The sequence below is a fragment of the Euphorbia lathyris genome, chromosome 6 (genome assembly GCF_963576675.1).
Source record: "Euphorbia lathyris chromosome 6, ddEupLath1.1, whole genome shotgun sequence".
Lineage (NCBI taxonomy): Eukaryota > Viridiplantae > Streptophyta > Magnoliopsida > Malpighiales > Euphorbiaceae > Euphorbia > Euphorbia lathyris.
In genome coordinates, this window is record NC_088915.1 from 90130193 (window position 1) to 90202281 (window position 72089).

The 72089-nt window shown below is 34.2% G+C and overlaps 1 non-coding gene and 2 pseudogenes across 1 annotated transcript; all 3 read right to left on the reverse strand.

The window, feature by feature from the left end:
• Positions 1 to 45862: 45862 nt before the first annotated feature.
• LOC136234511 (small nucleolar RNA snoR109) lies at positions 45863 to 45966 on the reverse strand. The gene has a single exon (XR_010691390.1). It is a non-coding gene; the product is annotated as a small nucleolar RNA snoR109 (small nucleolar RNA).
• A 4496-nt stretch (positions 45967 to 50462) lies between these two features.
• Positions 50463 to 58748, reverse strand: LOC136233811 (terpene synthase 6, chloroplastic-like; annotated as a pseudogene).
• An 11953-nt stretch (positions 58749 to 70701) lies between these two features.
• The window catches only part of LOC136233812 (ent-kaur-16-ene synthase, chloroplastic-like), a 5138-nt pseudogene continuing 3750 nt past the window's right edge, over positions 70702 to 72089 (reverse strand).

Sequence of the window (72089 nt, forward strand, 5' to 3'; positions counted from 1 at the left end):
TCAAATGACAAGAAGGTAAGAATAGCGGCAGGACTTCCAGAAGAAATGAAGAAGGCCATTACTGAAGTGTTGATCCAATGCGAGTCGGCATTCGCCGCTCCAGATGAAGTACTGAAGGGGATAAATCCAGAAATAGCAACACATCGATTGAATGTGGATAAAAGTGCAACCCCGGTGCAGCAGAAAAAGAGGGGACACGCTCTAGAGCGGCAGAAGGCGATTGAAAAAGCAGTGGCGGATTTGCTGAAATCAGATGCAATCCGAGAGGTTACTTATCCAGAATGGCTAGCTAATGTAGTGCTGGTTAAAAAGCCAAATGGAACCTACAGAATGTGTGTAGACTTCAAAGATTTGAATAAAGCCTATCCGAAGGATATGTATCCGCTACCTAACATTGATATATTGGTAGATGGGACTGCGGGATTTGAAGCTTTGTCATTCACCGATGTGAAATCCAGTTACCACCAGATACCAATGGAGAAAGCGGATGAGATCAAGACGTCATTCATAATTCATCAGGTGACTTATTGCTTCAAGGTGATGCCCTTTGGACTGAAAAATGCGGGAGCAACATATCAACGGATGATGAACAAGATATTTTCAGACAAATCAGGTGAGAACTTCTCGATCTATATAGATGACATGATCATTAAAAGCAAAAAAATGCAAGATCATCCACAGGATATTAAGGAAATTCTGGAAGTACTGATCAAATATGGCCTCAAATTAAACCCGGAGAAAAGCACGTTTGGAGCGAGAGCAGGAAAATTCCTGGGTTTTATTGTTAGCGGCAAGGGAGTTGAGGCGAATCCTGAGAAGGTTAAGGCGGTGATGGAGATGAAGACTCCAAGGAGCATAAGGGACGTACAACGACTCAATGGGCGGTTGGTGGCATTAGGGCGATTCATATCATGCTCTGCTAGAAGATGTCTACCTTTCTACAATGCCATAAAAAAATCTAAGTCCTTCGAGTGGACACCGGATTGTCAAGAAGCATTCGAGGGGATAAAACGATTACTATGTTATCCGCCCTTGATGAGCAGGCCAGTGGATGGAGAAGATTTATTTCTTTATGTATCTGTCACCAGCACGGCGATATGCACCGTAATGGTGCGAGAAGAAGAAGAGCAACAGTATCCGGTGTACTATGTGAGTAAAGTCTTGAAGGATGCAGAACTTCGATATTCGAGGTTAGATAAAATGGCCCTCGCGGTGATAACCACGGCGGCTAGGTTGAAGCCATACTTCCAGGCGCATACTATTATTGTGAGAACTGGAATTCCAATGCGAAAGGTATTGCAGAAACCTGACGCATCCGGACGATTAATGGAATGGTCAATTCGCTTGGGAGAATTCGACATTCGTTATGAAGGAAGACCAACTTTAAAAAGTCAAGTACTTGCCGATTTCGTGAATGAGTTCACGTGGGATGAAAACGAATGTCCAAAAACACAAAAAGAAAAGTGGAGTATGTTCACAGATGGGGCATTATCCACAGATGGGGCTGGACTAGGAGTCGTTATCAAAGGTCCGGACGTTATTCGCCTATACTATGCAGCAAAGTTAACATTCAAAACTACTAACAATGCTGCAGAATATGAGGCAATGATATGCGGATTGAAATTGATTAACGAACTTATGCCAGAAAGAGTGGTAATCTACATCGACTCTAAGCTTATGATAAATCAGATCACAAAGAATTATCTGGTGAAACAGGAAGATCTGGTCAAATATCATCAGGTTGTTAGTAGATTGACACAGGAGTTAACACATAAAGGAATCATCTGGGAGATGGTGCATGTTCCAAGGGGCCAGAATAAGAAGGCTGACGAGTTGGCAAAAGCGGCGGCAAGTAGGGACCCATGGAGTCAAAAAGCATGTAATTTGGAAATAAGGTCGTCACCAGCATTCGAAGCCGATCAGATTATGGTCATCGAAGAGCTAGAAGATGATGAAGATTGGCGGATGCCCATCCGCCAATATCTGGAAAATGGAGATTTGCCGGTTGACAAAAGTTTGGCCAGAAAGCTAATTGGGCAGTCAGCGAGATACTCAATTCGAGATGGGACTTTGTACCGGAAATCATATACATGTCCATGGCTGAAATGTATTAGCCGCAACGAAGGAGATTACGTGCTGAGAGAACTTCATGAAGGAATTTGTGGTGCACATGAGGCATCCGCAACATTAGCAAGAAAAGTCAAGTTGATGGGCTATTATTGGCCAAAGGTGGTGGAGGATTCCCAGAAAATGGTAGCGGAATGTCACAGCTGTCAAATCCATGCAAATGAAAAGCATGTCCCTGGAGCCGAACAAGTCACTATAATGACGGCGTGGCCATTCGCAACGTGGAGGATCGATATAGTGGGCCCGTTCCCAGAAGCAACAAGGAAAAGGAAGTACTTGGTAGTCGCGGTGGACCACTTCAGCAAATGGGTAGAAACAGAGGCAGTAACCGCTCAAACGCCTGAGCGAATGATCGAGTTCTTACGAGAGAACATTATCATGCGGTTTGGAATCCCGCAAATGCTCATAACCGATAATGGTACCCAGTTCAACTGTGTCAAATTCAAAGCATATTGCGAAAGCATGGGGATCAAGAATCATTTTTCCTCCGTGAATCATCCCCAATCGAATGGTATGACAGAGGTTACCAATAGAGCCATGATTCAGGGCATCAAGAAGCGACTCGGTGATAAGAAAACGGGTTGGGTGGATGAGATACCGCATATGTTATGGGCATACAGAACTTCGGTGAAGGCAGTGACAGGCGAAACACCCTTCTCGCTGGTTTATGGGGCCGAAGCAGTTCTTCCTGTTGAAGTCAAGTCACCTACAGACAGGGTGATTTATTACTGCGCCACCCAAAATCCTATCAATGTTAAAGATGCATTGGATTCTGTTGAAGAGCGAAGAGAAAAAGCTTACATGCGAATGGCAGTATATCGCAATAGAATCAAAAAGTATCATGACAGAAGGGTGCGAAAGGTGATAATCAATGAGCGGGACTTGGTCTTGAAAAAAGCAGACAAAATACAATCCAGAGAAGGCAAAGGAAAATTAGGCGTCAATTGGGTTGGGCCTTACAGGGTATCCAAGAAATTGGGACCGGCAACCTTTGAAATAGAAGAAATGAGCGGGAAAAAGCTCCCGCGCACCTGGAATCTAGAGAACTTGCGCCAATACAAACAGGCTGAGTAGTTAAGGGAAATGATGAGTACTCTTTTTCCTTTTATGAGTTTTTTCCCACTGGGTTTTCTGATAAAAGGTTTTAATGAGGCTTTGATCCCGCACAGTTTATGTATCCATGTAACGTGAAGTTTTTTATTTTTAGCAAAATAAAGATATTCAATGGTTACAATTATTCAATATGCAACAGCTGAATGCATGTCCTTCTCAACTGATAATAGAAACACATAAATGTGTTGCCTACAAAAAGAAAGGCAGATGCATGATTACGCATCATTCGCAAAACCTTATGATTAAACCTTATGATTGTTTAAGAATTACAAGGCAGGCATAAAATTAAGCGAATAAAAGAGTACTCAAAAATTGCAAAAAGGGTCTGGCCACCCTAACGAAAACAAAACTAACTACGAAAAATTACAAGTATGAAGTCGGCAAAAGGCAAGGGTCGCATACGAAAGTAACCGGCATTAAGGCAACAAGGAATAGAAACCCCATAGAAATTGCACATGTAAGTAAAACGGCAAGCGAAGAAAGTTTGGATTCTCTTCATTAAACTTGATGAAGAAATAAGACCTGTCCCACTCGCGGATTTTGTTCGACTTCTCATCAAAGCCGTAGTAACTGCTCTGTCGGATGAAGGTAAAATACTCCCCCGAACTTTTGAAGTGGTGAAGCTTGGAGAAGATCTTGAGCGAGAAGGGGACCTCCAGACAATCCGCCAAAAACTTATCCAGGGTCAAGTCGGCCCATCCATTGGGATGCAGTTGTCCAGGTGCGATTCTATAACCATCAAGGATGGAAGCAATCTCATCCGCCAGCGGATACGTGAAACCGCAGATAATTTGGGCGACAAATATGGTAAAATACCCCTTTGGGAAGTCGCCGGGACCTCTATTTTCCCCGGGAATGCTTGTTTCCAGGCCTTGAAGCCAGGGGTACTGCTCCCGCAAGTCGTCAATCGTCTCGCGGCAAACTAAGCTTCCTGACCTATCCTTCTTCGGTAATAAGCGGAGAGTTGGGATAGGTGGTGGAATCAACTTCCTAGGGTCGAAACTTAGGCCCTCATCAGTCATATTCGCCAGATGGAGAAACTCGACGGGATGAGAATCAGACCTAGGAGAGCTAGTTGAGACTTCATCAACCATCTCATCAACCTCGTGGGACACCTCGCGATTGTAATTTTCGTCGAAGGGTGTGAAATCAAGTTCAGGGTTCGACATATCGGTGAAGGAAACGAACAGAAATAAAAAATGGTTGAAGGAGTTACAGAAAGAGAAACTTACATGTGAGAAAGAACGCAGGGAAGAACGAAGACAAGAGGGTTGATGCTGGAGAGGAAATGACAGAAAACGAAAGAGCTACTGGTTAAAACCCCCAACTTTCCAATACCCAGATGAATGTGAAGAGTTGCCTAAACGTATGAAAAGACCCTAAAAGGGCTCTTACCAGACCAGGGGGGAGGCATGTGATGATTCGCGAAGCCAACTGGACCGAATCCAAAACACGGGCCCAACCCACGATAACTTAAGCCCACGGTTCAAGTTGAATGGGCTCCTAATAAAGGAAAGGGCTAACCGCCCGAAATCCTAATAAGACACTAAACCACCCACTCAGAGAAACGGTTATAAAGGACCATGTATATGACCACGTGGGGGACGTGGCACAGGAGGAGTAACCGCCGAAGGCGGTTACCTGGAGGTGCTTATAAAAGAGATAAGGAAGCTAGGAGAGAAGTAGCTTCGTATTTTTTAATCCTCTATACGATTATCGACCTACTAAATTCCATATAAAACTGACTTGATCGTCGGAGAGGTTTCCCGGAGATCCTGTCTCCGGTTTTGTTTTGCAGGTAATTACAACGAGGATCATCCAATCAAATTCGGCAATTCGTTTGGTTTCTTCACTAGCACAACAATCGTGAGCCGTTATGTCCAGTCTACCTCTCTTATGAAATTAGCTTCGAGAAGTTTCTTCACTTCGTCCTCTACGGCTCTCTCTGTCTTCCTGGAACGTGATTTCTCTTCTTCTGTATCAAAGACTTAGGTGATGAATCAATATTAAACTTATGTGTTATGCATCTGGACTGATCCATTTTACATCTACCACCTAAGAGCTTCTTAAAATCTTTCTTCGCATTCGAAATGTAGGCTTTTCGCAATCCGTAATTCCTTATAAGGTGCTATGACTAGAAGTTCTACCTCCCCCACGCTCAGTGTTGAGTTCATGCTCTTCCTCCTATTCTGGCACATTTTATAATGAGGCCAAATAGGTGTCCTGCACCATCTTCTTGTTACCCTCGCTACAACTGGCACATTTTCCTTAGGAATATGTAAGGTTGAATGTCTTATAGAAATAATCATCTCTATTTTGGTTAAGAATAGCCATTCTATGATGACGTATGTTGATGGCCTAACCCATTATGGTGAACTCACATTCTCCATCCCAAGCCGTATCGCTATCACTAAACTAGCATCTCAATACCACCTGGCCTTGCATAGGGGATGAATGGCCAATGAGATATATCAATGGAACCTACAATAACTCTACCCTGATTGGATCCACATGTATATTCTTGAAGGCATTCCGAGTGATCATATCTACAAAACTTCTAATGTCTACCATGATATGTCTAATCTGGTATCCCTTATTATTTTGGTAATGGCTAAGGCGTCTGTGTGGATATAAGTTATAAGATTAGTCAAAGAGAATGAATGTTTCTATATATCATACCTCGTGTTATGAGATTCAAAATCTGATCCTCCTGCTATTTTGTTGATCACTCCCGTGATCCTTTTTGATATGGTTGAACTTCATATTTTTAGCTTGATTTTCAATAGAGTCATTCATGATTCATTAAATGGCGACTAACCATCCCATTATCAAACATGTGTTTTAGGCTTATGCAGTGCTCCATAAAGATTTGAACTCCAGCCATTAGTTCACTGTTAATATAAGGGTTTTGTGCCACATATTTTGGTGGGGACAGTTTCTGCACCAACCTCTGCACCAACCTCGCACTCTTTTTTTAGATTTGGTTTTCTAAAGAGTTTTATTAATGCTTGACGTCTTTAGAGCCGATGAACTCATGATGAAATCTCAGGTCCACGATCAACTCACCAATGATAAAGAGCCTCATTGTCTTTTTTTTTTTTTTTTTTTGCAAAACAGGCGAGGTGCCAACTACCTAGCATAAGACACCGAACAAAGTTAATATAACTCCCAACAATAGTAAAAAGCTATAGAGGTTAGGTTTGTGATCATACCTCGAGGATACCCTTAAACCCTCTATGTGTAGGCTTCTCATGGTCTCTATTAGGTTATAGGCAGGGGTGTGCATTAGTTTAAACCGTATATGGAACCGAACCGAGCCGAACTGATTTAATTCACTTTTTTGGTTCGATTTTTTTTGACACATCAGTTCGCAATCTATTATATTTTCAGGTGCAGTTCGGTATTCGGTTTGGTTTGGCTTGAAAAAAATATAAAAAATTCGAACCGCAACAAATTACATATATTCTACGTTATTTTATTTATATATTGAAGAGGGTATGGTTCGAGTCTTAAGAGCGGCCTCTTGCCAAATAAATTGGTAGGGGAAAGCTTGCCTCCAGTACACTCTTGTGGTGGGATCCCTCTCGGGACCCTTGCTCAGCGGGGGCACGTAGTATACCGGGCTATCCTATTGAAGAGAAAATGATTAAATGAATGTAGATAGAGGAAATGTTCAATGGCCCTCACTTCGTTAATTTTCCACGTCTAGATATCAACTAAATTGAGTCTTCAATCATTGACTTATATAAGCCATAAACAATCTTTACTACTAAATTTGGACCAAATATATTTCTGTAATACTATAATATCGTTTGATTATATTTCTCAGTTCATTTAATAAGGATAAGGTATCCAGGTATCAAATATATTTCTATAATACTCTCTTTGAATATATTTCTCAGTCCATTAAATTATATTACATATTTAGTATTGGTTTAGTTTACCTGCTGTTTACTGTTGTTGTTTGTTGTTAGGGTTTGCTATTTGTTGTTAGAAAAAACTACTTTCCCAGAAATAGAGATTTTCTGTTTATATAAAAAACTACTTTTCAGCTATAAAATATAAACAGAAGTGAAAAGAGCAAACAGGAAGAGAAAGAGTAGTAACTAAACACCCCTTAATTCACATATGGAATATAAATGTGGGCTTAAAGCATTATTTGGTCCACGACCTATCCAAAATTGTGTCATTTAGTCCCTAATCTATTATTTGCTCACATTTGGTCCTTGACCGATCCCATTTGGTCAAATTTCACCTAATTTGTATGAATACTTAATGGAATCATTATCTCATTGATAAGTAACGATATTTTGACACTTAAACTTGAAACCTGATATTTCGTAAAGTTTTTTTTCCACGTTATGTGAAAATAATTAATTAGATTAAAAAAAGAAAAAAACAAAAAATCCTAAACTAAAATCTATCAAGTTCAAGTGTTAAAATATCGTTACTTATAATTGAGATAATGCTTCACTTAAGTTTGAATCCAAATTGGGTGAAAGTTCACCAATTTGGGACAGATCAGGGACCAAATGTGACCAAATAATATGTTAGAGGCCAAATAACAAAATTTTGGATATATAAATCAGGGACCAAATAGCGCTTTAAGCCTATAAATGTGCACACCAGATGTTATCATATTTGGTCCTTTTTATTATTTAATTATATTAGTATTTATAGTAAAATATGTAAAAATTAGTTAAAATGAAGTTGAATGGAAAATATGAGTCCATTATAGCACAGCCTACAATTCCCCAGTTATTATGGTAAATTGAATTAGTACTCATTAGTGAACCTGGACAGGAGATGAGCAAAGGTTCATTCCATAATATATACTCTAATCAAGCCTATATTCATCTTGTTAGAAATATTAATTAATGAGCAAAACTGATTTTATCTTTATTATTATTATTATTAATTACACCTAATTTCCACATAATATTCTCATCCTTACCTGGATATATCGCCATTCTTTCTTCATCTCTTCCTAATTAGTTTTGACTTCCCTTCTTTCTTTTTATATATAAATTATAATCACTACCAGAAGGTTTTGTAAATTAGTGGTTGCTAAAGTATTTTTTTTATAAAATAAAGTGATTAATATAATACGGGTAAAAAATATAATTAAGTTTCTGAATTTTACTGTGATCAATTATTTTTTTACGTTGAGCCATTAATCATTAATTCTGTTATAGATTCGATCATTATTTAAGTTTTTTCAGTAAAGTGAAAATGTCTACATCAACAAGTCGGATCCCTCAAAAGTTAGTGTCGCCCAAACTCGATGGAAAAATTAAATAAAAGTTGAATCCATAATAAAATTAAAGATTAAGTGTTCAATATGGAATGATAATTTATCAAAAGTTTGATCCATAACCTCTGCAATATTCAGAGGTTTAATTATGTTTTTTTTTTTTTTTGCCTATGATAAATTTGTATCTACAAAATCGCTAGGATCGAATTCAACAACCTAAACTACCGAAAGGTGTTGTAACTGTTAAATCATGAACCAAATTAACCAAAAACTTAAGTTAATATATAATTAACACTCAATAATAGCTCTTTTGAGGTAAGGTGTATAAATATCCGTAAAGTTGACATTTTAAAATTATACAATTTTATCCATAACGTTTATAAATTTCATAAATAATTCATCAAACTGTCTTTTCGATCATAAATCGTATTACCTACACTTCACATTAGCCCCGTCCCTGAATCTGGGCAGGAGGAACGCCTGCCCAGAGCCCAAGAAAATAAGGGGCCCAAAATATAGCTCTACTTTAGCATTTTACTGTCCCTAAATTTAGACGAAGCTAATATAAAATAATACAAATATACAATAATACCTATTCAAAGATAAACAACTGGACCAATTTATTATACTTCAGCCCCCATTATATTGGGATGTCAACTTTTTTTTTTTTTTTATAGGCCTTTGATATATTGTTAATTAATTAAGGATAGAATTTACATATTTTATAATTATTAGCATATTTCTAAATAGATGGAATTTTAATAACTAAAATATGTCTATAGAACATTAAAAATTATAATAACTCGGAAATTAGTCCAAAAAAAACAAACTTAAACACCATTTTGTCTTCAATTTTCAATTACTTATCATCTTTCTCAATAAATCATCCAAATCCCAACAATTTCTAATTTATGACTTTATTAAAAGCTTAATACATCATTTGCCCCCTGAACTTGTCCAAAATGGTTGATTGACCTCCTGGACTTTCAAAGTGTCTCGATAGCCTCTTGAACTTGCATAAAATGTTCAGTTAGCTTCCTGAACTTGCATAAAATGTTCAGTTAGCTTCCTGAACTTGCATAAAATGTAATCAATTAATCACTCGGTTGTAAAAAAGTAAGTTAAATGTGGAAGATATATTGCACGCATTTTAAAAAAGTAAAACGACCAAGATCGGTTTATACGATTATAATATTAGAAAAGAAAATGTTTTATAGTTGAATAAGTAAGAAATTCTTTTTTAACATGTTTTAATCTATTTTGTGAATTATGTAATAACATTATAAGGCACATGTAACATATCTCCCACATTTGACTTACTTTTTTACAACCGAATGATTAATTGATTATGTTTTACGTAAGTTCAGGGAGCTAACTGAACATTTTATGCAAGTTCATGGGGTTATTGAGACACTTTGAAAGTTTAGGGGGCCAATCAACCATTTTGGACAAGTTCAGGGGGCAAATGATATATTAAGCCTTTATTAAATGAGTTGATGTACATTCTTAAATTTGTGAAAATATGGATTGTTATCTAAATATTTCAATTGCTTTCGAATCGTATTAACTATGATAGTGACCGTTGCATCAGCTAAAAGAAGTTTTTCAAAATTAAAATTATTGAAAAACTATATGAGATCGTCAATGTCATAAAAAAAATTAAGTGGTCTAATCATTTTATGTATTGAGAGAAATATGTTACATCATATTGATATAGACACTATTATTACTGATTTTGCATTTAGAAATGCTCGTAGACATCATTTTGTATAACAAATGAAGTAATTTTTTAGGGTTAATTACAAATAACTACCTTGTGGTTTGACCGATTTGCGATGTGGTACCTGTGACATTTTTTTTTGCAAACACAACCCTATGGTTGCAAAATTTTACATGTTTTTTTACTTTGCCAAATTTGACCGATAACGACTTCGAAATAAAAAATTTCAGGAGCTAAATGATATTTTAAGCAACTTTAATTCTTCAACTTTTAAGGTTTAAGGTCATTTAGGTGTTGTTTTTTATGAGAGAGAAAAGATAATGTTTATAGAGAGAAAATTCCAAAAATGATGATTTTGAAAAATTAAGAATATGGTTCCATAGTAAATATGATACCAAACAAGTTTAATTCTTGAAAATTTTCATCGAAGTCGTTATCGGCCAAATTTGGCAACGTAAAAAAAACATGTAAAATTTTGCAACCATAGGGTTGTGTTTGCAAAAAAAAAATACCACAGGTACCACATCGCAAATCGGTCAAACCACAGGGCAGTTATTTGTAATTAACCCTTTTTTTATACAATTGATTTTTTTGCTTTATTTTTTATATGCACTTAAGTTAGGGCCCCTTTTGGTTCTTCGCCCTTAGGCCTACAAAATCTCAGGATCGGGCATGCTTCACATTTGCGTCATTTTTTATCACAACCATAAGAATACACATGATTTTTTTTGAAAGTATACTTTATTTTGCACGAGTTAGAAAAAAATCCAAATTTTTATCGAATTTAAAAATATTAACCTTCAATTTTATTATTAAATTATAAAAAACATGTTAAACATTTTTCTTAATCCAACTAATAGACAATAAGGAGCAAAATATCTGTGTTTTACAAGCATGTATGAAATTGATCAAACTTGCCAACTTTAAGGGTAAAATTGCTCTTGATTGCCAATGTTAAACGTAAAATTGCACCATTTTTTACATTAGGGGTAAATTTGTTCCCGAGTGTCGGCGTTAGGGGTATTTCGCACCTTATCATAGCTTTTATTAGTATCTCTCACATACACCATAACGCAAATATCCTTGGATTTAAAGCATGTACAACACAGATTTATCTTACCATGTGTTAAAATTTAATCGACTAATGAGATTGTCAGAATTCGAACCTTCGTCAACTTTCTGATACAATATAATTGAACCAGTTTAAGCAAATAAGTAAGCCGCAAGAATGGCTTTTATTATTATCTCTGATACATCCCGCATATGAACGCATAACACAAACTTATCTTACCATGTATTGAATCTAGGTTTGAACCCCTGACTACTTGGCTTAAGAGACTCTGATACCATAATAATAAAGTAATTAAACTAAAAGGTTAAGCTAATAGTTAGAGTCCAAAAATAACTTTTACTAGTAATAACTGTGTATACGAACTTGTGACTATCTTGCAGAGTCTTCCGCAGTCAACCTATAAAATAGAACCAAATGTCAGAGAGACGCCGGAGTCCAGCAAACTCATTCTGATGCCTAACTCAGTAAGTTCTTTTGAAAGGTTGAAAAGTAAAGACTAATTGTAAGTTTGTAGAGTTAACATGCCATTAGGAATGATAATACCTGCCTATTTATAAGGTTCTGTTCAAACCTTTTCTTCTTATAGGAATCCTTGTGGCTTTAGGATTCTTTTTTCAATTAGAATTTGGCTTTAGGAGAAGTCCTCGTGACCTAGCCGCTACATGAGGGAATGTCCATGGTAGTACTTGGTGCATCCAAAGGTCCCATTACAATATGTGGAAGTTGATTTGAGGGGTTCCTATAATGCCACATGTCTGATTCATTTTATACCATCGATATCAATTAAGCTTTGTTCTTTATCGCTGAAAAAAACTGAATTGAACTGAACTAAACTGAACCGAATGCTATTGAACTGAACTGGACTGAACTGAATTGAACTGAACTGAATACTGCTGAATATTGAACTAAATTTAACTGAATGCTACTGAACTTAACTGAATGCTACCAAACTTAACAATAATGATGATATTAGACTTTAAAATAATTTTAATGATAATATTGGACATTAATAAACTTATAATAATATTGGACATCAACTGAATGCTAAAACTGAATGCTGAAACTGAATTGAACTGAATGCTAAAACTGAATGCTCAAACTGAATTGAACTGAACTGAACTGATTGTTACTGAACTGAACTGAATTGAACTGAACTGATTGTTACTGAAATTAAGTGATAAAGAACAGGACCTTAATATCTTACCTATATTCTTCATTTTCTACTGCAAATTCCAAACACTAGTTCTTTAATTAGTGTCTATATATGTATGCCAATATCACACTAAAATTGGAACAAAATCAAATAATTCCGTTCACTTGTCTAAATAAATTATAAGTTTCAGGATTATAAATAATTTGTTATTGTTATATGTTTCTGCTTCCAAAAAGTTATAAAAAAAAATAAAGGCTTTATACATCACTTGTTAAAAAAACTTGATTGGTCTGAATTTTAAAGTGTTTTGATGGCCCCTCAACTTAAATAAAATATTCAGTTAACTTCTGAATTTGCGTAAAATGTAATCGATCAATGACTTGGTTGTAAAAAAATATGTTAAATACGGAAGATATATTACACGTGTCTTAAAAAAAAAGTAAAATGACCAAGGTTGGGATATGTCGTTGTAATATTAGAGAAGACATTTAACAGTTGAGCAAATAAGAACTTCATTTTTAATCTATTATGTGAATTATGTAATAACATGTTAAGCCTCGTGCAACACATCTTCCTCATTCAACTTACTTTTATGCAATTGAGCGATTAATTGATTACATTTTATGCAAGTTCAGGAGCCTAACAGAACATTTTGTACAAATTGACGGAACTATCGGAACACTTTAAAAGTTTAGAAAACCATTTAACCTTTTTTGGATAAATCCACAAGACAAATAATATATTAAAACACTTGCTATGAATCCGTTTGCAGGGCCGTTCCTGACCTTTTAGAGGCCTGGGACGAGATGATAAATTTGGACCTTTCATATATACATTCTATTTTTTTTTAAGTTGGAGACTAGATGATTTTTTATTATAAGGAATATGGTACAAATTTAGTCATATGGTTATTAGGAGAGAGCAATTAGCATTCATGCACAAAATAGTGCAATTTTAAGCCTAACGTTTATCAATTGGTGCAGTTTCAAGCTTATAATTGACGAAAATGAGGTCATTTCTGAATGCTAATTTCTTTTAATATTTAGCATTTTATTTATCAAATCATTTATCAATTGATCCAGTTTCAAACTTATATATGTGATATTTAGCATTTTATTTTTTGAGCTATTTCCATATGTGATATTTAGCATTTTGAATGAAAAATTGAACAAATTTATTAATTTATGAATTTTCACCGCATCATAATCATAATTTTTGATACGTAATATGCACGTGTGAAAATTGTTTTTTTTTTTTTTAAGACAGACATAATATACGGATAATAAGGAATTATTAAGTTTTATTTATCTAGATATTAAATCTACATGAAAAAGTGTAAAAACTCTTCATAACCTAAGAGCTTTTAGAAAATATCTTTCTATTCCGAATGAACAGATTACAGGGAAAGCTGAGCTGAGCAAAGCTGAGCTGAGCTGAGCAGAGCAAAGCTGAGCTGAGCTGAGCTGAGTAAAATTGATTCTATATTTCTAACACCCTCCCCCCTCAAGTTGGAGATGTTATGCGGACCAGTCCCAACTTGGATAAACTTGGCCACATCTGATTAGAATTCAATGGCTTAGTGAGCACATCAGCCAATTGTGATTGTGAAGCCACATGTGGGGTGGTGATGAATTTTTCCTCCAAGTATTCACGAACAATATGGCAATCAATGGCAATATGCTTTGTTTGTTCATGAAATACTGGATTTGAAGCAATGTAAATTGCTGACTGATTGTCGCAATACAGGGGAATCGGCAGTTGCACTTGAATCTGGAACTCAGCAAGGAGGTATGTTAACCACTTGATCTCACATACGGTGGTTGCCATTGCACGATACTCGGCTTCAGCGGACGATTTTGTCACCGTTCCTTGTTTCTTTGATTTCCAGCTTATCAAAGAGCTGCCTAACATTACACAATAACCGGTTACAGATCGTCGTGTAATTTTGCATCGTCCCCAATCAGAATCGCAATATGCGAATAATTGGAATTCAGCATCTGCAGCATAGAACAACCCCATGGACATTGTTCCTTTCAAATACTGAAGCACATGTTGAGCAATTTTCATATGGACCTGTGTGGGAGAATTCATATGCTGACTAAGCTGCTGTGTGACATAGGCAATGTCAGGACGAGTGAAACTAAGGTACAAAAATCGACCAATTAGTCTCCTGTATTGCTCTGGTTCTTCAAAAGGATCTGAAATTGCATCAAATTGTAAACCGGAAGGGAAAGGACTACTGGCTACTTTAGCATTACTCATGTTCGCATCTTTTAACATATCAAGAATATACTTCTGCTGAGTGAGTAATATGCCAGAATCTGATCGAGCCAGTTCCACACCCAAAAAATAACGAGCAATTCCCAAATCCTTGATGGTGAATGTGCGATCAAGCTCCTCTTTTATCTCTTGGATTAAATTTTCTGAAGTTCAAGTAATGAGGATGTCGTCAACATACACAATGAGGACAATTAAATCAGATTCTTGTTTCAAAATAAACAAGCAATAATCATGAATGCTCTTTGTGAACCCCATACTTTTCAATTTGTTGCTGAACTCTAGGTTCCATTGACGCCCGGCCTGTTTTAAACCATATAAGGACTTGGTAAGTTTACAAACATGTCCAGGTTTCTCCACATGATATCCTGCTGGAGGCTCCATGTACAAATCTTCATCAATATGGCCATGAAGATATGCATTATTTATGTCAGCTTGATGAATTGGCCAGCCTTTACTTGCTGCGATTGCAATGAACATACGGACAGTTGTTACTTTTGTAACAGGAGCAAAACATTCATTGTAATCCACTCCAGCCTTCTGTGTGTATCCACGAGCTACTAGTCGTGCTTTATAACGCTCCACAGAACCGTCAGGGTTGTATTTAACTTTAAATAACCACTTTGATGAAATAGTTTGCTTGTCAGGGGGTAAAGGAACCATAACCCAGGTTTGATTAGCTTCAAGGGCATTTAATTCCTTAGTTATGGCTTCTAACCATTTCGGATCAGATTTAGCTTCAGAATAGGATTTAGGTTCATGAATTTTGTGAAGGTTGACAAGGTATGCTTCATGAGTGGCTGTGAAAGCAAAACTGGCTTCTGAATCTGCTACCACAGTATTCAAAACGAAGTCATTGTATTTTGTTGGCTTCTTGATGATTCTAGAGGTGTGTCTCTGAACAGGTAGAATTTGAACAGACGGTGGAGATATAGGTACATCAGATGAAGTTGAAGGTTGGATGAAAGGACTGTCATTAAGATCTATATCTTGATTGACACCTTGGTTTTGTTGAATTGGTTGTGGAGAATGTGATTTAAGAGGTGTAGAGGCAGGCTGATAATGACAATCAGATTCATCTGTTACAACAGATGGGAAAATGAGTGTATTGTTGTTTTGAACATCAGCATCAACAATTTGTGTGAGATTTTTGTAGGGAAACATCTCCTCTTGAAAATGTATGTCACGAGAGACGACAAGCTTTTGTGTAGATAAATTATAGGTTTTAAAACCTTTTTGATGTGGAGCATTGCCAAGGTAAATGGCAGGAAATGATCTATCCTCAAATTTGGACTTATGAGGATTAGTATTGGTTATATAACATGAACATCCAAAAACTTTCAATCGATCATAAGGTGGTGATTGATCATAAAGTTTTTGATAAGGACTGATCCAACCAAGTACCTTTATAGGCATGATGTTGATCAACACAGTGGCTTGAAGTAATGCTTCCCCCCAAAACTCAATGGGAAGACCAGCCTGCATAAGCAATGCTTTGCCAGTCTCTATAAGGTGTCTGTGCTTGCGTTCCACTATGCCATTCTGCTGTGGAGTGTAAGCACAAGTTCGTTGATGAATAATCCCATGAGTATGCAATACATTCTGACAAAGAGGTACCTACAAACTCAGTCCCATTGTCAGTGCGAATGTTCTTGATATTGATCTCAAACTGAGTTTTGATCATATTAATGAAAACAGAAATCAAGTGAGGCACTTCAGTCTTATGCTTGAATAGCATGGTCCAGGTGTTTCTAGTATAGTCATCAACCAAAGTGAGCATATATATATCCCCTGTGAGTGAATGTTTATGAAAAGGCCCCCAACAATCTATATGAACTAGTTCGAAAGGTTTATGTGTTTGGGAGGTACTAGTAGGAAAAGGTTTTCTGTGCCGCTTGGACCTTAGGCAAATATCACAATCATCATGCTCATTACAATTGTCAAATACAGGGATATATTTCTATTTATGAACAGATACATGACCTAGCCGTCTATGCCACAAACTACCATTATTTGTAGCACTAGTAGTATGTAAAACAGTACTAGAAACAGTACTAGAAATGACATTATTGGAAATGGAATCAAAAGGACCATTGGACAAATGGTATAAGTGGTCTTGTTGTGTTCCTTCAGCTAGGATATGTTTAGAGATAGGGTCCTGCAAAATACATTTATAAGGTGTAAATGTCATTTGCAAACCAGTATCCTTCGATAGTTGTGCAACTGAAAGCAAGTTGTAATCAAAACAATCAATGAACATGACATTATGCAGTATGAGATTAGAGCCTATCTTCACATCTCCAATCTTGTTAACAAGCTTGACTGAACCATCAGGTAGGTAAACCTTTCTTGCTTTGTCCAAACTTCTAATACTAGAGAAGTTGTTTATGCAACTGCTCATATGAGTGGTAGCTCCAGAATCAATTATCCATAAAGCTTGACTGTTGTGGCAGTTATGATTCACAGATAGTAAGTAAGTCTTAGGCATACCTGAACTGGATGCATAATGACTATGCTCTCCTGTATCCTTGGTACGAGCAAAAGCAGTGAAATCAACCTGTTTTTTTCCTTTATTCTTCTTGTATTTCTGAATTTCCTGTTGAATCAATTTCTGCATCTCTTTCTCATCATCTGAATCAGTGGAGCTTTCATCAAATGGAGTCTGTGCTTCATGAGTAAGAAGAGCTTTTACTGGAGGACTAGCAGGACCAGTCTTCTTGGATCCTGTCCACCAATCAGGATATCCATGGATGCGAAAGCATGTGCTGCGATCATGCTTCTTGCGTTTGCAATAATCACAGTAGAGATTACTTTTGTCTTCTTTTTGTTTGTTGACAGATCTAGGAACTACAGGTGCAGTCACTGCATTAGTTTGTTTGTTAGCAGTTGCAATATGAGCAAAATCTTCCTTGCCATCAGTTGTTGACTCCTTTTGTTTCTCAATTCGCAATAGCATAGAGAATGCGCGATTGACATTTGGCATTGGATCCATCAGGAGTATCTGATTGCGAACATGCTCAAACTCGATGTTCAATCCACATAAGAACTGCAAAAGTTTATCCTCATCGCATCTACTCTGTATCAATTCTCTGGCTCCACCACATTTGCAATTGAGAATCGGTTTGAGAGCCAAAATTTCATCCCACAATCGCTTCAGTTTATTAAAAAATGCAGTTATAGTCATCTGTCCTTGTGTGATGCTGTTTAATTCCTTTTTAAGATGAAAATACAAATGACCATTGTCCTCTGCATATCCATGCTCAAGTTCTTTCCACAGATCCCGTGCAGTAGGAGCAAATAGAAAAGTATCCTGCAATTCTTTACTTAAGCAGTTTATAATCCATGAAAACACTAGATTATCCACTTGTATCCAATCTTCATATGCATCAATGTTAGTATCAGGATCTGGTATTTCCTCATCCTTAAGCACAAAATTAGTGCGCTTCTTAACACTAAGAGCGATAAGCATTGATCGACGCCAAGAAATATAGTTAGATCCATTCATAGGTGTATTCACAAGTATAGAACCTGGATTATCATAATGTCGCACAGATTTGAAGATTTCTGGTGTTGAATGAATTTCACTTCGTCGATCAGGGCGTTGCGTTGATGGATTCAGTCCGACTTGAATCAAATCTGCTTCAACTTCATGATTACGACTGGTTTCAGCATTAGGTTTTTGATTTTTCTGTTTCGGAGACTTAATCGGTGGTGCTGTAATTTCTTCATCTTCTTCAATATCATCGAGGAAGAAATCATCTCTGCCCCGTACAACATTGACGTAGCTTCTTCCTTTCGTCATTTGGATAGCAATTTGGATCTAATTTCCTTGTTGCTCTGATACCATGTAAAAACTCTTCACAACCTAAGAGCTTTTAGAAAATATCTTTCTATTCCGAATGAATATTATTGAAGAGAAGAACTGCTTATATAGCAGATTACAGGGAAAGCTGAGCTGAGCAAAGCTGAGCTGAGCTGAGCTGAGCAAAGCTGAGCTGAGCTGAGTAAAATTGATTCTATATTTCTAACAAAAAGATAATTAAAACATTTTAATGTGTATATGTCATGTGTAAAAGATTTAAATTTTGATTAAATTGTTCATTCAAAATAGGTTAAAAATAGGCTAAATATCACATATGGAAATACCTCAAGTGTTGAACTGTGAGGGTAAATGATGAATTTTATACGAAGTATCAGTTTGAGAACGTGTGACTGAATATTTTTTTTTACTAGGTTGGGCTATCCTATTTTTAATCATCCAAGTCTGACTAAGTATAAAGATTTAGAGGGCCCAAGTCTGAAGTTATCTTTTTGGTTTTAAGTTTCAAAATCAGCAATATAAAAATAGATTTTTTTTGGTAGAAACAAGAAAAGAAAAACAAACGAAGAAAAAACCTAACCTGGGATCAGCCTAGGAAAGCTAACCCCAATTCTATCCTCTAGAAGAAGAGAAGAAAGAAAGATGGGAGGAACAGAAATGGTAGTAACACCTAACATCCCCTCATGACCAGCTGCCGCCAAGCGATCCGCGATCCGGTTTTGCTCTCTGAAAATGTGGCTGAACTTTAAGGAATCAAAGGACGAGCTAAGCCTTTTAATAGCTTTGATGAGATTACGGCTATTTAGACAAATAGCATGATTATCACAAATCATATTTATGGCCTCCAAGTTATCAGACTCCACAGATAACTTCTTAACACCCAGACTCTTGGCAAGCTTGATACCAGAGAGAATACCCCAAAGCTCCGCAGAAAAGGAAGAGCCCAAACCTAGATTCTAGGTGAACCCAAAAAGCCAGGCACCCCCCACCCCATCTCTAAGAACTCCTCCAGCCGCAATTTTCCCATTGGAAAGGCAAGAGCCATCCGTGTTCAACTTCACCTCCCCATCTCTAGGCCTGCTCCAACCAACGAGGTGGACCTCTCTTCTCTGGGTAGCCCTGGCAAGGGAATCCCCTTTGAAACTCTCAGTAATAATAGAAAGCTTCTTGGTGAAGAACTCAGGAAGGTTAGGAATAAAAGTAGTTTTATCACCAAAAATCGCCTCGTTAGTTTTATGCAATATAAATATTTTATATACCGAATTAAAAATTATTTTTTGGGGCCCCTGAAATTTATGGGCACTAGGCTGCGTCCCAAAAATCAAGGCCCAGGGCCCGCCTGTCGGTTTGCATTCATATAAACTGAGAAAATTAAAGCGTCAAATTTGTATATGAATTTTTTTATTTGCATGGAAAGCTTTTATTTTTTGTTACTATGAATTCGATTTTTTCTTTTTCCTTTTTTTTATAAAAGGAAAATGAAAAACATAACATCATCCTAAAAATTTTAAGTAGATAAAAATTCATACACAAATTCGATTATAACAGATAATATAAGGAATACAGATTAACCAAGTAATTAACAAAAAAACAAAACAGAAATTTAATAATAATAGGACATGAATAATTTAATGTTAAAAAATCAGGTTTAAAGTGTTATTGAGTCCTTGACTTATTCAAAATTTTATTATTTGGTCCCTGATCTATTATTCGATCACATTTGATCCCTGAACTATTCCAATTGGAGAAATTGTACCCAATTTAGATGGAGACTTGACAAACTTCATATATAATGTATTTTGACATATGAACTTGATACGTTACACGTCTTGAAGTTTGTTTGCCATATAAATTTTCTTATCTGAAAATAATTCATTAAATTATAAAAAAGAAAAACAAATAAAACAAATCTCCAAATTAAAATTTATCAAATTTAAAATATTAATAGAATAATAATTATGTCTAGTATTTCTGTTCAAATCGGATGAAATTGCACCATCTGGATAAATCAAGAGCAAAAATGATTAAATAACAAAAGTTTGAACAGACCAAAATCCTTGATAGCTTCTCCCCTCCTTTGCATATCTTGAATTCTGCAAATCAAATTATTCTTAAACTCCGACAAAGAAACCCTAAATTTATCAATTTCACAAAATTGGACATCTGCTGCGGGCTTTTTCCACCAAAATTCTTGGCAAGACTCAACAACATTAATGGCGTAAAATCTCTGAATTACTTAAATAGCAGAAGGACTGCCGAATCCGTAGGCTCTACCGGAGGGAGAAAATGTAAAAGCTGCGGCTGCTTTAATGCCGGAAAATGTACAAAACTCATCTAATTTTTTGAAAAGGCCTTTACGACGTTTAGTGAAAGTAGTATTGAGATGGAGTTTGTTTTCTATTTTTCTTATATCTATCTTCTTCCTCCCTGTTCCATGTCTTCTCGCGGTCATCTCTATTTCTATCTTTTTATGTACACGGTTTAGATGGAGTCTCTGCTGCAGGAGTATTGCCACAGGGGGCTTTGGTATTAAACAGCTCCACAATTTCAATTCTGCCCTTATCGGAAAGTTGGCCTGGGAGCTCATCCAGGGAAAGTCTTTCGTTCCCGTGCTTCTGAAAGCCCGTTTCCTGAGCAGCACGGGCAGCCCAAAATAAATTCCTGGTAAGTAGTGTGGAAAACTACCTCGACGGTGATGATTGGATAAATCTGGATATCTTCCCGGATCGGGTACATGACAATATTCGTCGCATAAAGAGAGGCATGGATGACTTGGACCTCTGTATTTGGGAAACAGCTGAGTCTGGGGTTTTCTCTGTCAAAGTATTCTATGATTCTCTGCAAACGCATCCCCCTGTATCTAACTCGCACAAATTCCTTTGGGGCGTACACATCCCTCCGTCAAGATCACTTCTTTGCTGGAGGATGTTAAACAACCGCTTACCAACCCATGAGAATTTGCAGGCCAGCGGATTCACGCTTGCCTCTTGCTGCTATCTTTGTCTGAAAAATACAGAGACCTCAACGCACCTGTTTGCGTCTTGCCCCTTCGCAGCTACACTTTGGCACCATCTCTGTTCCGTCTTCAACGTCAGGCTTGACCTTTCGGGAACTATTAGCTCCTTCTTTAATCAGCTCATGCATATGAAATTTGGCAAGCAGGTCTACCGCCTTTAGCAAGCGGCTGTGATCAGTTGTTTCTGGTTAGTCTGGAGAACGAGAAACTTGGCCTGCTTCGAGTCTGAGCTGCCTTCAATCCAAAGATCAGTCGTCAAACTGATGTGCCTCATCCGTGAATCTGGTGTTCTAAACTTGGGTCACTGCTCTAGCGCTTATGATGCTCAGGCGCTCCGCCATCTTCATATCCGCCCCCGGCCTCCGCCTGCCCCCAACATATTTGCTGTTCGCTGGCTCCCCCCGCCCCCGGACTAAACGAAGGTAAATACGGATGGCTCCGCAATTGGTTCGCCGGTTGCTGCAGGTTCAGGAGGCATCTTTCGAAATTACAGAGGCTTCCCAAAAGGCTGTTTCGCCATCCCGTTGGGGTCTGTTCCTGCACATTACGCAGAAATGATGGCGGTTATTCATGCAGTTGATATGGCCAGGTCACGAGGTTGGCTTCATCTTTGGATCGAGTCTGACTCGGCCCTAGTGGTACAGCTTATGCGCAACAGGTCCGATCAAGTTCCCTGGTCTATCCGTCAGCAATGGTTGAGTTGCCTCCACCAATGCTCGGGAATGGCAATCAGAATCTCCCACATCTTCAGGGAGGGAAACAGGAGCGCTGACGCGCTTGCCCGTCACGCAGTAACAGCAAACGGCACCCTTTGGTGGCATTCGGCTCCCGATTTCTGTCAAAGATTCATCCTCGATGACATTGCTTCGGTTGTAAACTATCGCTTTCATTAGCACTTTTCTTTCTTTCTTCTCCCCCCTCTTTTTATTTCGATGTAAAACATTCTTTCATTTTTATATATCTTTGGGTTTGTGTGTTTGGTCCTGGGGGTGCCAGCCTGGTTAGGATGCCCGTGGATCAAATGCACCCGTCCCAGCCTTTCAATAAAAAAAATGTACACGGTTTTTTATTTTTCTTTATATAGACATTAGAGGCAGTGACGAATACACGATTACTCGGTTGGGGGGCCGATTTTACACATGCTTTTCGGAAAAAAAAATTTGCTAAATCGAACTTGCTTAATTTTTTTTTTGTATATATACGTGTTATAATTTGAATGGTCAAGAACCAATTTTAAATATTAATGTACAATTTCTCAAAATTAAGCTAGATTTCATTTAATAGTCCTAACATGTAAAAAAAAATCGGTTTAGGGAGGCTGAACATGTAAAAATAATTAAAACATTTGATTTCAGATGACCTACCAGGTCAAAACAAAATTAATAATTTGGATTTAAGGAGGCCTAAAAAGGCAAATAAAAAATTAAAAAATTTGGATTTAGAGAAAATTAGAAATTTGGATTTAGGGAACACATAATAGGTCCAAAATATTGAAATTTTGAATTTTGGACAAGTCTAACACGTAATGTGATATATTTAATTTTTTTATTAGTTCAATGCTAGTTAATGGCCATGTTTGGGGATTAACTGTTAGCCGATTACATTAGCTGTTTGTGTAGACCTGTTTGTAAAAATTAGCTGATTGATAATAGCAGTTGTGCAAAAAGACAAATAAGGGCATTTCTTTTTTTAATACATAAAAATATATTTAAAATAATTAGGGTTAAAGAAGTCCATTAATTTTAATATTGCAAAACGCTAATTGAAAAGCTCCTAAAAGAACTTTTTCTAAATTAGCGTTTTCATCCCAAAACTCTCTCCCAAACCTCTCTCCACCAAACACTCCAATTAGCGGTTTCAGTGGTCAAACCGCTAAAGTTGGTCAAAACCGCTCTTTTTATCCCAAAACGCTCTTTACCAAACAGGGCAAATATTTCAAACCGAGTCATCTGAAACCTATTGGCTCATCAATATTTCAAACCTGAAGAGGTGTAAACGAGCAGAGCCGGACCTATTGGCTTATTAATATTTCAAACCGAGTCAAATTGAAACCTAGTTTTGACAAGTTTGACTGACCCGTGTTTCAGTCGAATCTAACCGAACCAAGCTTTTATCAAACTTTGACTAAACCGAGTTTTTTTTTATTGAACTTCTAACGAGCTTCGACTGAGCCAAACTTTTATTGAATTTTGACCGAACCGAACTTTGACCAAGCTGAACTTTTATTGAGTTTTGACCAAGTTTTGACCAAGCCAAAGTTTGACAGAATTTTAGTAGAATATGTAAAAATTAGTTGAAATGAAGTTGAATGGAAAATATGAGTCCATTAATATTGTCATCCTTATATGGATATAGCGCCATTCTTTCCTAATTCTCATTCTTTTCTTTTTTTTTATATATATTCAATAATTCCAAAATCATTCCATTCTGATTCTTTCACTTCAATCATTTTCTCCCAAAATCGAGAATGAGGTTGAAAGGGATGGCTGCGGTCTTTAACGAGGCTGTTCGGATGAGGCTTTGCGATAGAAATGGGAGCGAGCACTATTCTCCTGAAGATTCCGACTATCTTTCCGATCTAGTCAACTCTTTTATCGAAGGAGTCAATAATCATGATTCACAATCCGAATCTAACATTGAAGAATCACCAAATTACTACTCTAATTCTGAAAACAACAACAAATTGCAGAATCTTCTTAACAATGAAGACGAAGATGATGAATTCAGAAGGATAATTCAACTTGCTTCTGAGATCATTGATCAAAAATCCTCACAAGGCTTTAGTAAACGCACATTGATGTCTCATTTACGCCACCACGGCTTTGATGCTGGTTAATTTCTTTTTTACTCATAATTCTCAGATTTCCATATACTGGTAATTATCGTGTTCGTGTTGTATAAATTACCGAATTAGTGTCAAATGTATCAATTTCTGAGAGCTAATACATTACTATGTTTGGGGCTCATATTATACATATTCATGTCCTACAGGTCTTTGCAAATCGCGTTGGGGCAAATTTGGGAAGCATCCGTCACAAGAATACGAGTATATAGATGTGAATATTAATGATAATCGCTTTATTATTGAAGTTAATTTAGCGATGGAATTTAAAATTGCTCGTCCTACTACAGCTTACATAACATTACTCAATTATTTTCCTAAGATATTTGTCGGAAAGCCTGAGAAGTTGAAACAAATACTGAGATTAATGAGCAGTGCAATAAGATTATCAATGGAAAAGATGAAATTGCATGTTCCACCGTGGAGAGGAAACGGGTACATGGAGGCCAAGTGGTTTGGTCCTTATAAACGCACAATCAATGAAATATCAGCTAAAGATAAAGTATTCTTTGATGTTGGAAAACGTTCAATTGGGTTTGAGGTTTTTCAAGTCGTGGATTACAATTGCCAATGAAATTATTTTGTTGGTAAAGTTGGTTTGAAAATTGGGTCCTTGAATGTTGAACTAAATGGCGATGAAATGACGAAATGAATCTGAAATTGTAGTTAAATATTTATTAAATTGGTAGAGATTTTTCTTTAGATAATAGCTCTCCTTTGCCACATGGCCAGATTTTATTGGGTAAGCAGTTGCGTTCTAAGAATTTGAAAGCAATTAATTAGACCTGAACTTTTTTGCAACATTATATATTATTTATATTTTTTTTGCAAGATTTTGTATATTTGTGGTGTCCATCAAATCGCTATCATCAAATTTAAGACGACAGAAAAGTTAGTGTAACCATTAAATAATGGAACCAAATTAATAAAAAACTTAGGGGTCTTTGGTTGTTGATTTTGTATGTTTTTTTTAATTTTTTCATTTTAAAATGGAGAATTTTAGGTGTTTAACGAGTAACTTTCAGTTTGTCTTTTACGCCTAAAAAACAGCATAGTAGAAAAGCATAGAATTCCTGATTTTTTGAGAAGCAACTTTTTAACAACAAACTGTAGCAACAAACAACAAAAAAAACAACAGCAAATAGTAGGTAAAATAAACGAACACTTAAACTAATAAATAGTTAATATTCAATAATAGCTTTTATTAGTATCTTTAAGGGGGTGTTCGGTTGCTCTTTTTCAGGCTTTTGTTTGCATTTTCACTTTAAAATTGAGAGTTTAAGGTATTTGGTTAATCATCTCATGTTTGCTTTTTACACCTGAGTAGCATTTTACAAAAACAGATAATCTCTGCTTTTGCGTAACAAGGTAGTTGTTCATGTTTTCTGTTGCTGTTAGCTGTTTACTGTTCGTGTTAGGATGTAGATATTAATTATTTTTTCTATAAAAAACACATGTTTCGGAATTTTTAACAAACACGTTGTATCTTCTGTTTAGTATTTAAAAGCAAAAAGCAGTTCCGAAAACAATCCTTTCTTCAATCATTAACTCATACAACCCACAAACAATCTTTATTATTACTAAATTTGGACCTTCTTTGAATATATTTCTTAGTGAATTTAGTGATGTATGCACAATTTTTACAAACGTTCTCAAATGTTTAAAATATTTAGGGTAATTAATTTATTAGTCCCTATATTTTGACAAAACACACTGTTTAATCCCTGTATTTTCAAAAACACACTATAAGGTCCCTAACTTTTTTCTCAGTTAACTGTTTAGTCCCTAACGTTTTTCTCGGTGAACTGTTTAGTCCCTAACGTTAGACTCTCATGAAGATTTTGTTAGTCAATTTGGATTTGCATTCTTCTTTTCTTTTCCTTTAAACTCTAATACATCTGAAATCAACTTTGAGTGTTTTTCTTCTTGATTTTCTTCTTAATCGTTCAAATTCGTAAGCATTGGGTCTTTTCTTTTTCTTATTCTCCATACAAATAGCTTCTTCTTCTAAATTAGATTTTCTCTTCTAAAGTTTGAAGGTAAATAGTAAAGGGTAATTTAGTCATTTTCGAAGTCATAAACGATAAAAAAATCTGAGAAACGGACGGAAGGACTAAACAGTTCACTGAGAAAAAGGTTAGGGACCTTACCATGTGTTTTTGAAAATACAGGGACTAAACAGTGTGTTTTATCAAAATATAGGGACTAATAAATTAATTACCCAAATATTTATTATGATATTACTGTAATTACAATGTACTAAACTGCTTCAGTTTATCATGTCTGACGTGACATTTAAATAACAGTCAAATCAGTTTTGTTAAATTTTCGGCAATATAAGACTAAAATTAATCTTGCTTGAAAATATTATGGTTGAATATACATCATTTCGTACGTTAGGATTAAATCTTCACTTCTTTAAAAACATTAGAGTCAAATTTGATTCTTAAAAAAATGTTAGCATTGTTCTTTAACAAAAATAAAAATAATAGCATTGTTTTTACAATACTATATTGAAAGATATTGTTTTAACAGATAGAATATACTATGGATTTTGCTATTTACCGTCCCAAATTAGTTATCACCGCTCCCATTTGGACAATTTTGCCATTTGCATAATTTTTTTTTCAAAACTGATTTCTTTTTGAGAGAATCGGCCAAAATTTGGCCTAAACGGGTGCCACATCCGTTCGACCCATGGTGATTGTAACGAATTGGATGGGCTTATACATTGGAGGCTTTTAGGCCTGAGATTCGGGTGAATAATCGAACGCCTATCAACACCTTCATTCTCTACTAGGCACACTTCACTTGCAAATTTCGAGTTCCTCTGCTGTCGTACTTCTAAGAATTTTTTTGACATCTCAATATAGCCCCAAGCTAGTTAGGACCTATCACCTAGTCCCACCTTGTACAATTATAAAGTTGTAGGCAACATACATAAAAGTTGAGATCAAGTGCTAGGTCCTAACTAGCTCGAAGCTATATCGAGATATAAGTGAAATTCTTAGAAGAATGAACTCAAAATTTGCAAGTGAGGTGTGCCTAGTAGAGAATGAAAGCGTTGAAGGGCGTTTGAACATTCGCCTAAATCTGCCCAAAAGCCTTCAATGTATAAGCACATCCAACTAGGTATAATTGCTAGCAAGGCCACATTTTCTAGCATTAATACACAAGCGACTTCGTTAGAATTGAAAGGTAAAGGTTCATTGAGATGATTACCTTTTTATTTAATTGATTTGACCTACTGTTTATATAAACATGTTTTGTAAAAATTAGTTGATTACTAATAGTTGTTCGCATAAAATGACAAATAAAAACATTAGTTTTTTATAACTATTATTTTCTTCATTAATAAGTCATATTTAAATGGTGAGTTGTTAATTAAGAAATATAATTTCGTCCAAAATATAAATTTTTATGTTAATCTGTATCTCTCAAGTTCTGTCACTTGTAGGTTTATAATTTTATGTATTGGTCAAATTAGTTATTTAATGAATGTGGTCTGTCGGAGATTAATATAAGATATATGATTGAGCCTTAACTATCAACTCGAGCTTTTAGTTCAATCGGTTCCTTGACATGGTATCAGAGCCTCTAAGACCAAACGGTCGAGGGTCCGAGTCCCGGCAACCTCATTAATTCGTGGAATTAATAAAACACATGGCGGGATGAACACATGGCGGGATGGGCCTGTGTTGTGCACGCTGCAAGCCCAATGGGCATTTGCGTGTGGGGGTGTGTGTCGGAGATTAATATAAGATATATGATTGGGCCTTAACTATCAACTCGAGCTTTTAGTTCAATCGGTTCCTTGACATGGTCAGGTCTGCTTATATGGTTGTAGGTTATATTCAGTGTGTACATGCTATTTATACAAAGATCGTGAAGTATTGAACTATAAAATGATAGAAGTATTAGTAGAGAAGATAAATGAAATGAAATGTATTGAGGAAGAGGTTGAAAACGAGTCACCATGTGAGATGGTTAAGTTAGAAGATCCAAACTTTATAATTCCATAAGAAATTAGAAAAAATCCAAAATCAAACCTAAAATACCATCTTTTTTGAGATTATATAGTCTAGATCTTCTAACAATCCATTCCATCTGGTATTTAATTTTCAACACCTAATCCCAAGTTCACTTCACACTTTGTTTTCCATCTAACACATTGGGGCAATTGGGGCACTTGCCCCCACTGAATTCTAAAATTTTCTTGACTCTTATGTAATAATTCTGGAATTTTGAAGCTTTACCCGTCCATAGTCGGCGGTGATAACCTTTTCCTTGCTATTGGTTTGACCAAAGGTCGAAGAAAAGTTTGTTTTGGGGTTTTTTCAAATTTTTTACACAAAATGGCACTGTTCCACTTAAATGGTGGGACAGATTTGTTTTGTTTCAATGTTAGAAATAAATAGAATAAAACAAAACCTTTGGAAAATGTAATTATCGAACCCAGCCCTAAACCAAATTCACAAACCCCAATTCATCAAATTTTCTTTGAACTTTTTCTTTGAACTGTAAGTAAAGTTGGATTTCTAATTCTAAAATCTCTAAAATGGCTGGTCATGCTTATCCAATCTATCCATTTGTTCGAGTCTCCAACGCTGATCACTAGTCAGCGTTCCACTTCGGTTGTGAGAATGGAATTTTCTGATCCTAGTGATGAAAATATAGTTTCCTTTGCTCAGCATGTTGCAGGGAACCTCGTGTCGTACAGGATCATGAACTGAATCTCGAATTATTTTATGAACTTTAGAAGTTTTTAGGGCATGACCGATCAACCACAAATCCACATAATTAATTAAATTAACTTCAGGAATAGGGCATGGCCGATCGACCATATCAGATGGTTGATCGGCCACCCATATAGTCGATCAACTATATCATTAGTTATGGGATTTTTCTTGTAACCCCCTGAATTCAGCCCACTCGTTTGACAGTTAAGGAGGAAGAGAGAGAGTGAAGCATAGGTTAGATAAGGGAATTGAGGTTTAGAAGTCAAAGATCACAAATTCAGAACAAGAAATAAGGCTAAGGTTTTTATAGAGAGTTAGAGAGAGAAAGAAGAGATACATAGGTTTCTAAATGGTCTAATTCTTGCATAAATATTGTTTGATCAGTTGCAATGCCACATATCCTTAAAACCAAATTAATGGTGATCGTTGCTTTCCCAATATTCTTATCTGACTCCGTTAATTCTACAAAATTAATCAAAATTAATTAAGCTAATCAAAGAGCTTGCTACGAAATCTTATGAGTTATTTATATTAATTAAAGAGGAGAAGGGTGGATTAGCTATATTTTTCTCACTCTAAGACATTGATGCAATTTAAATACCATAAGCATTACATCTAATCCAATGAGACTCGTCATTTAATTTACAAAGGAGTAAGAAGAAGAAGAGTCGATTAGCTGTAATGCTTATGGTATTCAAATTGTATCAATGTCTCAGAGTGGGAAAAATATGACAAGTGATGCGAGTGAAAGTCTTGGACGATGGAAATATGATTGATAGCTTTAGCGAGAGATACGAACATAAGTGGAACGATGACTAGTGATCAACATCGGAGACTCAAACAAATTGACGGATTGGAGAATGATGACCAACCATTTCAGGGATTTGAGATGTAGGAGAAAGTCAGATTTAGTTTCGGTTCAAAGAACATTTGAGGAATTGGGGTTTGAGATTTTATATTTATGTGATAATATATTTTTATTATCACTCCCATTCAATTGGATCCTAATGACCAAGTTTCTATTTGGTCATTTAACATTAGATATAATCTTACTATAATCCTACGGTTCTTATCGAGGAATGTTCACATGCACCTTAATGAGTAAGTGAATTTGATCATTCACCGTTAGATCTAGGTTTATTAAATCTAAGCCCCATGATGCTTTTAATCTCCACCTTAGGATTCTAATAAGCCTATATCTAACGGTGAATGACCAAATTCTACGTGGTCATTAAGGTGCATGTGATCAAGACTAGGTTCTTATATTACTTAATTAACAAAAAAAAAATTAATTAAATTTTTTATTATTTTAATCAATTAATGTAGAGATTAACTCCTACAAACAATCAAACACTTGAGCCAAAACAAAGAGAGAGAGAGAGAGAAATTCCGTCTGGCTGGAGAAGATACGTGAAATCCAAATCGAACAATTGGGATTTTTTTTTGTCATTCTCTATGCAACAATCTTCTTTATTTTTCTATGTTAAACTCATATCTACCTCATCTTTCTGAGTGTTCTTCTTCTTGTTAACTCAAGCAGGATTTATACACTCCTAATAAACATCTAATTGAAGGAGCAACATTCAAATGATTTATAAGCAAGCAAGAAAAAAGGATGCATATGCAAAGAGGCAAACCATTTGAATCAATATCATTCAGAAAAATCATTGCACTAATTAAGAGTAACTTTTTGGATAAAAGCTTTGATTAACTAAATAAGAACATTTTTTTTACTCTACTCCAGAAATTGTATCAGGAGCCTCTCGTTTTGCTTCCTTCAAACCAGGTTTATATATATGTCAAAGACTTTAGATATTGAATTTCCATTGGCAAACCAATCCTATAAACATGAAATAGTACAGATTTCATGTTTATAGGATTGGTTTGTCAATGGAAATTCAATGTCTAAAGTCTTTGACATATCTATAAACATGGTTTGAAGGAAGAAAAATGAGAGGCTCCTGATACTAATTTCTGGAGTAGAGTAAAAAAAAGTGTTCTTATTTAGTTAATCAAAGCTTTTATCCAAAGTTACTCTTAATTAGTGTAATGATTTTTCTGAATGATATTGATTCAAATGATTTGCGATCTGCCTTTGCAAATGCATCCTTTTTTCCTTGGACCCTTTTTTTCTTGCTTGCTTATAGATCATTTGAATGTTGCTTCTTCAATTAGATATTTATTAGGAGTGTATCGAATCATGCTCGAGTTAACAAGAAGAAGAACACTCGGAGAGATGATGTAGATATGGGCTTAACAGAGAAAAATAAAGAAGATTGTTCCATAGAGAATTGAAAAAAAATCCAATTGTTCGATTTGGATTTCATGTATCTTCTCCGACCAGACGGAATTTCTCTCTCCCTTTGTTTTGACTGAAGTGTTTGATTGTCTGTAGGAGTTAATCTCTGCATTAATTAATTAAAATAATTAAAAAATTATGTTAATTAAGTAATATAAGAACTGCAGGATTATAGTAAAGATTACATCTAACGGTAAATGGCCAAATAGAACTTTGTTATTAGGGTCCAATTGAACGGGATTGATTTTATTATATTATTGATAAGTTTAGGTACTCCCTCCTTTTTCATTAAAACAAAGCACTATATGTATAAAAGGAAATAATAATAAAAGGGAGGTAACAAGGAAAATCTAATTTTGTTTATGATGTTATTTCCTTATTTTCCAGATTAAGAATTTATAGGTGATTGTTATAATTTATTTCCTTATTATACAAATTAGAAATTTATGATTGATTGATGTAATGTACGAAATTACTTTTTTCTTATTTATTCCCTTTCATCGTCTCCCTCTTAAAAGGAAGGAAACAATAAAAATCTATTTCCTTTATGGTGTTATTTCCTTATGTTCTAGATTAGGAAATTATGGATGGTTGGTTTAATATAGGAAATTAGGTTTTTCTTATTTCACGTCTTTATGGTTTCCCTCAAGAAAACAAGGAAAATTACAACAATCACCCATAAATTCCTAATCCTTAAAATAAGGAATTAAATGACATCAATCATCTATAAATTCCTAATAAGTAAAATAAGGAAATAACAGGTCAACAATATGTTCTCATTCTTGAACCAATCTGAATCAACCGATTGAACCTAATCATGACCGTAGAGGACCAAAGGGGAAAGTTCAACACTAATCCAAAGTTGAAACGACATAAACACGAACCTAATAATTCTCAACTCTAGTCATGATATGTCGACGGCAGATCCAAAATGGATCTGAAATACAATCAATGTAGCTATAGCCGCTTTGGCAACAAGATGAAGACAACTAAGTTTTATGTCTTCCCTTGATACATGTAGCTACTAAATTAAAACTATAAATAAGAATTTTGTGATTGAAAAATAAAATTGAACCACCATATGCAGCGGCTGATGCCTAAGCTCTTAATCACCTACAAAATGAGATACCACTCTTTTCCATCACCCCAATGGCTGCTTTATATAGACTTTTCATAGCAGATTTAATTAAACTTGGGCTTTATTTGAAGTTCTCAGCCCATTAAACTTAGGCTTTATTGGGAGATTTCAGCCCAACTACCTTATTCAACTATCTTTTATAAGATTATTGAATATATAAATGGCCTAATACACAAATAACCCTTTGAACTTGTCCAAATGTTGCAACTGCCCCCTCCAACTTTCAATTGTAACAACTTACCCCTCAAACTTGTCTAATTGTAACAACTTACCCCTTAAACTTGTCCAATTGTAAAACACAACTCCAAATTGCTGACATGGACTGCAATTGAAGAAACACGTTAAATACAAAATCTGCAACGCTCGTGAAGTATGATAATCAGATCCTTGGCGTGATACGAATTCGGAGAAAATTTTTTTACGGTTGCTTCAAATACGGGGTAAAAAAATTCCCAATTTGGGGTTATGTTTTACAATTGGACAAATTTAAGGAGTAAGTTGTTATAATTGAAAGTTGAAGGGGGCAGTTGCAACATTTGGACAAGTTCAGAGGTTATTTGTATATTAGGCCTATATAAATTAGGGGTTAGAATAGTAAATATATACTAATTGTATTTTATAAAAATATTTAATAATATTAGTTGTGAAATCATCGAATATATAAAACCAATTAACTTTAACTATTGGGCCAACTCAATCGTATTTATAAGCTTTTTTTTTTATATTAATTGTGAACTCATCAAATTGAACTTCATCTTTTCAGATCGTTTTTCAACAAAATCATTCTTGGTTTATTAATATGAAATGTACATTTAGATTTGAGCTTTTAATTGAAATGGTTCCATGGTCTAGTATCAGAGTGAGTGTGATTAAGTAGTGGACCGTTAACTATCAGTTTCAGCTTTTAGTTCAATTGATTCCATGATATTACCATCCTATTATCGGTAGAAAACATGTGTTTTACGCCTAGACAATGCTTAATCTCCTTTAGAGATCTGTTGTCCACTCATTAGTTTAGTGTTTATATAAAGGGTTTGTGCCACCTACTTTGGCCGTGACAGTATCTGCGTTAACCTCGCAGATGAGGTGTTTATATCACATAGGGTTCGTTTGTTTTAACTGATATTTTTTTTTATTTTTGTTTGTGGTTCTTTATTACGGTTTGATATTTGCTGTTTGAAAAAGACTGCATTTTCAAAAAGTAGAGATTCTCTACGAGGTGTTTACATCACATAGGACCCATGTCTAACCAAATACCTAAAACTCTCATTTTTAAAGTGAAAAAAAAAGATGAAGTAAAAAATGAGCAATCAAACACCCTTGTAATCTTCTTTTAGATTTGATTTTCTAAAAAGTTTTATTGATGCTTGACATTTCTAAAGCCGATGAACTCATGATGAAATCTTAGGTCCATGTTTAACTTAGCAATGATAATTTGTGTGATTTTTTTTTATGTATGGGTTTCTAATAGGCCTCATCGTCCCTTTTTTTTTTTTTTTTTTTTTTTTGCAAAATAGTAAAAAGCAATAGAGGTTAGGATTTTTAGCATATCTCGAGAATTCTCTTAAACCCTCTATTTATAGTCTTCTTAAGACTGTTATGGTTTTAGGTAGGGGTATAAATCGGTTCAGTTTAAACCGTGTTACCAACCCGAAGCCGTTGAATTTGTTTTTTCTTTTTTACATTTGCATCAATTTTATTTTTAGATGCATTTTGATATTCGGTTGATATTTCGATTTTTGTGGATTACGAACCAGTCATTATCTTTTTTTTTTTTGATAATATTATCTAACTCTAACATACAGTCAAACGATAATTATCAATGAACCTGACCATTGTGGGCAAATTATTAGAAGCATTCGGTTTTCCATGTCAAATGGAGGACCTTGCACACATATTTTGACACGTGTAATAGGGACCCACATATTTTATAAGAGGCTCCACTATTTTAATTATTATGTGGGGTCACAATACACGTGTCTAAATCTGAATTGGGGGTCATCCGAGTGACATGGAAGACCTGATGCTTAGTATAAGAACTCCATTGTGAGACGACACTCTCGTCCTCAAATTTCCACGTAGGAGAGCTACTTCAAGTAAGTAAATTGGCTTTTTTTTCCATAATTACATCCCTTTCCAATCATTAACATATATATAGGAGAGCTACTTACTACTAGTAAATTTGGACCAAATGTTATGGAGATTAACAGATAAGATTACATATTTAATTATATTTATATTATTTCTCACTCATTTAATTAACAGATCATATTATTATTCTATAGAATTAAAGTAGAACATGGAAATCAACAGTAACTCAAAATCAATTTGAATTCTATTTACATTACTAAATTACTCTTTAAGGTTCTCATGGCACTATGAATTGGGTCAGCTTTGTAGTCATTTCATATGACCATTTGCATTTTTTCAATGGATGCAAAAACATATTCCAAAACGGTATGTTCTAAAAGGGAATAAATTACACCCATGGCCACTGAACTTTACTCATTTAATATTATGGTCATTAAATTTCAATTTTTAACAGTATTATACTTTAATTTTTGAAAAATTTCGTTTTGAGATCATTGAGGTGTTGTTTTGTTAGGAGAGAGAGTGGATTTTTAAAGAGAGAAAGTTTAAAAAAAAATTGATTTTGGAAAATAAAAAATGCGGTTTCATAGTAAATGTCGTTATGAACAATTTTAATTTTTGAATATTTTGAGATCGTTAACGGTCATTTTGAGAAGTTAGTTAAAATCTTGGATAAGTTAAACATCAACTGATTAGATAAGTTAAAAAAATGTGTTAATCTTTTATCCATTCTATTTTATACATTCTCAATCTACTAGATGACTTAATCTGAAAGATTGGATAGCATAACATCCAACGAAAGATTGCATAGCATAATACCTCATGAGTTGCTTCCTTCTCCCGAAGACCTTCTGTGACGAACTTCAAACCCTTATGGCTGCTTCCTGGTGGGGGAGGGTAAGAAGAGAATTTTATTAATGACAAACCCTTATGACGAACTTCAAACCCTTATGGCTGCAAAAAATAATGACAATCTATACTATATATAATTACTGAAGCAGAGAGAAATGAGAAGATGTATTTTAGAGGTCTTTTTGATGAGTTGTCAACGTAGTAAAAAATCAGATTAAAAATATTTAATTGATTAAAAATAACAAATTTATATTTATAATATATTAAATAATTACTAGCCTATTTTTTTTTTGGTAAGAAGGGAAGAAAAAAAAACAAACAAACAAAAACCTAACCCGGGATCAGTCTAGGAAGACTGACCCCAATCCTATCCTCAAGAAGAGAAGGTAACAGAAAAGAAGGAGGAACGGAAAAGGTAGAAACACCTAACATCCCCCCATGCCCAGCAGCTGCCAAGCGATCCGCCACGCGGTTTTGCTCCCTATAAATATGGGAGAAGGTAAGAGAATCGAAGGCAGGACGAAGCCTCAAGATGGCTTTAATGAGATTCTGACTCTTAAGACAAACAGCCTGTCTATCCGAAATCCTGTTGATAGCCTCCAAATTGTCAAACTCCACCGAAAGTCTTTTAACACCCATGCGAATGGCGAGTTTAATGCCAGACAAGATCCCCCAGAGCTCTGCAGTAAAGGAGGAGCCCGTACCTAAGTTATGGGTAAACCCAGCCAGCCAGGCGCCACCAGCATCCCGAAGAACTCCACCAGCAGCAATTCTGCCATTACTAAGGCAGGAGCCATCCGTATTCAACTTGACAACCCCTTCCCTGGGCTTCCTCCAACCAACTAACTGGACCTCTTTAACCGGGGAGGGGTGAACCAGGGGCTCTCCTTCAAAACTCTTTGTAATAACAGAGAGTTTTTTCGAGAAGTAAAACCGGAGGTCAGGAATAAAGACAGTCTTCTCAGCAAATAACTCTTCATTCCTCCATTTCCACATTTGGTGACAAATAATAGCGAAGAGAATAGCCCCGTGCTCCATACTGGCCAACAAATTCCCATTAACGCCTTCAGAGAACCAGTCAATATCAGAGAACCCCATAAAGGAAGGAAGGATGTGGTGAGGAAGGACCCCTTCCCAAACCTTTCTACTATTCGGGCAATCCCTCAAAGCATGGCACAAGGTTTCCACATGGCCGCTGCATCTGCTACAGGCACCAGATACAGCCAAGTGCCTTCTGTGTCTATCTGCATTCGTGAGGAGCCTGTCTTTGACTCCCAGCCATAGGAAACTCCTAATGCGGTAGGGGACTTTGAGGGCCCAAATGGACTTCCAAATTTCCAAAGGAGGATCAGCCCTATTAGGGGTAAAAGCTTTATAGGCCGATTTGCAAGAATAAGAACCATTATTAGTCAAGGCCCAGCAGTGTCTGTCCTTATCCTCCTCCTGATTACTAATCTTCACACCTCTAATATTAAGGAGGGTCTCCAGGCTAAGAAATGAGTCGAACTTAGACCAGATCCAGTCTCCCTCCGAGTCCACCACATCAGCAATTCTCCAGTTTGCTTTTACATTTGAAAAGCAGCATTAGGTGTTTGGTTAATGATCTCCTGTTTGCCTTTTGCACTGAAAAGCAGTCTTTTACAAAAGCAGAGAATCTCTGCTTTTTGGAAAAGCAGCTTTTCCCAACAGCAAACAGCAAACCGTAACAGCAACAGTAAACCGTAATAGGAAACAGCAAACCATCACAGCAAACAGAAAACAGCAACAGCAAACAGTAGGTAAAACAAACGGACATGTTATTTTATACATATTAAGAAAAGGATTAACAAGAACGTAGACAGAGGAAATGTTCAATGAACCTGGCCTCTTTTCGTCTATTTTCCACGTCCAGAGACGTCCAGATATCAAGTAAATTGGGTCTTTTCCATAATTAAATCCCTCTTCAAATTTCTTGACTACTACTAGTAAATTTGGGGGTAAATTACACACATGGTCACTGAACGTTATCCATTTTAACATTATAACCACTGAACTTCAATTCTTTAACGGTATGACTATTGAACTTTGTATTTTTTAATATCGATGACTATTCAATTTTAACTAACTCCTCAAAATGACCGTTAATGACCTCAAAATGAAAATATTCAAAAATTAAAGTTGTTTAGAATGATATTTACCATAAAACCACATTTTTTGGAGCTTTCTCTCTCTAAAAATTTACTTTGTCTCTCCTTACCAAACAACACCTAAATGACCTCAAAACGAAAATTTTCAAGAATTAAAGTTCCTTAGAATATCATTAACTCTTCGAATTTTTTATTTTAAGATCATTAACGGTCGTTTTGAGGTATTGACTAGCCACCAATGTTAAAAATTAAGAATTGAAGTTCAATGACCACAATTTAAAATAGTAAAGTTCAGTGGCCATTGGTGTAATTTACCCGTAAATTTGGACCAAATATATTTATATAATATTATAGTACTCTTTGATTATATTTCTCAGTTCATTTAATTAACATACTGAATATAAATGTGCACACCAAATGTTCTCATATTTTATCTATTTTTATTATTTTATTATATTATACTATACTGTTTTTTTTAAGTAAAATGTGTAAAATTTTCAATACTCATTAGTGAACCTGGGCAGGAAATGAGCATGGTTCATTCCATAGTATATATTATTATTAATGAGCATGGTTCATTCTTTCCTAATTCTCTTTCTTTTCTTTTTTATATATAAATTATAATCAGAACCAGAAATTCATATCGTTTTCTCCTAAATTTGAGAGAATGAGGTTGAAAGGGATGGCTGCTGTCTTCAAGGACCCCGTCCGAACGAGACTTTTGCGAGAGCAGCGGGAGTGAGCATTATTCTCCTGAAGATTCCGACTATCTTTCCGACATTGTCAACTCTTTTATCGAAGGAGTCAACAATCATGATCCAGAAACCGAATCTAACATTGAAGAATCACCAAATTACTGCTCTGATTCTTTAAACAACAACAAATTGCAGAATCTGCTTAGTAATGAAGACGAAGATGATGAACTCAGGAGAATAATTCAAGTTGCTTGTGAGATGATAGATGAAAAATCATCCCAAGGCTTTAATAAACGCACATTTATGTCTCATTTACGCCACCATGGCTTTGATGCGGGTTAGTTTCTTTCTTTTTTTTTTTTTGCTCATAATTCTCAGAATTGCATTTATATTTTGTGGCAGTTATCGATTTCCTGTCGTGTTAATTACCGAATTAGTGTTAAGTGACTCGGTTCTAATCAACCCAAAAAATTCTTATAATAATTGTGTAGCGATTTCGTGTTGTGTTTTTGGATTACTTTTAATTTTACTATGTACCTGTCTATGAATAGATACATTTAAAAAAAAATAACGTCAAATCATATGTTTAGTATCTATTACTGATGAGTGGTAAAATGATGCATATGTGAAGTATAGATGGCAAGATTCATGATCCAGAAGACAGTTTGATGAATTATTTCTCAAATTGATCCAATTTGTGAACGTTAGAGGTAAAATTGCTCTTCGCTGACAAGTTATGGGTAGAATTGCATGATTGCAAACGTTAGGGGTAAAATTGCTCCTGGCTGTAAACGTTAGGGGAATTTTTGCACCTTATCCAAAAATATAGGAAGAAATGTCGCTGTTGGATTAACATGTTAATGCTGAATCTGAAACTATAGAAAATTTCGAGTCGTGTTTGCAATAATAACGGTAATTTTATGAGCTATAATTATTAAGGTGACATGTAAAAATACGAGAAAATATTATACTAATTTTAAATATCCGTGTCTTTTTCGAGTTAAAAGGTCAACTATAATCCATCCCAAAAATTTACATGTTAATTTCGTGTCAAACCAAAAAGGACTCGTTATCTATTAAGCTAAACTCAAATATTATAATTATGTGCGGATTTCGTATTGTGTAATTGAGTCGTACGTAGTTTTGCTCCTTTATTCTAAATACTGACTTTGCCACTACATGTTTTACAGGTCTTTGCAAATCTCGGTGGGGGAAATTCGGGAAGCATCTGCCAGGAGAATACGAGTATGTAGATGTGAATATTGATGGGAATCGCTTTATTATTGAAGTTAATTTAGCTACGGAATTCGAAATTGCTCGTCCATCGACCACTTACACAACATTACTCAATTATTTTCCTAAAGTATTCATTGGAAAACCAGAGAAGCTGAATCAAATAGTGAGATTACTGTGCAGTGAAATAAGATTGTCGATGAAACAAATGAAATTGCATGTCCCGCCGTGGAGGAGAAACGGGTACATGAAGGCCAAGTGGTTTGGTCCTTATAAACGCACAATCAATGAAATACCGGCTAAAAACAAAGTATTCTTTGATGTTGGAAAACGTTCTATTGGATTTGAGGCTTTCTCTGTCAAGGGTTACAATTGCAGAGATAATTGTTTCGTCGCTAAAGTTGGCTTGAAAGTTGGGTATTTGACTGCGACACTCAATGGTGACGAAATGATCTAAATTCGTAGTTAATTATTTATTAAATTAGTAGAGATTTCTTTGAATTTTGAAAGGCAAATAGCTCTCCTTTATAGTTGGAAGTTGTCCAGTAGAACTGCAGTAGTAGTTGTATTCTAGGAACTGAAAGCAATTAAATGGTGGTAACATTTCATCATTAGATATCATTTTATATTTGTGTTAACATAAGTAGTGGTGTGCATCAGTTAGGTTTAAATCGTATACTGAATCAAATCGATTGAATTCATTTTCTTGGTTTTGTTTTTTTAAGCTTTTAGTTCGGTATGTGTTTTAGTTTTAGATGCATTTTAGTATTCGGTTTGGTTTGACAAAAAAAAAAACTCAAACCATATCGAATTACACATATTCTAAATTATCATACATATTTACATATATATTTGCTTTTACAAGTTTAATATTTTTTTTATTGTTATTATTTTTTTATTGTTATTGAGATAATATATAGTTAACACGTAATGGAATCAAATTGATCAAAAGCTGATGCTAGTATATAGTTAACACCTAATAGCTTTTAGGCCTAATATACAATTAACCCTCTGAATTTATCCAGATGTTGCTAGTATATACTGTGCTCGGGTACGAGATATTTGGCAGCAGTTGATTCCTAATGCAGCGGCTCGTCGGGATGTCTTCTCATCTGACAGAAATGTGTGGGTTTACAGTAACTTTAAGTCGTTTCGACAAGGGCAACACATGTCTTGCTTCAGCCGGGGGTCTGATGAGCGATAAAGTCCAGGTGGTTTATGATTAACCTTGGAGTTTGCACGACGCTTCTGCGGGGCTTTACTTTAGTCTCCAATTAGCATGGGAAAGCGGCTATGGACGGATTATAATGGAAATGGACTCCACCTCAGCTTTTCTTTTTATGCAAAAAGATGTCAATATGAGACACCCGACGGGATGGCTAATCCAGGAATGCTGGAAATTACGGGACAGAGTGACGTAAAATTTTAGCATATCTATAGAGAATGAAATCAGACGGCAGACTGATTGAGAAATTTCACAGGCAATTTAGCCTTGGGACTTCACGAGTGTGATGCGCCTCTTGCAGGACTCCAGCACATTCTACACGAAGACCGGCTTGGCAGGACCTCATCACGAATGGTTACAGTTCACCCTGAACCCGATCCGACTTAGCTGCTCACTCTTATTCACAACCTCTTTTTCTTTGGGCTTTTAAGCCTACCTTTTTCCCAAAAAAAAAATTTGGCGTTAACTCCTTAAAAAAATGCCTTAATTATAAATTAGAATATAAGATATATATTTCTTTTCCCAATTAAAAAAATTGCCTCAACTTAGAAATATATTCTTAGAAATTAGAATATAAGATATATTTCTTCTATTCATCAATGGTCTTCACTTCTTTCTAAATAAATTAGAAATTTTAAGGTATAAATTTATAATTTAGAGTCTTAAACAAAAAATTAATTTAATTATATATAAAAAGTTTTCATAAAAATCACGTTAAAATTTTATTTTTTAATTGGGTAGTTCTGTTATATATTATTTGTCACATAAGTTTAAGATGTAATTTAATGAAATGTTATGGAAAGTAATGATTTTTAATATCCTATAAATTTAATGCAAAGACACTAAAATATTAACACCAACCAAAATATAGAATTTAATAAGCTCATTAAACCAATGTAATATAAAAGGAGATTTCAGTGTTTTTGATGGTCTCTTAAAACTGGTTATTTATTACCTTGAGCATCAAAGACAGGAAACCTCCCACAAAAGACTTGTCTTGGTTTAATTAGTTTACTAAACATTTTATTTGTGATGTTGAGAGTTTGAAGCCAAAAAAAAATATATATATTTGACATTAAAGAAGCTCTAAAATATTTACTAAACTCGTTAAACCAAGATAGGTTTTTTGTGGAAGGTTCTAATATCCTGGATACTCAAGGTAACAGACAATGAGTTTTAAGACATTGTATAAAACATCATACCTTAAAACTTGTTGTATATTACCTTGAGCATCCAAAACAGTGAAACCTCCCACAAAAAGATTATCTTGGTTTAATGAGCTTGATAAATATTCTATAAATTCCTTATTTCTAAATATATATCCTTCTTTTGGATTCAAATTCTAAACATCACAAGCATTCCTATCAAATATTTTAGCATCTTTACATTAAATTTATAGGATATTAAAATTTTCAACAATTTCCTTAACTTGTTTAAAATATCTTGATAACCCTAAACTTATTTAAAACGTGATCAATTAATTAATTTGTTGTCAAAGAAGTAAACTTCATTCAGAAAATACATTGGCATAATAGATTAAAACATATTTAAAAGAAAATTGTTAGTTTCAAGTGTAAAAATTGACGTCCCTAAAAATAGAATCGCATACATCAATTATTGCCGTTTAACTGTTTCAAAGCACGTAAAACACACATTCCGTATATAATAGAATAATCTATATTTTAAGTAAATTAAGGAGCCAATACATTTTCAACAAATCGAATGAGTTGATGAACAAATTTAAAGACACGTGATGACTCAATTGTCAATCTAGTTTGATCTTCAATCTTTCTTTTTTTTTTTGGTTATAAAAGGTTAGACAATGTTACATCTATACACTTCCAAATTTTAACACAAGCCACAAATCTTAATGAAGATTTCAACGATTAGATAATAAAAGCTCAAATCACGCAAGCAAAAATTTAACTCTTTACCACTCGGACTAAATTTTAACGAAATAGATAATAAAAACTCAAACCGCACAAGTAAAAATTATCCTCTTTACCACTCGGACTAAATTTTAACAGAATAGATAATAAAAATTCTGGAACAATTAATCTTTTGAATTCTGAAAAATCGCAAAACTAAATCTTGATCGTTGTTTCACTCAAATGTTTTCCGCTTTGATCACATATTAGACTCCTACCCAAAAAGAGAGCAGAATGACACGAAAATGACAGTAAAAGAGTTAATTTAGGAGAAAGGATTTTATGAAATGGCTAAATAAATCTTCTCGCCGTTCCGGCAGTTGGAAATTTAAAAATCCAGACTCATTATGTGTCTTTTACTCTAGGAATCTACACCAATTTGGGACTTCACGAGTGTGATGCATCTCCTACAGAACTCCAGCACATTCTACAAGAAGTCCGGCTTGGCATGGTTACAGTTCACACCGAACCCGATCCAACTTCGCTGCTCACTCTTATCTACCCGTAAATACCTGAATTAACAAAATAAAAATTTAACTAAAATTAACAAAATAAAATTTACAACATAAAAATTTAGTTAAACTAAATTAAACAAACTAAAAATTACAAAAATTACTAAAAATTTAGTTAAACTAAATTAAACAAACTAAAAATTTAGTTAAACTAAATTAAACAAACATATAAATTATAATCAAATTAATATCAAAATTTCACATATAAATTAAACCCCGAATTAATGTAAACATTTAACAATTTAATTAAAACGTAAATATAATTTTTTTTTTAAATTTCAAAAACCCCTCGGGCATATGAACATCACGCCCGAACCATAGGTCGGGCGTATGAACATCACACCCGACCTATGGTGCGGACGTATGAACATCACGCCCGAACCATAGATCGGGCGTGATAGCCTCACGCCCGAACCACATGTCGAGCGTGATATTCATACGCCGGAACCGTAGGTCGGGCGTGATGTTCATATGCCCGACTGCGATTCCGGTGTTTTTAAAAAATCACCCACAGATTCAATTTTTAAGCTTAAATCAAAAAACAAAAACGGTAAATCTTATTATTTTCGCTTTCCCTTTACGGTTGTTGTTACACTCCATGTTTTGGTTCACAAATTAGTCCGGATTTGATCAAAGAGTGTGTAAGGTATTTGAGAGGTTTTGTGTTTTTTCAAATTTTGGGTAAAGGATAGTTTGGTCTTTTCACGGGACTAAGGGTGGGAATTCATGGCTGGATTTAGTAATCCACAAAAGAAATGCCTTAACTATAAATTAGAATATAAGATATATACCTCTTTTCCCAATTAAAAAAATTGCCTCAACTTAGAAATATATTCTTAGAAATTAGAATATAAGATATATTTCTTCTATTCATCAATAGCTTCACTTCTTGCTAAACACTAAAAAAAAAAATTGCCTTAACAATAAATTAGAAATTTTAGGGTATAAAAGTCTTAAATAAAAAGTTAAATTAAAAAACATTAATTTAATTATATATAAAAAGTTTTCACAAAAACGTAAAAATTTTATTTTTTAATTGGGTAGTTCTATTATATATTATTTGTCACATAAATTTCAGATGTAATTTAATGAAATATTATGGAAAGTAATGATTTTTAATATCCTATAAATTTAATGCAAAGACACTAATATATTAACACCAACGAAAATATAGAATTTAATAAGCTCATTAAACCAATATAACATAAAAGGAGATTTCAGTATCTTTGATGCTTATGGTAATAAATAACCAGTTTTAAAACAAGGTGTCTTAAAATTGGTTATTTATTACCTTTAGCATCAAAGACACTGAAACCTCCCATAAAAGCTTATCTTAGTTTGATTAGTTTATTAAATATTTTATTTGTGATGTCGAGACTTTGAAGCCAGAAGAAATATATATATTTGGGATTAAGAAAGCTATAGAATATTTACTAAACTCGTTAAACCAAGATAGGCCTTTTGTGTGAGGTTTTAGTGTCCTGGATACTAAGGTAACAGACAATGAGTTTTAAGACATGGTATAAAACACCATACCTTAAAACTCGTTGTATATTACATTGAGCATCCAAAACAGTGAAACCTCCCACAAAAAGATCATCTTGGTTTAATGAGCTTGATAAATATTCTATAGATTCCTTATTGCCAAATGTATATCTTTCTTTTGGATTCAAATTCTGAACATCACAAGCATTCCTATCAAATATTTTAGTGCCTTTGCATTAAATTTATAGGATATTAAAATTCTCGACAATTTCCTTAACTTGTTTAAAATATCTTGATAACCCTAAATTTATTTAAAATATGATCAATTAATCATTTGTTGTCAAAGAAGTAAACTTCATTCGAAAAGTGCGTTGGTATAATAGATTAAAACATATTTAAAAGAAAATTCTTAGTTTCAAGTGTAAAAATTGACGTCCCTAAAAATAGAATCACATACATCAATCATTACCGTTTAACTGTTTCAAAGCACATAAAACACACATTCCGTATATAGTAGAATAATCTATATTTTAAGTAAGTTAAAGAGCCAGTACATTTTAAACATATCAAATGAGTTTTATTTTTTTTGAAGAAAAACATATCGAATGAGTTAATGAACAAATTTAAAGACACATGATGACTCAATTGTCAATCTCATTTGATCTTCAATTTTTTTTTTTTTTTGTTATAAAAGGTTAGACAATGTTACATCTATACACTTCCAAATTTTAACACAAGCCACAAATCTTAATGAAGATTTCAACGATTAGACAAAACAGTTTAGTCACTGATTAAACAACTTTTAAAAAATTGAAACACAGCAAAATATATTATAATCACCGATTAGACGGAAGTTTCCGACCGCTACAAAATTTCAGGCAGTAGGAAATTTAAAAATCCAGGCTCAATCTGTGTCTTTTACCCTAGGATTTACACATTGGCTGCTCTAAAATCAGAAATAATTCGAAAGATGTTATAATTTTTGTAAATCGTTTAGTTACCTAATCTGAAATCTGAATCCGGTATAAACAGGTTATAAAAATCCAAAAACAGGAGAAGGATCCGATAAAAATGGCTAAATAAATCTCTATACTATTTCTATCCTCTCACCCTTCTCATCATCATAACACAATCAAAAAATAAAAGAATATAAGAAGATCCGTAAGCATATAAGTAGACGGCAGATCCGAAATAGATCTAAAACAACAACCGGCCAGTAAAATTTTCTGAATCAATATAGCTACAGCCGCTTTGGCAACAAGATGAAGGCAACTAAGATTAATGCCTTCTCTTGGTACATGTAGCTGTAGAATCAACACCATAAATATGATCCCTGCAACTGATTTGAAAATAGAAATTGAACCACCCGTATGCAGTGGCCTAGACCTCTGTATCGAGGACAGATCCAAAATGGATCTGAAACACAACAACCAAATAATAAACGTATCTTGGTACATGTAGCTGTAGAATCAACTACATAAATATGATCCCTAGGACTGAAATTAGAAATCGAACCACCGTATGCGGCGTAGACCTCTATATCAGAGGCAGATCCAAAATGGATCTGAAACACAACCAACTAGTAAACTTATCACTGATCCCTGCGACTGAAAATAGAAATTGAACCAGCATAGACCTCTATAACGACGAACAGATACAAAATGGATCTGAAACACAACCAACTAGTAAATTTATCTGAATCTATGTAGATATAGACGCTTTGGTACATGTAGGTGTACAATCAACACCATGAATATGATCCCTAAGACAGAAAATAAAAAATTGAACCACCATATGCATATGCGGCGGCAGAAACCACTAAATCACCCAACCTAGAAAATGAGAATGGACTCTCTGTTTTTTCACCCTAATGGCTGCCTTTTATAGTGTCGTAAAAGTTGGGCTTTGTTCGGATATCTGAGCCCATTTCTTTTTTATTATACGCAATGGATGTGTTTCCTCTTTAACGAAGGTTAATGAACTATGGTAAAAAGCATTCTCGGTCCCTAATGTTACTTTTTAGTTTATTAAACTCTTTATCATTATTTTTTGTTTTGAAATTTTTTCAAATGTTTTCAACTCTTGATCATTATTAATGATTTATTTTTGGCTTAATACATTTTTGGGATAATGTATAAAAATATCAGTAACATTTATATTCAGGAGCAATTTTATCTCTAATGTCTAAAATTGTGCAATTTTACCCTAACATTGACAATCAAGATTAATTTTACCCTCTAAAATTGGTAAATTGGATCAATTTCAGACATTATTATGCACCAATTGTATATCAATTCGTTCAAAAAAAAAAGATTTCATCTTTTCTATGATTTAATAATAGAATTGAAAATTAAATTTTATAAATTCACTGAAATATTTTGAATTTTTTTATCCACTCGTACAGTAGTAGTATATTTTTCTAATTTTTTTTTTTGCAAAAAATTAACGTCTAATTATATGTTTATGATCTGTTACTAATGAATGATAAATGACTTACATGTGAAGTGTAGATGACAAGATTCATGACCGAAAAGATATTTTGATGAATTATTTCTCAAATTGGCTCAACTTGATAATGTTGAGGTAAAATTGCTGTTGACTGCAAAAGTTAAAGGTATAGAAGCATTTTTGCACATTATCCCTACATTTTTAATCATGTATACTTAAAAAAAAGTGACTTAATGACATTCTAAAATGTAATTATTAGATCTCTAAACTTTTTTAAACTTGCATATTATTTGTTTAAAGCATGGTTGTCAAAATCGGACAGGTCAAAGAACGGGAAAAACCAGAGGGTCAATGTTTAGAGGTTCAACCGGAGTCTAACCGGGGTTCAACTGGTGTTTAAGAACAGGGCGAAGACAGAAGGGGCCAGGCCTCTTCGGCTGCTAGAACCACTCCTATTATGGATGGTTTCATCCTTCGGTATTTTGAACGGCCTCAATTATGGATGGTTTTGACTCCTTGTTTTTTACAAATTGAGGTTCAGAGTGGTTAATTAACTCACTGAGCTTGTGTTTAATAACAAAATCCAATTTGATTAAATATATGATAGGCGATAAATTTTCCTGAATATGTTCAAAACGACTCAACACCATGAATATGATCGCTAAGACAGAAAATGAGAATCGACTCTCTGTTTTTTCACCCTAATGGCTGCCTTTTATAGTGTTGTAATTGCAGTCCATATTAAAGTTGGGATTTGTTTGGATATCTCAGCCCATTTCTTTTTATTATACGATGGATGTGTTTCCTTTTTAATAAGGGGAAAGTTCAAATAAAACCCATGTGGTTTCACTAATTTTCAGATAAAGGACTGTGGTTTACTTTTTGTCAAAACGAGGACTGAGGTTTCACACTTTTAATAATGCTATTAAAACTATCTTTAACGACCTGAAAATAAAAATTTTCAAGAATTAAAGTTGTTCAATGTCATATTTTCTATGGAACTACATTTTCGATTTTAGAAAATCATCTTTTTTGGAACTTTCTCTCTCTAAACATTAACTTTCTCTCTCTTTGCCAAACATCATCTAAATAATCTCGAAATAAAAAAGTTGAAGAATTAAAGTTGCTTAGAATATTAGTAGTTCTTAAAATATGTCATTTTTGAAGTTGTTAAGGGTGATTTTAATAGTATCAATCGAAAAAATCCTTATTTTGCTAAAGTTGAAAACCTCAGTCCTCGTTTTGACAAAAAGTAAACCACGGTCCTTTATCTGAAAATTAGTGAAACCACAGGGGTTTTATTTGAACTTTACCCTTTTAACAATTGTTAATGAGCTATGGTAAAAAGCATTCTCGGTCCCTAATGTTACTTTTTGGTTTATTAAACTCTTGATCATTATTAATCATTTATTTTTGGCTTAATACATTTTTGGGATAATATACAAAATACCCGTAACATTTACATTCAGGAGTAATTTTATCTTAAACGTCTAAAATGGTGCAATTTTACCTCTAACGTTGACAACCAAGAGCAATTTTACCTCCTAAAATTGGCAAATTTGATCAATTTCACACATTATTATAAGACACGGATATTTTATTCATTATTCTCCACCAATTTTATATCAGTTCGTTCAAAAACAAATATTTCATCTTTTCTATGATTTAATAATAGAATTGGAAATTAAAATTTATAAATTCGGTGAAATATTTTGAATTTTTTTATCCAACACGTACAATAGCAGTATATTTTTTTAATTTTTTTAAAAAAATTAACCTCTAATCATATGTTTATGATCTGTTACTAATTAATGATAAAATGACTCACATTTGAAGTGTAGATGACAAGATTCATGACCGAAAAGACATTTTGATGAATTATTTCTCAAATTGACTCAACTTGACAACGTTGTGGGTAAAATTGATCTTGACTGCAAAAGTTAAAGATAAAATTGCACCATTTTAAACGATAGGGGTATTTTTGCACACTATCCCTGCATTTTTAATCATGTATACTTAAAAAAAAAAGTGACTTAATGACATTCTGAAATCTACTTATTAGACCTCTAAACTTTCTTAAACTTGTATATTATTTGTTTAAAATCGTACTGGTCAAAGAACCAAAAAAGACAAAGGGTTAATGGTTAGAGGTTTAACCAGAGTGTAACTGGGGTTCAACTGGTGTTTAAGGACAGGGCGAAGACAGAAGGGGCCAGGCCTCTTCGATCGCTAGAACCACTCCTATTATGGATGGTTTCATCCTTCGGTCATTTGAACTGCCTCTATCATGGATGGTTTTGACTCCTTGTTTGTGACAAATTGAGGTTCAGAGTGGTTAATTAACTCATTGAGCTTGTATTTAATTACGGACTTAGCCTTTCATTTTCCACATGCGTTGTTTGAGTTAAAAATACATTTTTACCATTTTTCTATTTTTCACGTTTTGATTTCATTTTTCGTATTTTTACCATTTTTTTTTTTGTATTTTTATGTTATTTGCGTTTTGACCATTTTCACGTTTTTCCCTTTTCGGTTTTTTTTACCATTTTTCATATTCTCTATTTTCCGCATTTTTAGTATTTTGAACATTTTTCCGTTTTTCATGTTTTTCCGTTTTTTATTTTTCACACTTTTTTTTTCTGATTTTTATCATTTTTCATGTTTTTATGGTTGTTACCTTTTTCATGGGTTGTTTTCTTGTTCTTTCTTTTACCCTTTTTTTTTTGCAATTTTCATGGGTTTTTTTGTGAGTTTATTGTATTTTTTTAAATAATATATATTAAATATTAGAATAAATAATGTTAATAATTAAAATTTTAAAATCAATACAAAATTATATTCGAGAGTTGTCTTTTAAACTACAAAACTAATTATTTTATATTATAGGAGAATCCTTCTTTTGTGCTCGTTTCTCTCTACCTTTAGTGAAGTTGAAAAGTAATTTCCATATACATATATGTATTTGCTACTCTGCAATAGTTGAACTGTAGTTCTTTTTATTGTTTAAAACTTCAAAGAAATTGATCATTGATCAATCTTTACATATCAGTATCATAAAGTGTTTTCAAGTAATTAAACATCAAAATAAGAAAGACAAATGAAAAAAATCGGTTATGTGTGTGTATTTTGATAACAAGATAGTAAGTAGCTGAGTACTTTTGAGTTCAATTAATAAATGAGATTGATGGTCAATAAGTCGGGAAGATGATCAGTTGATCGATAATGGCATCAACTGCACTAACCATCTTGCTCGGAGAGGAGTAGATGTCGTGAGTTATGAAGAAAAGATGAGAGTCTTTACAACTTCTTGGTATCAAATGAGATCAATGATCAATAAGTCGGGAAAATGATTGGTTGATCGATAATAGCGTCAACTGCACTGACCATCTTGCTCGGAGAAGAGTAGGCGTCATCGGTCATGTAGAAAAGATGTAATACTTTACTCATTGTCCAAAACAAGTCTTTACAACTTCTTGGTATCAAACTATCCTTTTTATCTACTACCATTCTCAGCAACTCTCTTCTATGACTTTCTATCAGTCTTGATACATGTGCTTGTGCCTCTTCTTCAGTCGTCGATCCTCGACTAAGTGCTACTTGTAATGATACACTGTTTAGTTTCCCTTATGCGCCTTCTCTCTGTACATCCACAATTAAACACATTGTGACCTTTTTATTAGTTAGATCCAGTGAACCAGAATTATAATAGAATTTCTTTGATTTATGTATCTCAATAGACACTTGATCATATGTGAGTCTCCTAATCATATATGAATATAATTGTAATATAGTTTAAATACAAAGGGTATTTTAGTCTTTAGGTTGTTAAGACAATTTTAGGTTGGGATACCATTGACTAATCCAACAACTTATAGAAGATTCATTGGCAGACTTATTTACCCGATGAGTACCAGACCAGATATCATTTATTCAGTGAATACTTTGAGTCATTTTTTGGCAAAACCTACTAACATTCACTTACAAGCAACTAGAAGTGTTTTACTGTATATCAAAGGAAACCCAGACAAAGGACTATTATGCTCTTCCAAATCCGAATTGGCTTTAAAAGCTTTCTCAGATGTTGATTGGGTAACATGTGTTGATACTAGAAGGTCTATTACTGGGTTTTGTGTCTTTTTAGGACAAGCATTATTAGTGTCCTAGAAAAGCAAGAAACAAGCAACAGTTTCAAGATCTTCAACAGAAGGTAAGTACAAGTCATGACTTATGTAACTACAGAAATTCAATGGCTCGTCTACATCTTACAAGCATTGCAAATCAAACACAGGAAACCTATTCCTTTGTTATGTGACAATCGATCTGCCATTTATCTTACCAATAACTCTACATGTCATGAAAGGACCAAACACATATAGTTAGATTGTCATTTTGTTAGAGAAAATTTCAAAGTATGACTAATTCATCCACTAGGAGCCTCAATAACAAATCGGTTAGCTGATAATCTTACTAAAACTCTTCCAAGAAAACTTTTTTAGTATTTTATTAGCAATTTTGGAGTTTTAACTATATGTACTCTAGGTTGAAAGGAGTTAATAGAAATATAATTGTGATATAGTTTAAATGTAAAGGGTATTCTAGTCTTTAGGCTATTATGGATCCATTATATAGGCGTTATCGCTGAGTAAAGTACAGTGTTGTGGTAAAGTACAGTGATATGGTAACCTTTTCATCTTCTCTTTTTTTTTGTAAGTCTAGTGGACCAGGATTATAATAGAATTGAGGATGATTTACGTACCTTAACAGACACTTGATCATTTGTAAGTCTCCCGATCATACTCATGTGCATGAATAGATTATTGTATTCTTGAGTTTGTACAACTTCCTCCGGCAACTGATGCCCCATGAAGTAAAGTGGGATTTGAACCACTGGTCCCAACGCAAACGAGACGTATCCGTTTGTTAAATATTCATACATGGTTGGAACTGTTTTGTTTTCTGCCTATTCTGCCTCCATCAGCATACTCCTCAGCAATGTGATCCACTGTTCATTAACGTTATTTGTTCAACATTTTATCTCGCACTAAGATTTAATTTGAAAATACAAAAAATGACTTACAATATCAATTAAGTGACTTTTGACGCATTTCCCTTGTTGTATTTGAGCTTTGGCTGCAGTTTCATTGATTGTGCCATAGATTGCATTGAAGAGTATTTCAACGTCTTTGGACTTGAATCCTACAGCCGAGTGACTGTCCCATCTGCATATATATAGTCAAGATTTATTTCAAGATTTAAAAAATTTACGAACTAAGTTACTAAAAGAGACAAAAATTGCTAATGATATATTAAATTATTTGAAACGATTTGATGGTTTTCCAAATGTGTTTATTGCTTATAGGAAATTATTTGCATAGGCAGAAATGAGATTTCAAAATTAAAGTTACTTAAATCATATTTACGATCAAACATATCATAAGAAAAATTAAATGTATTAGCTTTATTATCTATTAAACATAATTTGCTTGAAAATATTAATTATAAGAGTCTAAGTAGTGATTTTGCTTTAAAAATACAAGAAAAACTATTTTACTTGATTTTCTATAATTAAATTGTACAATATTATATTTTTAGTTTTATTAGTTATACACTTTTCTAATTATATATACCTCTCAACCAAATCTATTAGATTTAGTAGTTCTTCCATGGAACCAGCAAAGTCAAAGAAATCATCAACAACTGTGGTCAGAACTGAATTTTGAGCCCAGGCGGCTCGAGCGTCTGTCAGATGAGGTTGGAAGATATCAGACGCAACAGCGAAATACGCATATCGAATCTTCTGTCTCGCAAATTTCAAACTATTTATCTCGTATTTTTTCACCCATCTGCATTTTACATATGGTAAGTATGAGATTATTTACATTTATCCAAAGTAAAATAGAGTAAATAATTTATTAGTCCCTATATTTTTATCTAATATACTATTTAGTCCTCATATTTAATAATACATTGTTTAGTCCTTAGTTTTTGTTTTATTTTACAGAATAGTCTCTAAGAGGGTGTTAAACTGTTTAATAATTCAAATACTTGAGGGACTAAACTGTCGAATAGAACAAAAATTAAGGACTAACAAATGTATTTTTAAAATACGAGGACTAAATATTATGTTAGGTAAAAATATACCGACTAATAAATTATTTATGTAATAAAATATGCCAAAGAAGAGATTTAAGTACCCCTCTAATTGCTCAAGCTCTTTTTGATGTATGGTTTGACAAAAATTGAAATCTTTAGATGAATATGCCACAAGATCTCTATTATCAATACCCAAAAACCTACAAAACATCAAGGTTTAGTATGTTGTTTTAACTATTTGAATAAACGCTCTGGATAATGCTTCATTGGAACATTATTTCACGTTGATCATCCGGTTAAAAATAATACTCATGATAGTGCTCTGTAAACTAAGGCGAAATCAGATAAAGATTAACTGATTCTAAAATTGCAAAGAAGCCGAAGAAAGATTTTTCGGCTTCTTCACATCGTACGTAATCGAGTAATAATTCTCGAGTTGTGGTTTTGTCCGACTTCCTTGTTGGAAGTCTTCCAAAAGCAACACAGTTCTCCGTGATGCTTTTGGATGGGAAAAAACCATAACCCGAGCATTATTGCTCGAGTTATGTACGATGTGAAAAAGTCTGACAATCTTTGTCCAGTTTCTTTGCAATTTTAAAATTGGATAATGTTTATTTGATTTCACCTTAGTTTACAGAGCACTCTTAATCTGACAATCAACATGAAATAATGCTCCAATGGAGCATTATCGAACGCATTTATTCTAACTATTTAATGATAACCTACTAATTGGATAATGAAATTTATAGATGCTTTATGGAGTTGATTATTATCAATGTTGTAATTGTTAATGTAGTTTTTGCTCTCAATTCGTTCCAAGCTTGCATAAGGATGTTTAAGGGCATAATCCACCTGAAATGGAAACATAACTTTTTTAAAACATAACTTTCATAAAAATAGCATTTAAACAAAAATAGACACAAAACACGGAAACACTATTGACGAGAAGTTTCCGTACTTACGTCTGCTTGGAGACTCCGTTCTTGAATTGACCGTTTGACAACACCTGTTGAAGATGAGAAGCCGTCCATTGTTGAATTCTATCAAGAATAGGTTCAATTTGGAAGATTGAAGTCTGTGAAGCTTTGTATAACCCAAGAATAGACTTGGTGTCGTTATTGTACGAATGCATCAAATGTTCTACGTTGTCATAATCACTTAATACATCTGCAATAGTTGAAAAAATAAAATAAATCATCCATCCCACAAAATAAAACTTCATGTTGATTGTCCGGTTAGAAATAATGCTCATGATACTGCTTTCTAAAATATGAGTGAAATTGGATTAAAAAAATCCTTTGCAAAGAAATGGAACAAAGTTTGTCTGACTTCTTTACATCCTCTGTAACCCGATCAATAGTGCTTAGGCTACAGTTTTGTGTGATATCCAATAAGAACATCAGGTAAAGATTGTCTGACATCTCATTGCCCGGTTAAACACAATTACACGCGTAGTGTTTCGCTAACTACAGGGAAGTTGGACGATTTTCATCTGCTTTAGAATTGTAAAGAAATCGGACCAAAATCGTCGTCCAATTTCTTCACCAATAGTGCAAGGGTTACATTTTTTTGTTCTTCTTATATGGAAGTCGGACAATCTTTGTCTGATGTCCTATTACAAGGAAGTTAGACAAAGATTGTTCAACTTCTTGTTGCAAGAACCTTGTTGAAAGTTGTTCCAAAAGTAGCACGGTTCTCCATGTTGCTTTTGCGTTGGAGTTCTTCCCACACGGAAGGTAGATAATTTTTATCCAACTTTCTTGTAATAGGAAATCGAACAAAAATTGTCCGATTTCCTTGTGAGAAGAATGACAAAAACGTAATCCGAGGATTATTACTCGGGTTACGTACGTGGTGAAGAAATCAGACGATTTTCATTCAATTTCTTTATATTTTTTAAATCGGACAAAAATCGTCCGATTTCACCATAGTTAATAAAGCATTGCGCGCATAATTATGTTTAATCGGACAACTACAATAGCATATATTCCACGTGAAATAGAAAAGAAGTTTCTTAAATCTCATAGAGTTATAAAAAATGAACCTGAAGAAACTTGATAACCATTTAGTCTAAGGAGACGAAAACTCATGGCACAACATTCTGTATCCAAAAATATTTCATCATTCCCTTGAATCCAAGCCCTGTTTATAAAAAAACGCAATAAAAATGAGAAATTGAATTACAAATGACATAATTTAAATTAGATTTTAGATGAACAATAAAAATATTTGCCCTTACTCTGCTAAGTAGATTTTAGAAGGGTTAATAGACCATTTTAAACAAGTTTAGAGAGTAAATTGAACTTTTTCAAAGTATAGAGGGCAGTTGACTTGTTTAGATAAGTATATAGGTTAAAAATGTATTAAGCCTATTTCAAAATTTCTCTCAACCATTTTAAACGAGTAAATTAAACATTTGAAGAGTATATGGGGAAATTGAATTTTTTGAAAAGTATAAGCCTGTTTGACAAAAATAATTGTTAGTTGTTAGCTGATTTTTTTTTTTTATTATTAACTGATTTGACTAGCTGATTATATAAATTTGTTTGATAAAACTTAGCTGATTATTCATAGTTGTTTGTGTAAGATAACAAATAAGGATATGATAAAACTTCTATTTGAAGTTAAATAATAATAATTAGGGTAAAAATTTCATTCAAAAGAGATGGGTCAATAAACTAATTGAAAAAGCTTCTAAAACATTTTTTTTAAATTAGCTTTTTGGGCGAAATAATCTCTTTCAAACTTCTCTTCACCAAATACTACTATTAGAGGTTTAACTAGTCAAAACCTCTAAAATGACTTAAACCTCTAATTTTATACTAAAAACTTTTTACCAAACAGGTCATAGAAGCTAAAGATGTCAACTGCCCTTTTTCTTTGAAAAAATTCTATTAACCTCTTGAATTTGCTTCAAATGACCAATACACTATTTGAAAGGTACCTATTATTCCATTAAATATTTTAAAGTAATCTATCTTGTTTAAAATGTATACATTTTGAATTTCTCGTTACCTCGCCGCCACGTGGATTTAAAGAGTTAATATGTCATTTCAAAAAAATTAGAGACTAAATTGAATATTTTAAAAGTATAAGGGGGAAATTATAAACCATGAAATTAAGATGATATATATACCTGTATACATCATCTAAAACGGTGTCGCTTTCTTCCTTGAAGTGCCTATCAATTCCAAGTTTTTTCAAGTTGTCAAGCATAGACACCCGACTGTAGATATCCATTGGATAGAGGGTAGGAACTGAAAAGAAATAAAAATGAGAAATGAACAAATATGGTTAATTTATATTGGGTAAATTCCAAAAAATAAATCCATGTTTACACGAATTGTCAAATGTAAATTTATATTGGGGTTAAAGTGTAAAAATACCCTAACGTTTTGAGTCAGAAGCAATTTTATCCTTAACGTATAAAATGATGCAATTTTACTCCTAACGTTGGTAGTTAAGAGCAATTTTATCCATACATCGATAATTTGGATCAATTTCATACATTATTATAAAACACAAATATTTTGTTATTTATTCTTCACCAATTGCATATCAGTTAGTTCTAAAAAAAAGATTTCATGTTTTTTATAATTTAATAATAGAATTGAGGATTAATATTTATAAATTTAGTGAGTTTTTGAATTTTTTTATCGTACAAAAGACAATATATTTTTTTTCACTTCTCAACATATGTTTGTGATTTGTTACTATTGAGTGATAAAATGACGCACATGTGAAGTGTAGATGGTAAGATTCATAACCGAGAAGACAGTTTGATGACTTATTTCTCAAATTAACCCGGTTTATCAACGTTAGGGGTATAATTGCTCTTGACTTCCAACATTAAGGATAAAATTGCTCCTGAAAATGGTAGGGGTATTTTTGCACCTTAACTTTTTTATATTGAGTTTCTCATTTTGTTAAAATCGAGAATATTTTAGATTGATATTATAAAAATAACCGTTGACAATTTCAAAATGAATTAAAAGTTTTTAACAAAACAAATACACCAGTCATTATTTGTTTGTAAAAAACACCTCAGACATACATTTGATAACTTGGGTAACCACATGGTTTTTTTTTACGGATTAAAGTTCTATTTACCATCTTGTGGTATCCAGAATATTGACATTTGCCTCTTATGTCTTTTGTGTATCATTTGGTGACATTTGTCTTTTGTACGTACACACGACATTTTTTTTTTTCTATGTGGATAAATAAGTAATTAATTTGTTTGCTTATTTATTCATATATTAAGTTTATATGGAAAAAATTAAAACAACTATTATGTGTAAATGTCACGTATCAAAAATTATAATATATGATAAGAAAAATTAATAAAATCATTCCATGAGGCAAATGACATGATTCTAGATAGCAAACAGCATTGAAAAAAATCACATCCCATGTTAGAAAAAAGTTAAATGTTAAACGGAGAATTGATCGAGGAATAAGAGGTAATTCCTGTGGGGCCAATATCAGGGACGCTTACGGCGATCCCCACAGGACGAGAATATTATTCTCGTTTCTACCTGTCCGCATTGCGCGGGATTCTAACCGAGGATTCCTCGTCCCCATCGGGGCAGATGCCCGGCAGGGATGGGAATCCCCGACCCATTTACATATGTAAATAGTATTGAAAAAACATCACGTACCTGCAGAATCGAATTTTTCGACCACCGAATTCAAGTAATCGAAGCATTTTTCATCACCAAGTTGAAGAAAAGCAGCAGCAGTAGTAGAAGGTGAATTAAAAAGAGAACCATTACTTCTTTGATACTTAATAATCTCATTCCAATGATGTTCATAAGAACCCCCAATCAATCCTTCCGCAACACAAGCAACGTCTTTAAAACTGTTCGATCGTACCTTCAAATCTCGTTCGCGACACATTTCGCGAACCAAACACGAATCCATAGGAATATTTAACCCCAAATTCACTCCGGCGTACTCAACCATACCAGCGAACACGATATCAAACCCGAACGGAGAATTCTGGTGATTATCCATGACAGCCCAGAGATTATTAGAGACGAAATCTAGACCTTTCTCGACGAGTTGTGGAGCCGTACTCCAAGTTTTAAGAGCAAGGATTGCAGCTAATGTTGAAGTAAGTGACTCTTTGATTAGTAACGGATGTGTTGGATTAAACGCCCATGATCCGTCCGGATGTTGATTCTCTAAAAGCCAGTTTAGAGATTTCGGAAATTGAGGAACAACGTCGTTTGTTTTCGACGGTATCATTGCGACCCAGGCCGTGTCATATGATGAAATTGGTAGCAGTAGTGGGTGTTCCACGTTTAACGCTTCTTTCAATCGCATTGTGATTGGGTTTTTTTCTGCTATAGATATAGTGTTTGGTTTATTGTGCTGCCGAGCAGACAGGCCCGGACTGCTGCGGCTGCCGCTAGCCGACAGGCCCGGACTGCTGCTGCTGCTGCATTCTTTGGCGATATTGGGAGGGGTTGAGCAGGACAGCAACATTTTTTTGGGGATTTTGATTTGGGGGAAAGAGAGAGAGAGGAGATAAAAAAAACTTAGTGTTATGTAATTAATGTTGTGACATTAATATATATATGGGCACTTCGTATAATATATAGTATTAAAACTATATAATAAAAAAATAAAATCATAAATGGCTGCTAAAAGTTCAAGCTTGACTTGACAGTCATGGCTGCCTACGCATTGAGCGGGGAAGTTTCAGAGATGGAATCAAAACAAATTTATTTCAATATTTTAAAAAGGTTTGGTCGGATGGATGAAATTATACCTACCGGATATGTATTGGTTTGGATTAAATCGCATATCGAATTTCACGAAAAATATATTAAATTTTATATTTTAAAAATATTTTTTTATTGTTAAGGTAAATTTCACGAGAAATATATTGAATTTTATTTATTTTTTTATTTTTTTAACTAAATTCGGGTTGTCCGGTTTAAAACCGAACCAAACTGAATATTTTGGTTTTATTCAATTCGGTGTAGGTATCTATTATTTCAGTAATTTCAGAATTCGGTTTGGTTATAACCGATGTGCACCTCTAATTATAACGGATAAATTTGCATTAAAGGCCACAAAACTTATTTTCACGGTATGACCACTAAACTTTAATCAAAACCTCAATATAACCGTTGGCGACCTTAAAATAAAAAAATTCTAAGAATTGACGATATTATGAGAACCTTTTTTTAATATTTTTGTTTTGAGGTCATCTATTTGTTATTTGGTTAGGAGAGAGAAAATGAATTTATAAAATAAAAAAAATATGATTTTATAATAATATCGTTCTATTTTTTTCATTCGTTCACATTTCTACTTTGAGACAGGTGCGGAACCAGGGGGTTAGGGGGGCTCGAGCCCCGTCAGGCGGCCAGAGAATTGAGAAAAAAAAATTTAGTAATAGTGTCTGGTAATATTTTGAAGAGAATTATATGGACTCTATGTAGTATTATTGTAATGTTTAAAGGTAGATGAGATGGTTAATGATGCTTACTTCTATTTTAGAGGTTCTATGTTCGGCTCCCTTCAATCTCATTTTTTTTTAAAGTTTTTATTTATTTTTATTTTATTTTTCAATAATTATAAAAACATGTTACCATTATAAATTAATTTTATTCGGATAGGCATAGACGGCATCTGGTGGATTCAGGAGCTTGCAGTAGATGCAGAGGCCATGTTGAAACTTTGTGACATGCTCTTAGGGACTGCTCTAAGAGTAAAGAGGTGTGGAGGAAAACTCTTCCCCACCACCTTCTTTCTTCTTTCCTGGCCCACTCTGAGCTTGACTGGTTTTCTGATGGAGTTAGTGGGAAGTTACTGGCTAACCTGGAGCATGGTGATATTTTTTTTGCTATCATCTGTCACCAGATTTGGAAGTGGAGGAACGAGGAGATTTTTGGAGATAAAACTGTTTATATTCCTAACTTAGCTGAGTTCTTCTCGGAAAAACTTTCAAATATCACTTAGAGTTTTAAGGGGGACTCCCTTGCTATGTCTACCCAGAAGAAAGATGTCCACCTCCTTGGTTGGAGCAGGCCGAGAGAAGGGGTGGTGAAATTAAATACGGATGGCTCTTGCCTCAATGATGGGAAGATTGCTGTTGGAGGTGTTCTTAGAGATGCTGGGGGCGCCTGGCTGTCTGGGTTCACCCAGAATCTGGGGTTGGGTTCGTCCTTTTCAGCGGAGCTTTGGGGGATTCTCTTTGGCATAAAGCTTGCCAAGAGTCTAGGTTTGAAGATGTTATATGTTGAGTCTGATAACCTGGAGGCCATTAAAATGATTTCTGATAATCATGCTATTTGTTTAAATAGCCGAAACTTTATCAAAGCTATTAAAAGGCTCTGCTCTTCCTTTGAGTTCATAAAGTTCAGCCATATCTTCAGAGAGCAGAACCGGGTTGCTGATCGCTTGGCGGCGGCTGGTCATGAGGGGATGTTGGGCATCACAACACTTTCAGATCCTCCTATTTTTCTCTCTTCTCTTCTATTAGAAGATAGGATTGGGGTTAGCTTCCCTAGGCTTATCCAGGTTAGGTTTCTTTGTTTTGGTTTTTGTCCTTTTCTTTTCCTGTTTCTACCAAAAAAAAAATTTAATTTAAGGGAAAAGTACAAAAATAAACCTTGTGGTTACACTCATTTTCGATTGCAGTCTTGTGGTTTAAAAGTTTGCAAAATGGTGCCTTGAGGTTCATTCCGTTAGCAAACACATACCAAATTGACTAACGGTGTTAAAAGTCAAAGAGAAAAGAGTTACTTTGGTCCTTATATTTATTTATTTTATAAATTAAACCCCCTAATTATCTAATTATCACAAAAAAACCCAAAAATAAAAAATAAAAATCAATTACACCATCTTGTCCATTTCTCTTTAATTTTTTTAGGGTAAATTCCAAAAAAAACCTATGTGGTTTGATGTTGTTCCAAAAAAACCCTTGTGGTTTGTTATTACAAAAAAAAAGGACTGTGGTTTGCGCCGTTACGCGAAAAACGGAAATGGGGTTAACACCGTTAATTTGCTGACGTGGCACGGGGGTAGAGTTGGAAATTCGAATTTTTTTTTTCTCTCTCCTCTTCTTCTCCTTCCTCCTTCTCATTCTTCCTTCTTTCTTCATCCTTCTCCTTCTCCTCCTCCTTCTTCCTTCTTCTTCATCCTTCTCCTTCTCCTCCTTCTTCTTCCTTCTTTCTTCATCCTTCTCCTTCTCCTCCTCCTCCTCCTCCTTCTTCTTCTTCCTCCTCCTCTTCTTCCTCCTCCTCCTTCTTCTTTTTTTCTTCCATTCTTTTTTTTTTAATTTCCGAAGAAATCTGGAAATCCAGATTTCTGGAAATCCAGATTTCTGGAAATCCAGATTTTTGGAAATCCAGATTTCTGGAAATCTAAAGATTTCCAGATTTCTGGAAAATTTCCAGAAATCTGGAAATTTTCGAAACTTAAAAAAAAGGTAGAAGAAGAAGGACGAGATAAGAAGAAGAAGGAGGGGGAAGAAGAATAAGGAAGAAGGAGAAGAAGAAGGAAGGAGGAGAAGAAGAAGGAGGGGGAAGAAGAATAAGGAAGAAGGAAGAAGGAGAAGGAGAAGGAGGAAGAAGAAGGAAGAAGGAGAAGAAGGAGAAGAAGAGGAGAGAGAAAAAATAAAAAAATAAAAAAAAATCGAATTTCCAACTCTACCCCTGTGCCACGTCAGCAAATTAACGGTGTTAATCCCATTTTCATTTTTCGGGTAACGGCGCAAACCACAGTCCTTTTTTTTGTAATAACAAACCACAAGGGTTTTTTTGGAACAACATCAAACCACATAGATTTTTTTTGGAATTTACCCATTTTTTTATTTTTTTTCTTCTTTCTCTCTCTTCTCTCTCCTTTTTTGTTAAAACTGGAAATTAAAATTAAAATTCCAATTGTTGAAAAACAGATAATTAGGGAAATCTCAGGTCACGGACGAAGTGTACACGGTTACTGCTAGAGGACTGACCCGCCTAGACGAGCTTGAAGGAACGACCCGCAGCCACTACGAGAGATCGGCGATAACAATGGAGACGGTGGAGGATGGAAAAGCGTCGACGGTGGAGGCAAGGAAAAACTCATGCTCTTCCAGGGAACAGGAAATCAATTGCCGATTCACTGAATGATGTCAATATGGAAGATTCAGGTGAGAAATCAATTGTCGATTCACTGGAAAATTTTGGGAAACTATTGCTTCCTCTCACACTAATTTATGATTCAAATGTTGAAGCATAGGGAAAATGTTAGCTTGTATTTAGCAGATTAGACAAGACAACAAATTCAAACACAAACATAATTTCATCAAATTGGAATATAAAAACAAACCAGACCCACCTTTAACCCGCCAGAAATTAGCAAATCGGAGTCGCTTTAAGAAATTGAACTTGGCAATACACAGAACCTAGAGAGAGAGAGAGTTACAAGGAAGAGATGAACTGGCAAGAGGAGGAGGAGGAGATGAGAATTGCGTAGTCTTCAATATAAATTCAGGATTAAAGCGAGAGAGAGAAAGAAATTAACAAAAAGGAGAGGGAAGAGAGAGAAAGAAGAAAAAAAAATAAAAAAAAAATAAAGAGAAATGGACAAGATGGTGTAATTGATTTTTATTTTTTATTTTTGGTTTTTTGTGATAATTAGATAATTATGGGGTTTAATTTATAAAATAAATAAATATAAGGACCAAATTAACTCTTTTCCCTTTGACTTTTAACACCGTTAGTCAATTTGGTATGTGTTTGCTAACGGAATGAACCTCAAGAAACCATTTTGCAAACTTTTAAACCACAGGACTGCAATCGAAAATGAGTGTAACCACAAGATTTATTTTTGTACTTTTTCCTTAATTTAAATGGACTCTTTATTTTTATTTTGATAACACTTTTGAATTGATAAACAAAGATAACACTTTTGAATTCATTTTTAATATGTCTTTACCATTAAAAAAAATAGACATATTTAATATTCATTTTTATTATGTCTTTACCATTAAAAAAAAGTAAACATGTTTAATTTTCTATTATAGTTCAATGCTAGTTTCTAAAAAAATGATAACATTTTTACAGTTTTAATGCGTAGGAGGCTAAAAAAATTTTGCCTAGCCCTAACGGGTTAGACTTTGAAAATTTACCGTCAACAGCATAGTTAATTTCGATTTTTTTTTTACATTTTAATTTTTTTTACTGATATGTTTGAGCCCCGGGTCATCCGGGGTCCTGATTCCGCCACTACCATTAATGATCAGTTTGAGGCATTAGTTAAAGTTTAGTGACCGTAATATTAGAAAGTGTAAAGTTAGTTTGTTTTTATGTTACATTTTGAAGTTTAGTAATTATACCGTAAAAATGAGTGAGATTCAGTAGCTACATGTAGAATTTACCCTAATTTTTTTAGGGATAAATTGCAAATTTATCCGTATTGTTATTGTTGGTTTAGAAGTGTAGATTTACCCTTAAAATATCAAATAATACAATTTTATCTCTAATCTTACCGAGCAATATCAATTTTACTTTTCAAACAAATTATTTTACTATTATTCGACCAATTATTTAATTATCACGTCCGATCTTTAAATGGTTAAAATAAAATAATAAACATAATTTTAATAAAAAAGGTCAATTTCAAATAAAATTCTTATGGTTTCACGTTTTTGTAGAGCGGTATCTGTTGTGCGTTTTTTTACAAGACAATCTTTGTGGTTAGCGTCGTTAGCCATTTTAGGTTGATTTTGTCAAATTTGGCCGCTAACGATCTCAAAATGAAATTTGGTAAGAATTAAAATTCTTTAGTATCATATTTATTATGGAACCACATTTTTTATTTTTTAAAATAATCATTTTTGTAGTTTTCTCTCTCTAAACATTCACTTTCTCTCTCCTAAAAAAGAACACATAAATAACCTCAAGCCTTAAAAAAATTGAAGAATTAAAATTGCTTAAAATATTATTTCATTCTTGAAAATTTTCATTTTGAGGTCGTTATCGGTCAAGTTTGACAAAGTCAACCCAAAATATATAAGGGGCCGTTTGGTTCGCACAAGGGTAACAGAATGGAATCAAGAAAGGGAAACAAGGAGAAATGAATGAAATGACCCTGAATTCTCTTCTCTGTTTGTTTCAGTTCCATAGAGAGAATGATATACCCATGATTTCTTTTGTGACTGTTTGGTTCAAATAAGGTAATAAACTAGAGTTCTATTTTTAATAATAATTTATATACATACATGTGTCTATATTAATAAATTAATCACATGTAGATTGGATCTGGTCTAAGTTCGACTCCTTTCTTAGCCTGGAGACCCTCCTTAATATTAGAGGTGTGAAGATTAGTAATCAGGAGGAGGATAAGGACAGACACTGCTGGGTCTTGACTAATAATGGTTCTTATTCTTGCAAATCGGCCTATGAAGCTTTTACCCCTAATAGGGCTGATCCTCCTTTGGAAATTTGGAAGTCCATTTGGGCCCTCAAAGTCCCCTACCGCATTAGGAGTTTTCTATGGCTGGGAGTCAAAGACAGGCTCCTCACGAATGCAGATAGACACAGAAGGCACTTGGCTGTATCTGGTGCCTGTAGCAGATGCAGCGGCCATGTAAAAACCTTGTGCCATGCTTTGAGGGATTGCCCGAATAGTAGAAAGGTTTGGGAAGGGGTCCTTCCTCACCACATCCTTCCTTCCTTTATGGGGTTCTCTGATATTGACTGGTTCTCTGAAGGCGTTAATGGAAATTTGTTGGCCAGTATGGAGCACGGGGCTATTCTCTTCGCTATTATTTGTCACCAAATGTGGAAATGGAGGAATGAAGAGTTATTTGCTGAGAAGACTGTCTTTATTCCTGACCTCCGGTTTTACTTCTCGAAAAAACTCTCTGTTATTACAAAGAGTTTTGAAGGAGAGCCCCTGGTTCACCCCTCCCCGGTTAAAGAGGTCCAGTTAGTTGGTTGGAGGAAGCCCAGGGAAGGGGTTGTCAAGTTGAATACGGATGGCTCCTGCCTTAGTAATGGCAGAATTGCTGCTGGTGGAGTTCTTCGGGATGCTGGTGGCGCCTGGCTGGCTAGGTTTACCCATAACTTAGGTACGGGCTCCTCCTTTATTACGGAGCTCTGAGGGATCTTATCTGGCATTAAACTCGCCATTCGCATGGGTGTTAAAAGACTTTCGGTGGAGTCTGACAATTTGGAGGCTATCAACAGGATTTCGGATAGACATGCTGTTTGTCTTAAGAGTCAGAATCTCATTAAAGCCATCTTGAGGCTTCGTCCTGCCTTCGATTCTCTTACCTTCTCCCATATTTATAGGGAGCAAAACCGCGTGGCGGATCACTTGGCAGCTGCTGGGCATGGGGGGATGTTAGATGTTTCTACCCTTTCCGTTCCTCCTTCTTTTCTGTTACCTTCTCTTCTTGAGGATAGGATTGGGGTCAGTCTTCCTAGACTGATCCCGAGTTAGGTTTTTGTTTGTTTGTTTTTTTTTCTTCCCTTCTTACCAAAAAAAATAAAAATAAATTAATCACATGTAAATATAAGAATGAAAATCAATTTATTCAACTATTAAAATCAAAAGACGATGAAACTGAAGAAACAGAAATAAAATAAATTAAAGAAAATGTATAAATATTCTATTTTAAAAATAAAATAATTATTTTAAAATAATTAAAAATAAATACCAAAACCGAATAATATGATAAAAGAAAAATATTTGTCAAAAATTTTTTTCAAGATAAAAAATAAAAACAAATAAGTATAAGGATCAAAAGTGAGATTAGTCTAGGGATAAAAAATATAAATAAATAAATATAAAGATCAAAATAAAAATTAGTCAAAAATATTTTTTGAGAACAAATAATATATAAGTATAAGGATTAAAAATGAAATTGATCCAATGATTAAATAAATAAAAATAAATAAATATATGGACTAAAATAAAAATAAAAAATAAAATAGAGACTAAAATGAAATTTTATAAGGAGAGTAGATGTTTAAATTAGTGAGTGAGGTCAGAAAGGGAATGGAAAACCTTAAGGGTAAACCAAAAACTAAAAGAAGATAAAGGAAATAATTGAATTGATAAAACAAATACCAACAAAAGGGTGTTACTACTTACCGCCTTCAAATTACCTCTTACCGTCCCAATTTGAACAATTTTGCCCTTTTGGAAGAAAAAAACGCTAATTTAGGTCTAGGTGGGACGGGGCGGATCCAGCACCCGTCCCACCACTGGGATGGGGGGATTCAGCATCCGCCCATCCCAGTGGTGGGACGGGTGATGGATCCGCCCAGCCCATTGGCTGGGCGGATCTGGCACCCATCTAGACCTAAATTGGCGTTAGGCACAATCGTAGACTTTTTAGCGACGGAAAATACAAAATTATCGAATTTTTTGTGACGAAACATGCTAATCGTCACAAAAAATATGCATTATGTTCATGATTTTTTTGAGAAAAAAATGTAAATTTTATTGTTTCCGACTCATAATCATCCATTTTCGGGATTCAAATTGTCGCATATCAATTATTTTCATAATTTCAATTATTATTGTTCGATTTTGTGATTTTAGAGAAAGAATTTTTAGTTTTTTTATCAAAATTATGAGAAGGGCAAAAAAGTCCAAATGGGACGATAAGAGGTAATTTGGGAGCGGTATTGAACAATTCACATGGTTAATTGTACCCGCAGTATGACTACTTGTTGTTTTCATTTGTCAAGAAACAAGAAGTCAAACTACTTGTCGTTTTCATTTGTCATGAAAATAGATGATGGACAATTAGATAAGGTGTTTATGGTGCGGGTAAATTACACTCGAACTTTAATCAATTTCACTGTATGACTATTAAGTTTTATAACTAATATAAAAATCATTTAATTTTACAAATTTTAATATCACATCCACTAAACTTTATCAATGCCTCAAACTAAAGTTTTTAAGAGTAATTTTTTTTAAGAGTTAATGATATTCTGATCAAATTTAATTCTTCAAATTTTGTAAGGATAAAGTAGAAAAAAACATTGTGTTTTCATTTTTTGTCAAAATAATATTTGCAAAAAACATTTTGTCTAAACGGGATCTAAAGTTTTTGTTTTGCTAAATGAAATAATATTTTAATTTGACACTATAAAATTGATTGTTAACGACTTCAAAATAAAAAATTCTAAAAATTAAAGTTGTTTAGTACCACATTTATTATACAATCAAATTTTTTTATTTTTCAAAATCATCTTTTTCGAAAATTTCTCTCTAAATATTCACTTTCTCTCTTCTTACCAAACAACACGTAAATGATATCAAAACTAAAAAGTTGAAGAATTAAAATTGTTTAGAATGTTATCAAGTTTTTGAATTTTTCAATTTTGAAGTCATCATCGCTGATTTTAATTTTAAGGTCATTGTTTTTAGCAATGTTTTCAGAACCGGACCGGACGTGCCGGTCGAACCGACCGGACCGAGAACCGGATTGCTGTCCCGGTTGGGTGGATGTGGGTTTATGAAATTACAACAGCCCGTGTAAAACCGGTGTCAACCCGGGAACCGGCGGTCGGACCGGGAACCGGATTGACTCCGGTTTTTTAATTATATATGAAAAAAAAAGACAAAAACTAATTAAACGTAATAAACTCTTCCAATTCCAAAAAAAACAAACCATATGAAAAAAAAAGACAAAAACTAATGTTGTTGAAGTGCAGCATATTACATAAATTTTTTTGTTGATGGTGTTTTTGTGTTGTTGAAGTAAATTTTTGGTGCTGCTACTGTTGTTGTTGAAGTATGCATACATTAGATAATGAATTTTTTTTGCTAAGGTTTTTAAAGTATTTTTTATATAATTAATATATATATAATTAATAAATATTATTTTTTTTATTTAATTATTTATTACGTCATCTGGTTCGACCATTCCGAGTCATTTGGTTGAACCAAGTGACCCCTGACCCAAATATAAATCCGGTTCGATGTCCGGTCCGGTTCTGAAAACATTGGTTTTTAGTAAAGAAAAAACATCGGTAATCTCCTAGTCACAAACAAAAACTTCAGTCCTCATTTTAACATTTTTTTTTTTTTTTATAAATACCAGTCTGACAAAAAATGGAAGGTATAAAGGCTTTTTTAGGACTTTACTTAATGATAAAGGATACGGGTCAGGCTCAACCCAACTCAACTTCCTTTTAGGTTCAGAGCCAACTAAGGAGGTGCTTCCCATCTATAAAAGGAACTCCCCAAACCACCAATAAGAGGTCTGATTACTTTCTCTCTCTTACTTATTACAATATCTCTCTATCTTTTCCAAACCTAACTTGGGTGTCGGAATGTTCCCAGGGACCGCTCCCTGCACAGAGAAGTCACTCGATCCCAAAGGCCAATCGTTATCCCACATTTACATTAAATTGGAGATGACGAAAACCCACCATAGACGACTCCACTGAAGGAGATGCTAGTGACCACCGCGAGAACCTTCACCCGCGGACAAGAGGAACCATCGATGAACTCTGTGGTCGCACCGATGAATTTAGCCCCATACTAGAAGAGGTGGAGCCAGGAGAGGAGGAAGCCTGTAGCACCGCTCAGCCCGTCAACGTCACATGCAGGTTTCAAGTTACATAAGCAGTGCAGACGATCGCCCAAATTAAGATCATTGATCAACAGAGAAACCTCCAAAAGGAAAACATATAAATTTGGCAGTTCCTCAAGGTTGACACCGGGACTGCGGTAGTCTCTACCCGCTTAGGAAGCTTAGGGGCTCGGAGCCTGCGGCAGCACCTTTACCGAACCCCCAGCGGCTTCCACATTCATGTCCGGGCCCCAGCTACCCGCCGTCGGAGTGTCGATCTAAGGCATGGCCCTCTAGGAAGTCGAAGACCTGTTGGAATCCAAGATTCAGCGCTTCCTCGATAAACGAGCTCTTGGTAGAGTGATGGCACTTAACTTTACTTATTTTATTATTGTGGCCACTAAACTTCAATTCTTAATGGTATGGCTACTGAACTTTACACTTTTTAACATCGGTGACTACTCAACTTTAACTAACTCGTCAAAATGACCGTTATCAACCTCAAAATGAAAATATTCAAAAATTAATGTTGTTTGACATTTACCATGAAAGCACATTTTTTATTTTCCAAAATCACCCTTTTTGGAGCTTTTTCTCTCTAAAAATTCACCTAAATTACCTCAAAATGAAAATTTGCAAGAATTAAAGTTTTTTAGAATATCATTAACTCTTCAATTTTTTTTATTGTATGGCCATCAACAGTCGTTTTGAGGCGTTGAGTGGCTACATGTGTTAAAAAGTATAAAATTTAATGACTATACCGTTAAGAATTGAAATTCAGTAGCCACAATATTAAAATGTGTAAAGTTCAGTGGCCATGGGTTTAATTTACCCTATATTGACATGAAATATTATCTAACTGAGTCAACCAAAATTATATGAATAATCACGTCTCATAATGTTTTTTCCCCAAATAAAAATTCATCATGGATTACTTGTGGATTTGAAAAGTAATGTCCATGTACATACAGACTGTTCAAAACCAAGGTGCCTGTACCATGTCGGCTCTGTCTAAAATAGAAAACCGGCTTTGATTTTCTCTGATTAGTTTCTCTTGAAGTTTTTTTGGTCCCTAGTTGATTTTTAGCCGTTTAGGCACCGTCTAAGTGACGATGAATAAAAATATTTATTATTATTATTTGCTTTATTATAATTCATTTTTGAACATTGTCGCATGGTTATTCGTGAATTTTGTTTATTATTTTTGAATATTTTGGTTTAATTGAATTCTCTGTTTGTTTTCATAATATAGTTTAAGACTTTAAAGAAATTTTTCAATAACTTTTAGTAAATTATATTACTTGTGGACATTTTATTTTATTTATTTGAATTGTTTCAACGATATTGTTGTTGAAATATTGATGTTTGCACATTTTTAAAGATATATGTTACAAATATATGTATTTTGATATTTTATAATATATATTTCAATTGAATTTATATAACAATTTTATTGATTTAAAAATAAAAAATATAAAAATAAAAATCTGATTAATTCCCGACTAATTCTCGAAGGTCATGTCCGCCTGACTAATGTCTAACATTTTTTACAATCTTGTATATGTATTTGGTACTTTGCAGTAGTTGAACTGTAATTTTTTATTGTTTCAAAATTCAAAGAAATTGATAATTGATTAATGTTTACATATTCCTTTCATAAAGGGTATGCAACTAATTAAACAACAAAATAAGAAGAGAAATGAAAGAAAATGGTTAGGTGTGTATTTGGAAAATAAGAATAGTAAGTAGCTGAGTTGGTTTGAGTTGAATTAATAAATGAGATCGACGATTAATAAATCGGGAAGATTTTAGATTGATCGATAATGGCGTTGACTGCACTAACCATCTTGCTCGGTGAAGAGTAGACATCGGCAGTCATGTAGAAAAGATGCAAGTCTTTGCAACATCTTAGTATCAAATGAGATCAATAATCAATAAGTCGGGAAAATGATTGGTTGATCGATAATGGCGTCAACTGCACTGACCATCTTGCTCGGAGAAGAGTAGGCATCATCGGTCATGTAGAAAAGATGCAATACTTTACTCATTGTCCAAAACAAGTCTTTGCAACTTCTTGGTATCAAACTATCCTTTTTATCTACTACCATTCTCAACAACTCTCTTCTATGACTTTCTATCAGTCTCGATACATGTGCTTATGCCTCTTCTTCAGTCGTCGATCCTCGACTAAGTGCTACTTGTAATGACACACTGTTTAGTTTCCCTTGTGCGCCTTCTCTCTGCACATCCACAATAAACACATTATCAAATTTTTATTGATAAATCCAGTGAACCATGATTATAATAGATTTTCTTTGATTTATATATCTTAATGGACACTTGATCATTTGTGATTCTCCTAATCATATAGGAATATAATTGTAATATAGTTTAAATACAAAGGGTATTTTAGTCTTTAGGTTGTTATGTAGTTAGACAATTTTAGGTTGGGATACCATTGACTAATCCAACAACTTATAGAAGACTCATTGGTAGGCTTATTTACCTAACGAATACAAGATTATATATCACTTATTCAGTGAATACTTTGAGTCGATTTTTGGCAAAACCTACTAACATTCACTTACAGGTAACTAGAAGCGTTCCACTATATATCAAAGGAAACCTAGAAAAAGGACTATTCTACTCTTCCAAATCTAAATTAGCTTTGAAAGCTTTCTCAGATGCTGATTGAGCAACATTTGTTGATACTAGAAGGTCTATTACTGGTTTTTGTGTCTTTTTAAGACAATCATCATTAAGTCCTAGAAAATCAAGAAACAAGCAACAATTTGAAGATCTTCCACAGAAGGTGAGTACAAGTCATGACTTAAGTAACTACAGAAATTCAATGGTTGTTCTACATCTTACAACCATTGCAAATAAATCATAGACAACCTATTCCTTTGTTATGTGAAAATCAATCTACCATTTATCTTACCAACAACTGTATATTTCATGAAAGGACCAAACACATAGATTTAGACTGCCATTTTATTAGAGAAAACTTCAAAATATGATTCGTCTGCTAGCAATTTCAACAACAAATTAGTTAGCTGATGTTCTTACTAAAGCTTTTCCAACAAAACTTTTTCAGTCTTTTATTAGTATGCTTGGAGTTTTAACTATATGTACTCCACTTGAGGGGAGGTAATATGAATATAATTGTAATATAATTTGAATACAAAGGGTATTTTAGTCTAAAGGATATTTTAGTCTTTAGGTTGTTAAGGATCTGTTGTATATATGTTAAGTAGTTAGACAATTTCAGGCAAATTTTTCATATT